We start from the raw sequence: 72089 nt of genomic DNA on the forward strand, positions 1-72089 counted from the left end.
TCATAGCGTCTGCTACCATGTCTGTAACTGAGGGGTTACAAAACCCTGACTGTATTAAAGATTGTGATAGATTAAACCACTACTACATATTATTATTATTACTTGCCAGACAGTACAGTTAAATATGGCAGACACTCAGAATAGACGGCACGGTGACAAGGAGATATAATTTACAGTATTTATTATGCAGCAAATATACAAATGGGAATGACTTGGTCGCTCTTTTATGGCGAATAATATGAGAAAGTCAGCGAGTAGCAAAGTCAGTGGGAATGAATAATTCCTAAGCTAGGTATACTAGACCAAACGCCGCCTGGCGTGGGATGGCAATATAGGGGGGCAAACGAGGGTACCGCTGGAGACAGGTGATATCCTCCCAGAGTTGTAAGCTCCAGAGGAAGGAAGAAGGTACGGATACTCAGGCTGTTCACTTGAAGAAAAGGGGTTCTCATACGGATCCGGTCCTTATAATCCAAGTGCTCAGTAGCAAGGTAATAGCTGTAATCCAATGCCCGATAGCAATGATGATAGCCAGCCAGCTTCGTCCTCGAAGCTAGCCCGAGGTAAGATCTTCAAGGTAGTTAAATCCAAACGACAGTGGGTATTAACGATGCTCTTCTCCACGGTACTACGTTCCACAATCACTATAATCCAACCAATAATGGTTCTACAATATCGCCGCGGTAGGTTCCAATGTGCACATGTCCAATAGTTCTGCGACTAGGCCCTCCTCGTGTGCTGGCACTAATTACTAAGTCCACACACACTTGGTAAGGTTCACACTAGTTACTAAACGAACGAACTGCTTGTTAATGCTACACACCGAACGAACTGCTGTAATACGATTCACACTAAATGACTACTCTTTACTTCACATTAAGTTAGGTCGAACTTGACTCTGCTATACGCTAGGTGCAGCTACTGCGGTTGTATTACTCCGGACGAACTTCACGTTACTGCATTAGATCAAACCTCACCGTTGTACTGACGAACGAACGAACAACTGTTTGCGCCTTCCACGATATATATACTTAGAGGGCTTTCTAGTGCGCAGCCGAAGCTCTTGTCTGAGATCAATGCGCTGGCCCCAGGCATGTCCCAACATGTCCAGACTCGCCTTTGAACCTGTCTCAGGGGCGCGGTTCTTGGCGCCGCCAACGTCAAGGGCATTATCCAATGAGGAAAGCGAATAATGCTATGATTCAAACGGAGGCTTAAAGGGATATAGCTTATATATATAAATAATATACAAGTTATATAAAACAATAAAACGTAGATTCTCAATGTTAATCTGGCCCTTCAGAACAATGTCGTCTGTTGGACAATAAATCTTGTCCAACCTTTCCGGGCATAGTCTGTCAGATACTTTGGGGGTTTGTGTTCCCTTGAGGGATACCTCCCACTGCTTGGGGCACTTGACGTCACCCTCGGGTGCTCCTCGTCATCGCCCTCTGGGGGTGGCTGACTGTCTGCCTGCATGACCGTACTAAGTACACTGGGCTGATGTGTCTTTGTTTCTACACACCTTACCCTGGAGTCCAGCTCTGGCTCCTCTGTCTGTGTCTCGCTCTCGCATGTTGCCTTTGTGACAAACTTGACTAGCATGTGTTTCTGCACTCTCCCTTTACCGGGATGATAAACTAGGAAAGCGGGGCTTCCCTTGTCATGTCCTACAAAAAGTCCTTTTACACATCTGGACTCTGGCTTTCCCCTGTCCTGCAGGTACGCATAACACACTGATCCAAATCCGTGCATTCTGGCGAGATTACACTTCTTTCCTGTCAGTGCTGTATACGGGGTGGTGCCCGAGTGCTTATTAAAGCACCTGTTTCTGGTGTAAGCGGCTTCTTGCACCGCATAATGTCATAGGCTCTTAGGTAAGTTACTATGTACTAGCTTACACCTAGCCATTTCAAAAAGGGTGCGCCATTCCCTCTCTGCCACTCCGTTCTGGTGTGGGGGATATGGACGGTGACGTCTCGTGTCTTATCTTGTACCTTCTCAACAGTGATTGTGAACTCGGTTTCGTTGTCGGACCTCAAGCATCCTACGTTACCATAAGGGGCTATGTCTGCCAGGAATTTCTCTGTGGCCTGGAGTGTGTCACTCTTTGCTTTGAGAAAGTAAACAAACACTGCCCCTGTTCACACATCTGTAAAAGACTGTACATATCTAAAGCCTCCTATGGACTCGTTGCTTACTGGGCCGGCTAGGTCCGTGTCAACTAATGCAAGTAGTACTCTTACTTTTTCTGTGGGATTTCTGTTTCTCGGTTGAGTACACTTCCCCGTTTTGCACACTGCACAATTTTTGTCATGTGCATGCCTTCTGTCACTGCTTGCAGTCTCAGTAAATCCTCGTAATTACAATGACCATGTGCCATGTCTGAATATCGTGACTGGCCGTCACGCTACACATATCATAATTATCATTACACTTGTCGTTGTCATTACACTCCGTTTGCAGATAATATATTCTCTGGTACATCTTTATGTCAAACTGTGTACCGTCAGGTTCTACAAGAAAATGTTTACCTTTATCGAAGAATACCTTGCCACCGCTTGCAGTAGCAGCTATTACAGAGAATAGTCCTTGTGGGAACGATGGTACGTAGAGAGCGTTCTTTAACGTCATCGTACGCTGGCGCCCCCTACTGTCCGTGAGGCATACCTGTGCGTCTCCTCTCTCTTGCACCAACCCGTAGGTGCGTCTCCCGTCTGCCAGCTCCATGCTGTGCCTCTCCGGGTGGAAAGTGTCGTCAAAGTTCTTGAACCGACTCCTGTCATTGATGACATGGGACGACGCACCTGTGTCCACGATCAGTCCCCTCCTCTGGGCCCGCTGCAGCTGGGCCGGTCTGGCAATGCTCGCCGTCCGCGCCCCGAAAGCGCAGTCTTCTTGTCCCGTTATTCTCCGGGCGTCGTCTCGATCCGTCTCACGTCGACCGTTCCCGCCATCGTGTCTGCTGCCGTCATCCTGTCCACAGCCGTCATCTTGTCCGTAGCCGCCATTTTGTCCGTGGCCGCCGTCTCGTCCATGGCCGCCGTCTCGTCCATGGCCGTCATCTTGTCCATGCGCATATCGTGCGCTCTGGTCGTGTTTCTTCATGCACGCTCTGTCTGTGTGCCCCGTGGATTTGCAGAAGCTACACCAGACAGTCTTTGTGCAGTCGCTTCTCCGATGGCCTTTCTCTCCGCATCGCCAACACGCCAGTTCCGCCGTGGTCCTGGTCCTCTCCCTTGGCGTCGCTCGGGCCTTTAGCACCCTCTCTCCCGCCTCCACGGCGGCTGGGTGGGTATCTTCTGAGGCCTCGAAGTTTCTTAACTTGGCCTTGAACTGTCCCAGCGTCATGTCCGTTGAACCGTGTGTTACCAGGAGTGTGAACGGTTTGTACAGCTCCGGTAGTCCTCTCATCATCATCGCCATAATTAGCCCATCGCTTGGTGCTTCTCCTGCACTCCTCAATGGCGTTGTGATCTGCTCCGCTCTGTTGACGTATTCGGTCACAGTCTCGGTGTGCCCCTTCCTCAGGGCCGTTAGTGCTATGTAGAGGGCCACGACTCGGGGTCTTCCTCGCCCGATGTAATGCTCTCTCAACACCTCCAGGCTTTCTCTGCCTTTGTCTTTAGTGTCGCGGAATATCAGCCCCAAGCTGGTGTCGTCGAGCAGTGGCGCTAACTCACAGTACGCGTCTGCGTTACGCTGGTCATCCAGGGCTTGCTCTTCCGCCGTCAGGTCTCCCGTGGGGGCTGCCAGGATCGTCTCCTTCAGTCCTGCACCGTGCATGCAGCATAGCATGCGCTCTTCCCAGAGCTCGTAGTCCTCTGCTTTTCCATTGAATGAGGGCCATTTGCCCCTTCCCTTGTTTTCCATCCTCTTCATTGATGGTAGGTGTAGCTTTAGCTCTTGTTGGCCTAGCGTCTAGCCACGCGGTGCTCCCGGCGCTAACCTAGCCTATACTTTAGCTAAGCTTGCTACCCTTATTATTTCGCCCCGGCGTTATCTGGGCCCATAACCTGTTGACAGAATCCGGCTATAGGGCGACAATAATGTGGTCAAGAGGCATGGTTTCTATCTTTAGCCTTTAACTGGCGTGGTTTATTTATTCACATGGCATGAGCAGCAGTTCTAGAGTTCTCCTCTCACTGAGAGGCAGGGGGGGGAAGAGAAAGAGTGGGAGGAGACATCTCTATTTATACTCGCCACCTGGTGGTGTTCCTGAGTGGCTCCGCCTAGAGCGCCCTCTAGTGGAAACAGTTATATATGCAGTTAGACAGTTACTAACAATCCTACACAGAACCTCTGACTTCAACAGACGTGTACCAGTGCAAGTGGACCAGTGTACTCACTCACTCTTGGCTGAATCTTGTTTTGGGTGGTGATGTAAATACACCTGCATCATAGCAGGCTCAGGATGGGCAAATTAGTCTAGCCTGTTCATCTCTGTCTCTCTCCTCCACAACCTGGCTTGACTAGACATAAGGAGAGAGAGATGTACATTCAGGTCCAGAATTGTTGGAATTCCCTGACAAAGATGTGCAAAAAGCTGTACGATTTAAATAATACCATACTGGTAATGAGCAAATAGTTGTTTATTCAATGAATGCATGGAGCTGTTCCATCTTATTTCACTCAGTTCATACAGATTTCAAGTATTCAAATATCAATGATGAATATTGCATAAGGTTTACACAGTTAATAGATCACCTTCTTGTTTTATATTCATGTTCAGAGAGGAGTAATAGTTAGATCTTTGTATGTGATTTATATGGCAATTAAATCAATGGTGTGTTTGGGGAGTTTGACCTACAGTTAATGTGCCTACCATGTGAAGGTGCATGATCAATGGACAGCACAAAAACAATTTGTGTAGGTGGAGACTAGAGCTACTGTAACCGGTGTGATCTTACTCTGCATTGTGTTTTTCTATTCGACCCCTGTTAAGGGATCGCCCTGAGTGGGAGTTGAACCGGGCGGCATCACAGACCACTATACCAAGAGGTGAATTCACTTCTTGCTATTGGGTCTGGATGCCTCTGGGGAGTGAGTTTACTTGCAGTACCGCTTAACGTCCACAGCCACTTCACTTACTGTCCCTCGTGACTGTGAATAGACTGCGGTACCTCCGTTACACTCACCCCCCCTAAACTCACTCCACCCAGGGCATCCGCCATCCGGGTCACGGCACCACGTGTAGCCGGTGTGATCTTACTCTGCATTGTGTTTTTCGATTCGACCCCTGTTAAGGGATCGCCCTGAGTGGGAGTTGAACCCCGGTCTCCCGCGTCGCGGGCGGCATCATTGGGTCTGGATGCCTCTGGGGAGTGAGTTTACTTGCAGTACTGCTTAACGTCCACAGCCACTTCACTTACTGTCCCTCGTCACTGAGGATAGACTGCGGTACCGCCGTTACACTACCACAGATAGTAATAAGTTATAAGAGTAAGTAATCCATACCATATATATCCTAATAGTTACCTTATTACTGCCTATAAACGTTGCTGCCTGTTGTGAATGTGTTTTTCCCTGTAGGCTAATACATCAAATAAGTAGGCATACATTTTTGCAGTTGAGCAAAAAATTTGCAGTTGAGTAGGCTACAGTATATGTGCTGTGTTTTTATGTCTTCCATCGAGGACCACCTTGGAAATAAGTGTTTTAATGAATGTTTTTAGGTGATATCCTCAGGAATACAAATTGGTCAAGATAATTTGTTTTTATGATGTGTTTTTAATTTCCAAATACAAATCTAATCAAATCAAAAAAGCTGTTTTTGCAGTTGAGCTACAGGTGTTGTATATTATACAGCCTTTTCATGCATCTTTATCAAGGGAACCCTTATCCTAATGATTTTTTAAATAATATTATGATGATACGATATGGACCTAGTAGTTGGGTCATCTGTGGCACTTCGTTTCTCAATGGATTTGTCATCTAGGAGGGTTAATAAACAAATTTAGCCGGGGTGTATTTTTAAAAAAGGCGGGGGAAATTTGTGAGAGACCAAAATCCAAAATGGCTGTCATGGAAATTTACTTTTTAATGGTTTGACCTACAATGATGCACAATACCAGCCCCCTCTCAGTCATGTACCAGCCAGCCCCCTCTGCAGATTAGAAAAAACTGGATATTTCGCCTTGCCCCCTTCCCCGCCCCCTCCCAATGTAGTCTCCTCCCCCTCGTATGTTTATATATTGTCTGCACTGCGCAGACGTGGAATCGCGAGGCCATAGATTTAGAATAGATAGAAAGGGCACATTGTGGTGTATCATAATTAATTTGTTGAATACAATAGGATTTTTATAACGTTGACACAAATTAAAGAATATTTACACTAAGTTCTCTTTTACCTCTTATTTAATTCATTCGTTAATTTAATTGTAGGCACTGTTTATATTGTACATAGTCCTGTGTGTTGTATATTGTGTCCTATGTTACTTTTGTGTTTATTGTCTCTTTCTATATACACCGTGGGAAGGGGGGCACGTTATTGAATTTTTTTGTATGTCTTGCACAAATTGGAAAATGACAAAGTTTACTTTGACTTTTAACATGTGTCTATAGTGTCAGACACTAATTGTAATGTTAAAAACGGATACTGCTGTAATATAAAGTGAAATTCTACCATGCCTCAATGTATCAACTTTAAACATACACTAAATGTTAATGTTAGAAATGTTAATTTCCATTATTTCCACCATGTGCAACATTTCCTAAGAACAGCAATGTCCATATCAACTCCAAATCTGTGCTATGAGCTCAATTCTCCCTGCATGCAGAAGTAGAATTGCTGTCTTGTTTTGGATGAATGTGTAGAAATGAAAAACTGAAATCTTCTTTTATTAAAGTAGTTTTGACATGTGATATAGATAAAGATATTGTTTCATTGTGTATTGATTAACTTTACATTTGCTCTTCATTACTTTACAAAAGTTATACTGGCACAGTCTAATACAGCAATGGATTATGGGTAAATGCAACATTAAAGCATTGCCAATGTAAGACTGACTTTACATTAAACGAATGACAATAATATAGTATAAAGTAGGGTATTATTTGGACTAAAGAATGGTGTTGTCTCACCCTACTCGCATGTTGAGGGAGAGCACCATACATTATACACTGAGAAACCACGGCCGAGAGTGAGCTCTCCGGGAACAACCCCACTTTTGCCGGTATCACTTCTCTGCCTAGTGCCAACTGCCAATAAGAAGGAAGAAGAACAAGCTTCTCTGCGTTTTGTAGGTAGGTAGTTGTAGAATGTAATACATTTCCCGCTGAACCCCTCTACAATTCGTAGCCGGATTTCTGCAGACCTGTCTCTGATTGGTTGAGCTCCATTTCTGCAGACCCCTCTCTGATTGGTTGAGCGAAGCCCCTCTCTGATTGGAAATGTACTACCAGATTGGGGGGGTTGGGTAGGGGGGGGGACACTGTACATTGGAATACTGACATACATTTGACATAGAAACTGTACATTGGAGGAGGTTGGGTAGGTGGGGTGGGGTTGGGTGGGGCTGTACATTGGAATACTGACAAAGCCATGCTTGGTCTTTATTGTACAACTGGGTTAGGACATTTGTAGGGGCCAGTTTTGAATTGCAGTCTCCCATAGGTGTTCTTTGAGAGTGTTTTTGAAGGTGGGTAGTGATTCACATTCCTTTACAGCTTTGGGTAGGGCGTTCCACATTGTTGTGGCATAATTGCGAAACATGTTTAGTCCCTTGTTTGAGCCGAATCTGGGTTTTACATGATTTGTGGAGCTCCCTCTGGTGTTGTGATCGTGGTATTCACTGACCTTTGGGAAGTATTTTGACATGTACATGGGTACCTTGGTCGTGTAGTGTATCTTGTAGACCAGGCCCATTGCAAGTTGCTGTACTCTGTCGTCTACTCTAAGCCATCCTAGGTTGGCAAAGTGTGCAGGGGTGAGGTGGGTTCTAGGAGTCAGGTCAAGCAGTAGTCTGACTAGTTTGTTTTGAGATGTTTGTAATTTGGTTTTTAGTGCCTTTGAGGTGCTTTGGTACCATGAGGTGCAAGCATAGTCGTAGTACCCTTGAATGAGTGCTCCTGCCAGAGTCTTCAGGGTATTCTTGTTTTTTTTTCTTTTTTTAACTTTGACCAGTCACCTGGTTCTTTTAGCGTTTATCGCTTTTTCTTCGCATTCATACTTGGTCAAGTTCGACCGACAGAAGCAGGCTGAAAGGGTTCAGATGGGGGGGAAAGACACTCTGGGAAAGGCACGGCTGCCGTCCGGGATTCGAACGCGCTCAGCCCCAGATCCGCGCGAGCGCGGTTGTCCACGGCGCTGAAATAGCACTTGCGGTACGTGGTGAGCTACTGGAGCTCCCCGATTTACTTTTTTTATTACATTGGATGCCATTTTGTCACAGGAAAGATTAGCCTCTAGGATGGAACCCAGGTAGGTAATTTCATCTTTCCTTGTGACAATATTGTCACCCACTGTAACTGAGAAGCCGTCGGTCTTGCTGAGTTTGTTATTTGAACTGAAGAGAATGGACTCTGTTTTGCCCATGTGTAATGATAGTTTGTTGTCGGCGAGCCATATGCAGATTTTGCCTAGTTCCGAGCTGAGGGTTTTTTCAACCTGTAACTTGTTCTTGTCAGAGACCAGCAGGGCTGAGTCGTCCGCAAAAACAGGAACAAGTTAGGGGAGCTCCAGTAGCTCACCACGTACCGCGAGTGCTATTTCAGCGCCGTGGACAACCGCGCTCGCGCGGATCTGGGGCTGAGCGCGTTCGAATCCCGGACGGCAGCCGTGCCTTTCCCAGAGTGTCTTTCCCCCCCATCTGAACCCTTTCAGCCTGCTTCTGTCGGTCGAACTTGACCAAGTATGAATGCGAAGAAAAAGCGATAAACGCTAAAAGAACCAGGTGACTGGTCAAAGTTTAAAAAAAAAAAAAACAGGAACAAGTTGCAGTCACAAGCTGACGACATGTCATTTGCATAAATTAGGAACAGTAGTGGTCCTAGTATGCTTCCTTGTGGAACACCACAGTTCACTGTGAGGGGGGGGGATAGGGTATACCGTTTACCTCCACCATCTGTTCTCTCCCCTCCAGGTAGGATTGTATCCAGCTCACTGATAAACTATCAAAAGGTCTAGCATGACCATGCCGCAGTATTTGCCCGCGTCCACCTCTTGCTTGATGTGGTCGTTCAAATAGAGAAGGCATGTGTCAGTGGAGTGGGATGTTCTGAAGCCAGATTGGAATTCGTAGATTAGATTTTTATCCGCAAGGTACTTTTTGACCTGTTCGTATACTATTCTTTCCATGACTTTCGAGATGGATGTAAGGATAGAAACAGGGCGGTAGTTGCCTGGGTCTAATTTGCTGCCCTTTTTGTGCAGGGGTGTTACTCTCGCTATTTTGAAGTCCTTGGGGACGTGTCCCTGTTTTATGGAGAGGTTTATTATGTGTGTGATGACTGGGGTGATGGCGGCTGCTGAGTCTGAGGAATTTGGAGGGGATGTTGTCATGGCCAGTGGCCTTGTTCGGTTGGAGGGCGCTCAGTTTATTGAGTACCTCATCTGTAGTTACCATTTCCAGTTTGAAATCGTCTTTGTGGACGCCTAGGTTCTTGTAGTATGCTACTATGTGTTCTACCCCATACTGCCCTGAGTGGGAGGGTAGTTTGTTTACCAGTGTTGTGGCTATGTTTGTGAAGAAAGTGTTTAAGTAATTGGCTACATCCAGTTTGTCTGTGATAAGCGTGTTGTCCGTCTTTATGTTTATGTTTGAGAACCTGGTTTTAAGTTTTTTACTGCAGCCTAGTTGATTATTGAGTAATTTCCAAAGTTCACATGGTTTATTTTTGTTTTCCTCAGTTTTGTCATTGATGAAATTTTTTTTTGCAGTTTTTATCATGGAGTTTACGTCATTTCTTAGTCTGTTTCTTTCTAGTTTGAGTTCAGTCACGTGGGCTTGGAGTTCACTGCTCGTGCTTTTTGTAAGCTTTGACTGACTTTTACGAAATTCAGAGCATTTTTTGTCTCTGGCTTTCATAGCGGTCAGTATTTCAGTGTGCATCCACGGCTCAGCGCGATTTTTTACCCTGGTGGTTCTTAGGGGGGCCTATCACAGAGAGCTCTGGTCAGCGAAGCCGGCGAGCGATTATTATTGGTTTTTAATGACAAACCAATTACATAATCCTATCAAACATATGTGTAAAGGCACACACAACATATTCCAGTTAACGGTATATTTTTTTAATGATTCGTTATGGCGTAATCAATACTTCCATGCGTATAATTGCGTTTGCGACCTCCATGGGGCTATTCATCAGAAAACTCGGATCCGGGATTCGGCTCCCATCCGTCGGGCAACAACTGTGGGTTTTCAGCCTCTCTCTCTGGAGCTTAACGGAGTTTCGACACCTGGCTAGAGGAGCTTGTCGCGGCTCATGCGCATGCGCGCGCTCGGCCAATCAGAGAGGGGTCTGCAGAAATGGCCTCAACCAATCAGAGAGGGGTCTGCAGAAATGCGGCTACGAATTGTAGAGACGCCGCTGTTCTTCGTCTTCTTCGGGTTGCAACCGTCTTCCGGTCTGACTTCCAGTGCTAACGCTCTAATCTACACTGCTGCCACCTGTCGTCACGGAGGGGAATTGCAGCCATTTTGTAAAATAAAAAAAATAAAAAACGGGAAAATATTTTAACGGGATGATGGCGGGAAGGAAGGTTGAAATACAGTACAATCCTGGGAAAAACGGGATGGTTGACAGGTATGCCTCTCAGTCATGTACCAGCCTCCTCTCAGTCATGTATACCAGCCCCCTCTCAGTCCTGTATACCAGCCCCCTCTCAGTCATGTACCACAGCCCCCCCTCAGTCATGTACCAGTCCCCTCAGTCATGTACCAGTCCCCTCAGTCATGTACCAGCCCCCTCAGTCATGTACTCTCAGTCCTGTATACCAGCCCCCTCTCAGTCATGTACCACAGCCCCCCCTCAGTCATGTACCAGTCCCCTCAGTCATGTACCAGTCCCCTCAGTCATGTACCAGCCCCCTCAGTCATGTACCAGCTCCCTCTCAGTCATGTACCAGCCCCTCTCAGTCATGTACCACAGCCCCCTCTGTCATGTAGCACAGCCCCATCTCAGTCATGTACCACAGCCCCCTCAGTCATGTACCACAGCCCCATCTCAGTCATGTACCACAGCCCCATCTCAGTCATCTACCACAGCCCCCCTCTCAGTCATGTACCACAGCCCCATCTCAGTCATGTACCACAGCCCCATCTCAGTCATGTACCACAGCCCCCTCTCAGTCATGTACCACAGCCCCCCCTCAGTCATGTACCAGCCCCCCTCTCAGTCATGTACCTGCACGACTGGCGGGGGGGTGCTCAGTAAGACATGTGATTGGGCCAGCCCAGTGTCAGTCAGTACCAATGGGCCGCTGTCCCAGCCTAGTAGTGGGCTGGTCGTTGACCAAATGTAAAAAATAAAAAGTTAAAAATAAAGAAAATGTATCGAATCATAACGGCCCAAAGATGCGTCGGCCCACCGGGCATTTGGTATGCCAGATGGCCAGTCCAGGCCTGTGTTTCATAGTTTTGGGTCATAGTTGATAAAGGCTGCATTACCGATCCTCTTGACTGTTTCTGGGAGCCTCTAGTAGTCCAGCAGCTGATGATCGCAGTGTTCTTGCTGGCCTGTAATTTATTAGAGTGTTGGCGATGTAGCTAGGTCCCTGTCCATTTAGAGCTTTGTATGTAAGGAGAAGGACCTTAAAGTCAATTCTAAATGTTACAGGAAGCCAGTGTAAGCTAAGACTGGACTAATGTGCTCTCTCCTTTAGGTTCTAGTTAGCAGTCGGGCTGCAGAGTTTTGGATTAGCTGAAGCCTCCCTGTGGTTTTCTTAGGGAGACCTGTGAAAAGTGCATTACAGTAGTCTAACCGGCTAGATATGAATGCATGAATTAGCTTCTCAGCATCGTTTTGATTAATAAATGGTCGTACTTTTGCTATATTTCTGAGATGGAAGAACAATGTTTTCATCACTTTGTGAGACTTGTGACCTCAGATTTGATCCAAGGGGTTAGTCCTCCCATGGTTCTTTATTAACGTTTCTTTTTTTGTTTTAGGGCCGATAATTAGAATTTCAGTTTTGTTCTCGTTTAGTTTCAGGAAGTTCTTACTCATCCATTTATTTATTGCCAATAAGCAGTCTGTAATGGAGTTAATAGCTGTATAATTTGGTTCAGCAGATATGTACAGTACTACAGTTGTGTATCATCCGCATAGCTATGGTACCTACATTATGTTCTCTGATGATATCACCCAGCGGTAACATGTAAAGGGATGTCATATATGTTATGATGAATTGAAAATGGGGGACCCTGATGTAAACAAGACGAAAGTCTTTCTCTGGCCTGCATCCCCATAACAATTGGGTGTATTGAGCTGTACTGTATTGTACCCATTCTGCAATCTGTTAATAAAATTTTCAATCAATCATGCTAATTGACTTGTAGATGTACATACAGGTAAGACTGCTGAAACTTGACAAGTTCTACTAAAGGGAAATATCCCTTTAATAGAGCAGAAAAGGGTAGTCCAAATGTTCCCAGGGGACTTTTGTGGGTTTAATTCCTAGCCTGACAATTTCAGTGAGGTGTGTTAAAACCCCAATCCATGATTTTGACATATAAATGTGGGGTAACTTCACATGTACATCAAGATCCCCTCCAGATTATTTTGAACGCTTAAAAAATATATCGAATAACAATTTGTATAAATATATTTGTCCACCAAATTGTTCAATAAACTACTGAAAATGGCTTAGCAGCATTTCTATACCTCTTTACCCTCATTTAAAATGCAAGGATCTATGAATACGCAAATTATTGATATTTACCAGGAATTCCAAGTTGGCAGCTTAATTTTTTTTCAAGACATGTCAATACCTACTCAACTTTCTTGAGTGTGTTGAAGCTTAAGGTGTCAAGTTACCACATATTGGACCAGTTTCTTTTATTGGATAAGTTCAAAATAAATCATTAGTGACATCACACATTCAACTCCAATTGAAACCCAACCCCCTCCAATGTACAGCCCCCCCCCCCCCCCCGTGTATATTTTCCCTAACGGAGTTGCACTTCCGCGTTCGGTTTGCGCAATCTGATTGGCCACTGACGTTTTTTTCAGCGCCAATCACGTTACTCCTAACAATCGCACCAGCAGGCTGTTACCCTAACCCTAACCTTAACCAACTAACCCTAACCTTAACCCTAACCTTAACCAACTAACCCTAACCGTCTAACCCTAACCCTAACCTTAACCCTAACCTTAACCAACTTCGAAAGTGAGCAGTTACCAGTTACAGTGGGTGACAATATTGTCACAAGGAAAGATGAAATTACCTACCTGGGTTCCATCCTAGAGGCAAATCTTTCCTGTGACAAAATGGCATCCAATGTAATAAAAAAAAGTCAACCAACGAACTCGATTCTTGTACCGGATCTCCTCTCTGGTAAACAAGAATACCCTGAAGACTCTGGCAGGAGCACTCATTCAAGGGTACTACGACTATGCTTGCACCTCATGGTACCAAAGCACCTCAAAGGCGCACTCATTCAAGGGTACTATGACTATGCTTGCACCTCATGGTACCAAAGTACCTCAAAGGCGCTAAAAACTAAATTACAAACATCACAAAACAAACTGGTCAGACTACTGCTTGACCTTACTCCTAGAACCCACCTCACCCTTGCCCACTTTGACAACCTAGGATGGCTTAGAGTAGACGACAGAGTACAGCAATGGGCCTGGTCTACAAGATACACTACACCACTAAGGTACCCATGTACATGTCAAAATACTTCCCAAAGGTCAGTGAATACCATGACCACAACACCAGAGTAAGCTCAACAAATCATGTTAAACCCAGATTCGGCTCCTCCAATGTACAGTTTCTACGTCAAATGTATATACTCCCTTTTCTTGACTCCTTCTGTATCACAAACAGTACTGTATTTGCAAATCTGGTATGTCATAAATGTATAGATGTAGCAGTACTGACTATCTGTATGTCATGTATGTCATATATGTCCTGATGAATTGAAAATGGAGGACCCTGATGTAAACAAGACGAAAGTCTTTCTCTGGTCTGCATCCCCTTAACAATTGTGTGTATTGCGCTGTACTGTATTGTACACATTCTGCAATCTGTTAATAAAGTTTTCAATCAATCAATCAATCAATCAATCAATCAATCAATCAATCAACAAGACAAAACGTCTTTCTCTGGTCTGCATCCCCTTAACAATTGTGTGTATTGAGCCGTAATGTATTGTACCCCTTCTGCAATCTGTTAAATAAAGTTTTCATTCATTCATTCATTCAGAGCGACTTCGAAAGAGTCGCCAAGCTTAACCAGTTTGTTAGGCGTAACGCGATTGGCGCTGAGAAAAACGTCTGTGGCCAATCAGATCGCGCAAACCGAACGAGGAAGTGCAACCCCGTTAGGGAAAATAGACACGCCACTATTGGCGAAACGAGCGAATCGTTCACGAATCGCACATCGCTAGACTACAACAACAAAACAGATACGGCTAACGCAATAGAAAGGGGTGTTAGCTTAGTTAGCTTGCAATACACACTAGGTTACACAATGTGGAGCAAATAGATAATACACTGACGCGACGGTCTGCGTTTGAAGAAATATGATCCGATTGTAAAAATAGAAATACAGGCGGTTGCTAGCTAGCCAGTATTTACGGCTAACTTAGCTTCAACGTTAACCTAGCTAACGTTAGGTGGGCAGATTGCTAAACTAGCTCTATGTATGACAAGCTAAGCTGGCTAACTCGCCAGGGTGGTACGGTGGATACCAACAAGAAGGAGATGCGAGTAAACAAAGACAGGTAAGCCCAACGAAACCATTTATGTCAGCTATTCAATAGTGAAACATTCAAACGTCAGTGTGGCCTGACCATGTCATAACTATTGATAACTATTTAATCGCCGACGCTGCCAATGTGATGGAAAAAGAGAATACATAACACATAAGCTTGATGGCTAACGTTATGCTAACATGTTAGCTGCCACCGAGAGAGAGAGAGAGGGCAGGCAGTGGATCATGTCATTGACTTTCTGGTAAACAGCTGCTGGTGGCCCTCCTGCTTCAACCCTCTGCTCGGACTCAGGGAGGCCGGAGTTATTAGCGTGGCGTTTAGCAAGAAGCCACACGACAAGTTTGTCAGAACAAAGGAACTTAAATAACATTGACACTTGGATATGAGCTAACTGACGTTACCAGACCAGTCAACCGGCTAATCAAGTAACACTTGTTCGACTAGCCTAGTGTTGTTTTTATAGTAACCTGGGATAATGTGTCAACGTTAGCAGTTTAATTAAAGACAAATAACGTTAGATGTTAATTATTTGTACCATGTCACGGTCAACGTTTGCTAATTAGTGAGCGTACTAGCGTTAACATTAGCATGCTGTTGTTGACTGTAGAGTACAGTTAACGTTAATGTTTGTTTTTACAGGCCTCGCATAACATTAGACACTGAGGAAACTGACAGTCATACCGGTGTGTGGTAACGTGCTTACACACGTTAATAACATGTTATAGCTGCAGACAATGCAAGTTATGGGTAATAATATAATCAAACGTTAGATAATGAAACGTTAGTGCGTGGTCAGCAAATGTTAACCTTTCAGGTGTTTGTAACTGCTGTTTTTCGAAATGCTGCTTTCAAGATGAATATCTGGTCATTTAAGCTCATGACAGGACACATTATTGTAGCCTGCACATGGTGACTCAGTTTTTGAGCAAGTCATTTGAGTCAGTGGTTGACATAGATGGCCTTATGTTACACCGTTCCACCAACCAATTGTTAAGTGATGGAACAGGTGGTGACAATGCCAGGCATTATCAGTGATAAACCCAGCCCTACTTTAATACAGTAGTTCAGTACCCTTGGGTGCCTTGATAACAACAGTTCACTTTACATGACTCTTTTCATTATTATTAAGACGGGGCTAGGTGATATGTAAAAGTAGTTTTTAATCATGCTTGGAATGCCTTTTTGTATGTCTTTTTTTGCAGGATGGCCTTGAATGACTAAATGACCAAGATAGGGAAGCAGGGAGATCTCTGGAGGATTCAACATGAAGTTGTATGTGTTCCAGGTCAACAATGGCAGCACACTGACATTTGACACTGAGCTTGCTGGTCAAACGTAAGAGACTCATCACAATTGTATGATCGTCAGGAATAGTGGTCAACTTAAGCCATTTTTTAACCAAATTAGTTTTACTGGCAGAGGTCCTGTGATATAATTTGTACACGCTGGTGTATAATTCTAGTGGCATATTCATATAGGATTATGCATCCCTGTCATTTCCATCAAACTACTTAAATAACGTCATGTTCTACATGCACTCTGTTGGCTACCTGTAACGTGCTCTGGAAGCTGGATGGTTGCTATAAGTTGCTACTGTTGCAGGCTGCCATCTTTGGGAGGATCACTACATTTACATGTTACACTTACAACAATTTGCATTTGATTTAACTGCAAAATTTACAAAAATGGAGAAGAAAGAAGGGTATAGGCTTCTCTCCTGATGACTGGGAGATCTTCTGTGGCAGATTTCACACAGTAAGACTTCGCAACCATCTTTTAACCCAAACATCCGCTGTCAACACACTGTGTGAAGTGGAGTGGTTCTCTACTATTGGCAGCTTGCCCCAGAATTTGAAGCCAGCTTCCCAAGCCTGATTACATTAGGTTACAGAGATGTCAGTTGGACCTGGATTGCTATTATCAAATTACACCTGAGTTTGCTGAAAAAAACATTGGTAATTTTCTCAGTAATTTTTTCATATCAGGAAGATTATAAATGCAGGTAATGGATAATTATGTAATAGGTCTAATAATTACAATTACAGTACCTCCCATGGTAAAACTAATCCAGTTGAAATGGGGCTTTCATTTGTCCAGGCTAAATAGCTAAATCCATTTCTCTGAAGGGAAAAATTAACTTTTTTTTATCCTCTAGTGTTCTGGACCTTAAACATGCTATCCAGGCCTCATACAAGATTGCAACTCAACATCAAGTCCTTGTTGTCAATGGAGGGGAGTGTATGGTTGCAGAGAGGCGAGTCTTCAGCTACAGTGCTGGCACTGTAAGTTTGGACCATTTGGATTTATTGTTGTTCTTATCCCTCGGCTCTACAGATATATTATATGTGTATATACATTATATGGAATATGATTGCCTCTCTGTTGTTCATAGTTATGGTAACCTATACATAGACATTGGTATTTTCCACTTTGGAACAAGTCAACAGCAGATGTTATTTAGCTGGAAATTGGCATAGCTAAAAAGCTTTGGTTTGTGAGGTGGGTAAATGCCATAAGGCATGCAATATCCACTAGGGCGTTACTTTTGCCTAGTGTTTAACACATAGCCTGCAGCCTGCTGGGGACAAGGTTATTTTATTCCAGACCACTTGTCAAGTAAATTGCCCGGGTTAGAGTGGTGAGAGAGTAGCACATCAATTATTCATCATTCTGACCAAAAATCCTTTGTTTATGTCTAGGACACCAACCCCATATTCCTATTCAACAAAGAGATGATCTTGTGTGACCGGCCTCCAACGATCCCTAAAACTACCTTCTCAATAGAGAATGAGATGGAGCTGAAGGTGGAAGAGTCTCTTATGATGCCAGCTGTCTTTCACACCGTTGCCTCGCGAACACAACTTGCTGTGGTACTTATTCTTATTATTTCTTTATTAAACACATTTGTAAGACATAGTACTGAGCCATTGCTTAATACATGGCTCAGTACTTGGCTTAGAAAGCCTTATGCTTTCTCTAACATGGTTCATTCTTTTTGTTAATAAAGTATATTGCCACATTGTGCCACAAAGTAAATTTGGAGAGCTGTCCTACTCTCGTTTTTATGATTCATTAAATTGAGGATCCAGCGCCCATTCTTTTAGATTTAAAAGTTAAAGCGATTGGATTAGACGAACAGCTGATACCATTCCACGAATAGAACATCTCTCAAACTAGAGGATTGTAAAACATCTAAATAGACATGTTGTTAAAAAGTTATTGGTTTGGCTTCTCCCTTTCAGGTGTATGTTTTTTCTGTTTAATGTTCTTTTGGAATTCTATGTTGGAATTCTAGACCTCCATAGCTTTCAGTGTCCGGTGGCCATTGTAATCTTGCACCTCAAAGAGTTACCATACTTATTTTTTTTCTTCCCCAGGAAATGTTTGAAGTTGCCAAGAAACTTTGCTCCTTCTGTGAATGCTTGGTTCACGACGAACACCTCCAGCACCAAGGCTGGGCTGCCATCATGGCCAACTTGGACGACTGCACCCTGTCATATCAGAAGCTGCTGTGGAAATTTGACACTGCATACACAAATTACCAACAGGACTTTGAGGAAATTAAATTTAAACTCACAAAGTAAGTGTAGGGCCCAAAAACACTATCTCTTTTAATGTTCTTGAAATTTCAATGAGAAATATATTTTAGACAAGCCCCTTTTCTAATGCGACTCGGTAGGTTTGAGCTTCCTTCTGGTATTTATTCTGCTCTGTTTGTAGGCTGGGTACGGCAGTCTCTGTCATGGCCAAGATACCCCTGCTGGAATGTTTGACCAGACACAGCTACAGAGGCAGTGTCGAGAAGTCCAGCTCGACCCCAGGAAAAGATTCGGATGAGACGGAGGATGAGAAATCCACAGACTCTGTGCTTTGCGCCGCCGATGTACAGAGAACCTCTAAGTTGCCTGCATCTTTCTCTGCCGCCTCTGAACCCACCAAAGGCCAGGAAACGCACGAGATGACTGACAGCGGTGGGCTGAGGGCAGCCCTACAGGAGGACGACGGTCCAGAGATGGCTCTCCCTCCCTCCTTCAACGTCACACTACTAGACTGGATCAACGTCCAAGACCGGCCCAATGATGTGGAGTCCGTTGTTAGGAAGTGCTTTGACTCCATTAACAGGGTGAGTCACTGTTTCTTCAGCGGACCTTTTCAAAGTTAAAGGAGTGGTTCTGAATGGAGGGGATTTAATTAAAAACCTTTTGTGCGAGTGAATAAAAAGGTCCTTACTGAAATGTCCTTATTCATTGTATACTACCTATATATCCAAGCTTCTAATTAACATAGTATTGATTGAGCATTGGCCGCCTGCTCTCGGTACGGCTAATTGTTATGTTGGTGGTAATAGAATTTGAGCTTGCTCTTCTGTTGCACTTGGGGGTGACAGTGGATCGGGAGGTAGAGCAGTCGTCTGGTAATCCGGAGGTTCCCGGTTCGATTCCCACTCCTCCCGGGCAGCGTGTCGAAGTGTCCTTGAGCAACACGTAACACCTAATTGCTCCTGATGAGCAGGTTGGCACCTTGCATGGTTGCCTCCGCCGTCGGTGTGAATGTGTGAGTGAATGGGTAAAATGTGAGGAACAAATTTAAAAGCGCTATATAAATGCAGCCATTTACCATTTGTAAGTTGTTGTGGATAAGAGCAGCTGCTAAATGTCTTATATGCTCTTGTCTTTCAGCTTGACCCACGGATCATTCAACCCTTCCTGGCAGATTGTCGAGACACAATTGCCAAACTGGATAATCAAAACATGAAAGCCATCAAGGGGCTTGAAGACAGGTTGTACGCTCTAGACCAAATGATTGCAAGCTGTAAGAAGTTGGTAAATGAACAGAAAGAACTTGCTCAGGTTAGTCAAATTTAAGAAATGTTATATATATATTATATTTAAAAAAAAATATATATATATATATTAATTCAAATGAATTAATTACATAGTATTACAGAAGCAATTGCCAGTTCATTCACATCACTGATAAATAATGTTTCCACGTGCCTCTTAATTTTACCAGGGATTTCTGGCCAATCAGAAGCGGGCTGAAAACCTGAAGGACACATCCGTTCTGCCTGACTTGTGTCTCAGTCACGCCAACCAGCTGATGATCATGCTGAACCACCATAGGAAGCTGCTGGACATTAAACAAAAGTGCACCACTGCCAAACAAGAACTTGCAAACAACCTTCAAGTCCGTCTCAAGTAAGGTTTCAGCTGTTTTAATTCTTGTCATTTATTGTTCCTTGTTCACTGCCATTCCCTGTCTCTCCACTTACGCTGCTCAATGATCATTTTGAGCAACATGCTGAACACAACTCACTCTTGTTGTTAGTCTAAGTTAACTGGTAGAGAATGTCAAGAGAGTTCCGGAACAATGTCGTATGAAAGGTTAATCACCGGTGATGGTTTTGCATTAGATGGTGCTGCTACGTGATGCTCCACGCAGACCAGGATGGGGAGAAGCTTCAGGCTCTGCTCAGACTGCTGATCGAGCTGATGGAAAGGGTCAGGGTGGTGGAGGCTCTTAGCACAGTGCCCCAGATGTACTGCCTGGCCGTGGTGGAGGTCGTCAGGAGAAAGATGTTTCTACGCCACTACAGAGAGGTCAGTGTGACGGGGGGTGTGACATTTCTCATGCCCTCATTTCTTAGACGGTACCTTGTGTAGCCAAAAGCTGCTCCTGTACCGGAGGGGACACGTGATGCAAGGCTTGGTCCACATTGCAGCCGACCAGTGGGAGGCATGGTCTAACAACATTCGAGACAGGGGAGGGTAGAATTGGATAATACGAAATTGGGATGGGAGAAAAATAGAAAAAAAAATGGGGAGAAAAAGTAGATAGTAGTAGTAGTAGTAGTAGTAGTAGTAGTAGTTTATTTTTTCAGTCATCATCTCACACAATACAATATACCATCATTTATCAATATTTGATTTTTTTTTACAGTGACTGAAAAGGTACAGACTGAAGCATAGTGCTTATATGTGCCTGTCCTATATTCTTACAAAAAAATAAAAAAAATAGACTCAAACAGTATTCTAAAGAAAAAAAAGCAAGCAAAACAGTATTATTCACCCTTGTAGTTTTCAAAAATAGCTTTACAAACCTTTTTCTTAAAAACCAAAAATCGAATTACTCATTCTTAACTGTATATCAGCATTGTTCCACAAGTTAACCCCAATAATAGAAATACACCTCCTTTTAATCCCTTTCTTAGCTTTTTGAACAGTAAATTTACAAATATCTCTCAAATCATATTTTCTTTCATGTATTGAAAAAAACCTTTGCACCCCATCTGGGAGTAACTTTGCTTTAGCTCTGTACATTATTTGCATAGTTTTATAGTAAACCAAATCATTAAATTTCATAATATGAGACTTTATAAACAATGGATTTGTGTGTTCATAGTAACCAGCCTTGAAAAGGTTCCGAATGGCCCGCTTTTGCATTTGGATTGGATTTACTGTATTTTTAAATGTCAACCCCCATACTTCCACACAGTAAGAAATGTAAGGAAGTATAAGTGAGCAGTAAATGATGTGCAAGGCTTTGTAGTTTAATATATCCTTACATTTATACAATATTGCTACTGACTTACCGTAGATATTTTTCCTTGAATATAGGTAGTTAACATGTTGTTTCCATGTTAATTTCTGGTCAATAACTACCCCTAGAAATTGTATCTCAGAAACTTTCTATTTTTACATCACATATTTTTAACTCTATCTCCCCCTCTATTTCTTTTCGATTACCAAAAACCATTAATTTAGTTTTCTTAATATTGAGAGACAATTTATTAACATCAAACCAAGTTTTGAGAGTTTCAAGCTCTCTTTCAATATCAAACAAAAGTTCCTTTAAATTACTTCCTGAGCAATATACATTTGTATCATCTGCAAAAATAACAAACTTTAACAGTTCAGCAACATTGCACATATCATTAATATAAAGTATAAATCGTTTTGGACCTATCACAGATCCCTGATCAGTTTGGCTGATTTTTGTTTTGTTTTACTAAGAGTGTGCAGTCCGCTCCCCTCTAGGTATGTCTTAAGTTGTTGAGACTGTTAAAACTGATGAAATCATGATGAGAAAACATAGTGACTAGCTAAGTCACCAAGCATTCCCAAACTTTGGTCTCGAGGAGTAGCACATTTTTGTTTTGGGGACTTGTAAGCAGCTATATGACCAATTTTAGGAACTGCTTACTTTAAAATGGAACAACCACTGATGTTATAAATTAATGCATAAAACAAAATGGTTGTTTGTTTTCTTGCTTGATTCCAGTCCCTCAGTTTGAGAAATGCTGCACTACATCATTTGTCAGCATGATATTCTTTTGAGTTGGAAGAGAGATTCAGTGGCACAGTAAAGTCTAAACTTGGGTTTTCTTTTTCCAGTGGGCCTGTGCTCTTGTGAAGGATGGGAAACAACTGTACGAGGCTGAAAAGTTCAAAAGGGAAACGTTTGGGAAGCTCTTCAGTAAGTCCCTTTGGAGAGCTCCTAGTTGATTATGTTTGAGGTGTCATTGTAGAAAACGACGCACCTTTTGAAAACGCCAGCAAAGTGATTATATTCTTGAGCTGAGCTTTCATAACGTAGTCAATGTCTTCTTTTCAGGAAAGTCTTTTCTCAGAAATCGCCTGTTCAGAGGACTGGATTCATGGCCTCCTACATCATTTTGCGTAAGTGTCGGTCCAAAGGGAACAGTGTTTTTAAATGAGTTTGAATCTCCGCTATATTTTAAAGAGCCCATATTATGGCCATTTCCCTGTTTTAATATTTTCATTTTCGTGGTCAATTACAAACATTACATGTTTTTAGGCTAAAAAAGCACATAGTTACAGCTGTACAGGCGGGCTCATCAGCCTCAAACAGGCACTTTTGGCTCCTGTCTCTTTAAATGAAAACGAGCTGCCTTCCTGGTTCACAAAATTCAAATAAAACTGGATAACTAGCTAACTAAAAAGAGTCTGGACTACAAACAGCAGTTCAAGGAACAGTAATCTTTTGTCGAAGAGAATAACTCCCATTTGACGTGGACTTTGGGTTTTGTAACTCTGCAGACATTCTACATGCACCTGCTATATAACATACCAAAGGTAAGGGGAAATGATAAAAAGCATAATATGGCCTCTTTAACTAATCTATTTTCTCCATCTTCTGTTTTTCATAGACCCGAAAGCCCAGAAGGTTTGACTGTGAGCTTCCAGACATCTCTGTTGAGGACCTGCAGTACCTGAAGTCTTGCTGTCCCACAGAGGTGCAGCCTTTCCTCATGTAAGTCATTGTCATCTATCACTCAGGTGGTTTTCATTATGACCCTGCCAGTGATATAGTAGTAGCTGAACTGACGTCTGACATTTTCTTATTTTTCTCTCAGGCTTCCCACACTATGTGACTTTGAGCCTTTAAACAGGCATGTAGAAATGCTTCACCAGCTGGTCCAAGCTGCACAGAGTGTGGATGAGATGTCTCAAACTATTACCGATCTGTTGAGTGAACAAAGGGTAATTACAGCTTCCATAATAATAATAATGATAATAAATCATTTGAATAGCATGACTGAGTGCTATTCTCAAAATGAAAAGGGATCTTGATGTCCACGTTGAGTCTGATCTTCTGTACCTGATTGATCTAGGCAAATATGCAACAGTTACAAATGTTTCAGAGACCATTAAGAACCATGTTACAGAACTCAAATTTCATGACCTTTTCCCTCTTTGATCCAGACGCAGAGCCTGAAGACCCATGATATGATGGGCACAGCTGAGCTTGTAAACAATGTTTATTGCTGTAGGACAAGTTCAACTATAGTCATCCCTAGGCCAACATGGCTAAGGGTGCTTTCACACCAGAGCTGTTTGGTCCGGACTATCGGACCAGAGTTCGTTTTCTCGGATAGTCCGTTTTTTTTGGGGTGGTGTGAATGCTCAGTCGAACTCTGGTGCGGACCAACACGCAAACTGGTCCGCCTGAAAACGTAGGTCTCGGTTAGCTTCATCGGACCAAACGCAGACCAAATATAGGAAGTGACCTGATAAACTGTGCATCTTGGGTAGAAAAAAAGAAAAAAAAACACAGCGGCGCGCATTCACTGCAAAACAAGCATGCCGTAAACATGTCTCGTGGACAGACGTGGGCGAATGACGAGGTGAAAGCCCTGATAGACATATGGGCAGAAGACCAAATTAAACAGCTACTTGTGGGCACCCATAAAAACAACGCGGTGTACAAGTTGTTTAGCGAGAGGATGGTGGTAATGGGCTTCAATAGAACAATGGATCAATGCCACGTCAAAATAAAAAAAACGTCAGCAATATATTAATAAATAAGCAGAGAATTAAATTAGATGTCCATAACATTTGTTTTTAATTAGCATAGCCTAAATAAATATGGATTCAAGAAGTTAAATACTGAATTAACGACACATATTTTAACAGGCTGAAAGTTAAAACGAATAACAGGCTGAAAAAACAATTAGACTATTTAATATAGGCTAAACACAGTGTGTAAAATATAGGCTAAGCGGTAGCCTTCTAAAACGAAATGTGAATTAAAGAAGTTAAAACGAATAACAGGCTGAAAAAACAATTAGCCTATTTAAAGTCTGTGACTTGCTTCGAAAAAGTAGGAGTTCGGGGGACGAGAAAGACAAGTTCCCTTGGTATGATGACCTGGACGTTATACTTGGCACAAGACCCACATCCAGCCCGAAACATGTCGTTGAGTCTTTCGAAGATGAGACCCATCAGACGGCAATCACGGCATCACCAGCACCGCCATCGACTGAAAATTGTGACGCCTCCGCTGATCTGGAGTCAGATAGGGCTCGCAGTCACACACACCCACACGCACGCGCGCACACACACATGTTAGGGCTCGCAGTCACATACACACATTTCCACTCTCTATTGTGTCCAATAGACAAGCGCCCTTTTTTTTTTTTTATTATACTTTTTTGAGGACATGCAAATCAAAGTATATGTCTGCATATATGCATTATTGTATTGTCATTGTCCACATAGAACAGATAACAACATTAAACAGAAGGGGAAACAAATTTCAAAAGTAAATAATAAGACAAACAAACACTGACTTGGTTGCACGACAGTCGTCTCAAAAGTATATATATATATAATAATAGTATATCAAATATGTAGCACATGTTCAAGTACCCAAATATGCTTCTCCAATGTATATACGGTATATCAAATAAATCACGTTGAATTAACGTTCACACAGATGAATACCAGCAAGCAGCATGAGAATTGCTATTCTGGAATAGTATGGAACTGTACATCATCCACAAGCACAAGGAATGAACCCCACGTTTTCTTGAACATAGATGAAGAACCTCTCAGAGTACATATTATCTTTTCTAGTTTGATAAAGTATAGTATGTCTCTAATCCAGTGAAGGTGAGGGGGAGCAGCGGACTTCCATTTAAACAGAATCAGCCGCCTGGCCAGTAGAGTGGTAAATGCCACGTGTGCTTTGTGCTTTGAAAGTGATAACGGGTGGAGAATATCCAAAAAGCGCTGTCAATACAGCGCCCTTTTCGACCGCGTGACATTGTTCAGAAAGTTTGGTGTGCTTGACAAATTGCAATGTGAACGCAGACGAACCAAATGAAGAATGCAACAATGTTGCAACTTCACCCCCCGAACCGCACAGAGTCCGCACAGAGTCCACCAAAACTATATGTGAAAGCGCCCTAAGGGCGCGTTCACACCTACCCTGTTTGGTCCACTTTAAGTGGACCATGGTCCCTTTAGATCAATAGTCCGTTTTTCTCTCTCTCTCTCTCTCTAGTCGACTTGCGCCGTGCTCGTAATAGTATCTCTCTCATTACGCTGCCGGCAACTGTTTACGTTTGTGAGTGCTATAGTCCAATAGATGCAACTGTATGTCCTTTGTTTACAAATTAGATCTGCACCAAAAAGGGTAGTGTGAACGCAGACCAAAATCAAACAATGTATCATTTTCACATTTGGTCCACCAGAAAGTCCAGACTGACTATCCCCGGACTTTCAGGTGTGAACACGCCCTAAGTGTCTTGCCAGAATGTCCGGGTGAGCTCTTCACAGCCACTAATCAGGGTTCCAACAGTGGTGCTATTTTCATAGCATGCCATAGAGGATGCTCCTAAATATAAATTATTACTGTCTAAAATAACTGAAAAAGGAGCATATATACAACTTGAGATTTAAAATGGGGATGAACATTTTCAACTATTGTTAATTTCAATTGTTAATTTTGCAACATAACTGGTTTGTGATGATCAATTTGGACAATTTGTCCTTAAAATATAAAACTATGCTTCCAGCTAAAGGGAGATGATCGATAGATTAAGCTATGCAAAACCAGTTCCAGATTATGGTCAGCTCCACAAATGATGGAGCAGATGGTGAAAAGGATGCAGGTCTCGTGAGAAAACAGAAACGGGATTACTCCTGATTACTTGGTTTGTATTCATAACAACCCTGTTCACAGATTCAGACATACATACAGTATGTACAGTCTTATTACCTGTATTGCCTAATTAAAACAGAAATTGGATCCTGTAGGCTTTGTTCTTGATTGCCATACTTGCATGTCCTCCTCACTCCTTTATTTCATGCGCTGTCCTTCCAGGTGTCCTACAGCCAGAGTGCTCAGAGATCTACCCCACGGTCTCAAAGCACACCTGGTACCACCACCCCTACCTCCTTCAAAGCCCCCTCCTCCCTCAGTCTTCAGGGCCACATCTTCCTGCCCCTACCTGTACTCATCCCTGCACCATTAGAGGACTTGTCCCCAGACAGCATCGACGCTCAGACCTTCGATTTTGAAACCATCGGCCACCCAAACATGGACCCGCTGCTTCATCATGGCTCCCTCGACCTGGACTCCCTAGCAGAGAGCCCTGAGTTAGACTTTATGTCTGCCGTCAATGAGTTTGTGATCGAAGGGAACCTGACCTCCCCCAATCACATCAGTGACCCGACAAGTCCAGAAATGATGGTTGAATCCTTGTACTCCTCAGTCATCAACGCTATCGATAACAAGCGCATTCAGGATACCACAACACTAGAGAGGGAGAACTCCAGGATGGCCGTTCTGAAGCTGGTTATCGAGAAGTACCGCTCTGCTGCAGAAGAGTCCCAGTCCAACTTGAGGAGTGTCAAGGATGACCTCTACCACTTCAGGGGTCTGGTTTTGAAGGAACAGCGAGACTTTGGCTTTGCCCTCAAGACCATGACCATAGAGGTGCGTGGCATCGTTGACAACATCCGTCAGGCCCATGAATTGGAGATGAAGGAGCAACACCAAAACGAGGTCCTCTCTCTCCGGCACAAGCTTGAGAAACGGATTCAGACCCTGGCAGAGGAAAACCAGGTGAACCAGAACATAGTCAGAGATATTCAACTCGCCATGATGGAGCAGGAGGGGCTTCTGGAATGCAAGGAGAAGGAACTCGCTCAGCTCGAGAATGAGAAGGAGAGATGGGTTGAAGCAGAGACCAGCCACACAGAGAGGGTTAAGAACCTAGACCAGACGATCAGTGATCAAGCTGGTGAGGTCGAGACTCTGACCTCCTGCAGAGACTCTCTGAGCAACCAGCTTGAGAACCTGCACTGTGAGGTCGAGACTCTGACCTCCTGCAGAGCCTCTCTGAGCAGCCAGCTTGAGAACCTGCACTGTGAGGTGGAGCGGCAGAAGCAGGAGATTCGGCAGGAGTTGGAGGCCGTTGAACAATTGCACTTGGAGGAGCTGGAGGTAAGGCTGGAGCAGGAGCACAACGCCCACCTGGACCTGCTCAACAGGGAGCATGCGTTGCAGTTATATGAGGCAGCCGATTCCCATGCCACTGTCCTGACGGAGAAGGACAGCCAAATCAAGCTCTTGCAGGGTCATGCTGCTGAACTGGCTGACCTGCGCTGCAAACTTGAAGTGGAGCTAGCCCTCAAAGAGTCGGAGACTGAGGAGGTGAGGCTGTTGTTTGAGGAGGCCAAGATGCAGCAAGCCGAGTCTGTGAAGGCCCAGGTAGAGGCAGAGACTAAAGCCCTCAGCAAAGAAGTGGCAGACCTCAACGGGCAGCTTCAAGTGAAGAATGAGGAGTATGAGGTGGGCCTAGCGGAGCTGAGGACTCTGATGCGGATTGAGAAGGACCACTGCATCTTAGAGCTGGTCGACCGGCATGAGGAGGAGAGGATCTTGCTCCGCAGCGAGCTCTCCTCCCTGCAACAGCAAGTCCACAGCGCTGAGAAAGAACGTGCCGAGCGTCAGCATGACCTACACCAGCAAGTAGTCTCTCTGTGTGAAGAGAAGGAAGCACAGCTGAGGACTTTCCAGGAGCAGGAGCGAGACTTGAGGACTGTTATCTGTGACCTGCAGGCAGAAAACGACATGCTTTCCAAAAGATTAGAGCAGGACAGTCATGCAGCCCAGGAACGTTTAGAGAAAGAAGAGGCCTTGAAGGCTGCATTACCAGATGCCTTTAAAGAATTAGAGCAACAAAAGGAGGAGATGGAGGAGAGACTGTTAGACAAAATTAGACATCTTGAAAATGAGCTTCAAGAGAGACCATCCTCAACACGGTGAGAGTTGGAATAGATGTATCTTAACACATCAGACATGCTTTTGCACCAATTACATCAGTTTTCACTGTAGCACATTTTTCTGTCTGGATTTATTTGCAAAACCTCTCGACAGTTGATAAAATGACATTTATATTAAAAATAAATAACTTGTTTCAAGCTATTTAAACCCTGAGACGGAATCTGGTTTAGATATGCCAAAAAGAAAAGTATTTAATTTTGTCATCTTATGCTTGTGTTGTATTTGATTCAACTGTGTCTTTTCAGGGAGGAAGGGTTGTCTCTTCACGCAGAAGCCGAGGCTCCGCTCTCCCTGGACCCTGCCCTTCAGGAGCGGTGGCAGCAGGAGAGGGCCTCCCTGCAGACCCAGATGGAGCTCCTGGAGAGGAGGAAGAATGAAGAGATGCAGAACCTCAAGACGTCACTCATTGCAGAGCAGCAGGTTTGTCTGCATTTTGTTTTGAAATATCTTGCAGGCGTTACTGTTCCGATTTCACAAATCACGCTACCGTTGCTAACCTAACCGTTGCTCGTGTTTCATACTTTTATCATTCCTGTTGTATTGTTATGGATTCAAATAAATTACGTGACCATTTGCATAATGGGCGTCTCGAAAAATATAATATTTTGAGTAAAGACCCCAACACTGGCCACATGTAATGGAAAACACCAATTTAGCGTAGCCTAACTGAATGAAAATCTATTGATACTGCTTTTTTAAACTACATTACAAATATGAGATACAGCCTTAGTTATTCCAGAAAGCAGGAATACACCTTGGTACTCTGTGCGTACCATAATTATAGTACACGGAAGGTTGTGATGACCCTGCATGACTTGTAGAGTACTGAGCATGGTAATTTGACACAGGTATGTGTCATGAGGGGGAGTCGTTGTTGGTAAACATATTGCCCTTCTATGAATGCAAACCATGTTTTCTCTTCTCTGCTCTTTACATACTCATTTATAGATCCATATTTGTAATGCATAAAGCTACGTTATATCAAATCATATTTTGGATAATCATCCTCTATGTTCATAATATGAAGTTACCGGGAATTTTAGTTATGTTCATTTTAATCAAGCTTAGACTAAATTCAAGATTGTTGTGGAATTTAAGTTCTTGTTTAAATTGTATCATTTGAGAGTCTCATGGGTTGTTGAATGAAATGCCATAATTAAAATGAACACAAGAGGGAGTGATGCACTGGAGGGGAGAGTATTTCACATCAGATTCTAAATCTACATTCTAATAGAGATTAAATTAAGTGGTAGTCTCATTCAAAGGGATGAGGCTCTTGCAAACATTCTGAATGACTATGATGTTGACTATAATGATTTAATTAGTTCATAACAGTACTCCTGTAAATTAGAGACTGGCCCACAGCTGATATCTGAAGTTAAATAGATATTCTACGAATTGAGAGATTTTCCCTAAAATTAGCCAAGATTATTATTATTAGTGTGGTTATCCCACATATTTTATTATTCCACTCCTTATTCGTTGCAATATTCCTTCCAGAGCTTTGCTTTGGTTCTCCCACATCAGCATAAGTTTGACATGTGGTGCTGCGCTCTGACTGAGATGTAAAGGGATAGTTAGGATGTTTGAACATTAAGTTGTATTAAATACTTGTAGTGTAATCAAAAGTTACCATATTGGTCCGAAAGACAACCCTGAATATAAGACGACTCATCTTTTTCAAGACAATTTCAAAAATACTTTTTTGAAGACCAAATCTTGTTTTTATAAAGATTTTATACTAAATGGTTTTATTTGAAAATGATTATAATAAAATGGTTTTATTGGACATACAATTTAATGTCCAGAAATCCCAACTACCGGTATACCTTTAACAACCGAGCTAGCCAGGTCACAGGCAGTTCACCAGCCCATATAAGGGCAGTTCTCCACGCACGCAAGCGCACACACATCTCATATCTCATAAACCGTTTGTAGTACAGACATGATTCACAATTTAAATGATTATTTATAATTCTAGATGTTTTAGCATTAGTCTTTCTTTTATATCATTTTAGACATATTATATATATATATAATAAAATATGAGAGAACCACACTAATAATAATAATCAAACTTTAGGAAACATCTCAATTTGTGGAATATCTATTTAACTTCAGATAACCGCTGTTTTTGAATTGACAGGAGTACTGTTATGAACTACTTAAATCATTATAGTCAACATCATAGTCATTCAGAATGTTTGCAAGAGCCTCATCCATTTGAATGAGACTACCACTTAACTTCCATTCATTTTGCGCCCATATAGTCTAAATATCATACATTTGAAGTATAAACTATGGTGATATGCAATTGTATGTAATTATTTACATGTATGTGTTTTACTAGTTAATGTCACCATAGGGCTGGGATATGGCAAAAAATCATATCGCGATAACGATATGATAATGTTATCATATCATTCGATATCGATAATTATCTAAATTGTTATAAATAAATTTTTTTATAATTTTTTTTATATAAACAACAGATGTATGTTTATTTTGCAGCAATTCTTTGTCGTTGCCGCCATCTTTAGTGTTACATCCCCTCACACTCCAGTTCTCAGGCTGCAGCTGGTTTAAAAGCGAAAGTAAACCGGCTTCTCTGCTGGCTGTGGCTCCAGGGGAGTTGAACAGTTCTGGCTCTGCTAGTTTCTTTTCTATCTTTTGGCGCTTTTTTGGTGGACAAACCATGTGCACCGTGACTCATGACTGGAGACTAGCTCTCCTAGCACACATAGCCTACTGTGTACAGACGGTTTCAAACTGTATTTTAAATTAGAAAGCAAACAAAATAAAATGGACAAGAGAAAAAGAAATCTCAATTTGGTCAGTATTGTCATTTGGACAAGCAAAGCCATTACTTTAAGTTGCAGGCAAGAAAGACAAGTCTGCCCTGTTGCAGAAAAAAAAAAAAAAACGATATTTTATTCGATATTTTTCTTTCCGATATCGATTATTAAAATATATCGCAATATTTATCGTTATCGTTATATCGCCCAGCCCTACACCATCCTCAAATTATTGGTAAATTAACTAGTGGTTGGGGCGGTCAGGTGGCGTAGCGGAGATTGCGCTCGTCACCAATGCAAGAGGCTGCGGTCTCGACTCCCGGAGTCAGCATTGCCTTGGCTTGGGCTGATCGCTATACTAACTCGTTTGGCTGGGTTAGGGGGAGGGAAGCCGTGGGTGGGAAACTGGCGTTGTGGACAGCGACGCCTACAGGTCAGGTCTGGGCGCTTGCTCAGCGGAGGCAGTACTTGAGGAAGGCAGCGTGACCTCCCACGCGTTACACTTCACCAATGAGAGCCCTCGCTGCCAGGTGAGAAGAGAGCCACTGGCTGTCGCCGCACGTGTCGGAGGAAGCGTGCGGATACTTCAGGGTTCCCTTGTACCGACCAGTAGGAGAACATGCACACAACAACCAGGTAGGGGAGGGGGGGGGAATTGGCACAACGACTAAATTGGGACGGGGAGAAAACAGAAAAAATCGGAGGAAGAGAGATACAAAAAAATAAAAAATGTAACTAGTGGTTGACTGATATGGGTTTTTAGATGGCCGATGTCGATACCAATATTTAGTGAGCAGGACGGCCAATGGTCAATATAATTATTCAAAAACAAGTTTTTGTATCTGATAAAATACAACAATTGAATAATGACATGAGACACAGAATTGCTGAACTTAAGTTCACTAATGTTGGCTATTAGCTAGCTAGCTTAGCTGGTTGATGACAGCTAGGTTTGCACTTGCTAACAGTAGCCTAAATAAATCTGGAGTTGGCTTAAATTCTTTTTGACAACATATTGCTAACCTTTGGATATAAAATATTGCAGTATTTCTTCCCTTCATAATATCTGCGAAGCCCTTTTTAGCCCCTTTCCAGGTAAGCTATCATGAAGATTGGTATCGACTGATTCCTGGAATCATGCTTTTGCTTGTGATCTCTAGTTTCATATGATGGCCTTTTTCGCATACAAAATTAGCCTGCTAGAGCCTGCGAAAAATTATAATGTGGGCAGGGTTAAAAACTGCCAATATTGGCCCAATGTGATATATAGGTCGACCAATAAAAGGAACAATTTATTTGATCCTGTATACATAATTGCAACCTAACCGTACTAAACTAAACATGTTGTCCTAAAAGTAAAATGCCACTTAAAGCTTAAAGGACCCCCTCCCTCTGTGATAATCAGTTGCTACTGTGGCCGGAGACTAGTCCCAAGAACCAGTTGAAACTGGAAATCATGGTTCCATTCACTGATAATCGCCTACAGGTGGTATTTCCCCAAGATTTGCATTGCGGTGTGCACCCTATGACTCATTCATTTAGCAGTGGCTAAATGTAGCTCATGTTTATGTGGTGAAGAAAACCAAACCATATATTCCAGTGGTTCCTGAATTGATCCCAGACTGAAGACCATCTGAACATCACATGGGAACGATTTCTTCATTAACAATTATCAGTAGTACATTAACACAGGCAAATATCCATTAAGAAATTCCTTCAGAATGTGCAGCCTTGAAAGTTACCAATATGCTGTATTACAAGTGAAAGTTCATGCCCTTGATTATTCTCCTCTTCCACACTGTCCTAACCGGAAGAAACTGAAGAAGCAGCAGATTATCAATGAGCTCACTTCTCACCTGAGACCCACCTTCCTACCCCTAGACCAGGGGTGGCCAACCCGCGGCTCACGAGCCGCATGTGGCTCTTTGCCTGTCAATGTCTGGCTCTTCCATCCATCCATACAAAAATATCTTTATTATTTATTATTTTTGCTATTTTTTTTGTATGTCACTCATTCCATAAGGATGTAGAATAAAAAAAATATTTTTAATCGTCCATTTGCATGTTCTTGGTATCTGAATCTAGGGACATCTATGGATCTCGGGGAATGTATTCCCAGTGTCAGAAATAGTGTGCTTGAGTAAATTGTAATGAACCAAAGGAGAATATCAATTATATTAAAAAAAAAATATATATATATGTGAATAACACCATGCTAAAATTGACCAGACCTGAAAGATCTAAGCAAATGAATAAAGGGAAGATTATTAAACGGAAGGTTTTGTAGATACAGTACTGAATTCTGCCATCTTTTTTATAATGTACATTTCTCCACCATTTTTCATCATATTGCAACACTGTTTTTTGCTAGACGTTCACAGAAAGGTAGAGAAATGAACTGTGTTCTGTTTTATGGCAATAACGTTCAGGTTTGTGGGAGATAATCCCAAAAAATAAGAGAAATAAAAAAGTAAATCCAGAAGTCAGATGATTGACAGGGGCTGGCGTGAACTGGGTAGAGTAGTTTTTCGAAATTCGAAAGTCCTGAGTCTCTTCCTTCAAAAAACCACTTTTGGCTGCTCCACTTCCTCCTGTCAATATGCGCCGGTTTCCGACTCAATGCCCTGAGATTTCTATAATCTTATATTTCACTAATGGTAAACAAACGTAATGCTGAAAATATACACTTTTACTGTATATCTCGGGCATAAAAGGTTATAACCCTGTGAGGCCCAAATTAAAAAGACATTAGCAACTTCAGAGGGTGGGACATATAAACACATTTACTATCAAATAGCATTGTGAGGCTGAACAACAGGACCAATATACATGTACTTAACATTTTTTAAATAAACATTTAGACTTTTTTTTTTTTATGGCTAAAAGTGATTTTGTAATTTTGCAACCGTGGGTCTCACAGGGTACTTTTAACCCTGTGAGGCCCAAATAAAAAAGACATTAGCAACTTCAGAGTCCAGAGAGTGAGACCTATAAACACATGAACGGTGCCGTGACTGGAAAAAAAAGGTTGTGGTGTGGCTCTTTGTGGTACCACAGTAATTTTTGTGGCTCTTAATCTCTGACTGATTGGCCACCCCTGCCCTAGACTAACTCTTCCACACTTTCCTAACCGGGAGAAACTGAAGAAGGAAAGCAGATTATCAATGAGCTCACTTCTCACCTGAGACATTCTTTTTCTCTCGCCCCTTAGACTAACTTCAACACTGTCGTAACTCGGGAGAAACTGAAGAAGGAGCAGATTATCAAGGAGCTCACGGAGAAGCTGTGCAAGGTTACACAGCAGCAGGAGAAGGACAAAGGTACACCGTATATATTGTGTCCTCCATTGAGTGGATGGTGATAAAATAAATGCCTAATGTCACACACCAAATGTCAGTGATGCATTCAGTTGATGCGACCTCTAGGCAAAAGAGCCTCATTTGGTATTGCACTTTGTTTACTTTTTAGTTTTGGTCAGATGTGTGTGGGTTGACGTTTAGCAACTAATTATACTGTGAAGTTCTCCAGACCTCTTGGTAGAGCCTGAGATGTGGCCAGCAGTAGTAACCTAACCCCTATACCCACTGAAATCAGACAAAAACTGTAAACAAAGCACAGTACCATGTTATCTTTTGCCTAGAGGTTGCTATTTGACGACATTACAGATTCTACCGTTTAACCTCTTAAGCCCTAGCCCTATTTTCAAAAAATCTGCCTACAAGGCCCATTTGCATGTTCTTGGTATCTAGGGACATCTATGGATCTCAGGGAATGTATTCCCAGTGTCAGAAATATTGTGTCTGTTACTAGGCTTGCGTAAATTGTAATGAACCAAAAGAGAATACATTTTTTCTTTTAATTTAATCTTTGACAGTGAATAACGCCATGCTAAAATTGACCAGACATGAAAAATTCTAAGCAAATGAATAAAGGGAAGATAATTAAACAGAAGGTTTTGTAGATACAGTAGTGAATTCTGCCATCCGGACACATGCAATTTGAAATATGATTATAGAATATCAGGCCTATAAATTACCTTATTATGGCCAAGTCGCACATCTATTAGTCTAGATGGAAACATAGGTCCACCTGCAGTATCTGGATTTTTTTTCGCCACCTGTTTTTTCTTAATCCTTGAAGTGGCTATTTTAAGATTTTAACAGGTTGAAATAATGTCCCATGGGGTTTATTTTTAACCCTTTATTACACCTATCCTGAACGAAGAAGAAAAAGAAAGAAGAAAACGGCATAACTTTTGAAGTTAACAACATATAGAGAGACAAATTAAAACATTTCCCCCAACAATATTGACCCAAGGAATTCAGTAAAACTGTTATTTTTAAGATTTAAACACATCTTGATTCTATTTCAGGACAAGAAAATGCAAAAAAAGCTAAAAATGTTTAGATCACATCTCTATTTTCCCAATTTACTCAAATTTTGTCCATCAGATGAGATCAATTTGAGGTTAATATTGAAAATACAATGTTAATAAAGATTGTATCATGCTGTTATGCCCTAAATATTGTAGATTTTGTGTAAACAAGGCCAAAAGTGGAAGACTAATGTGAAAAGACTAATTCGTCCTACATAAGACAAATTAACACATTTTCCTATACAATTTGAAATCCAGTGAAATATGTTTTAAGGTTCAAACAAAGTACTATTACAGTACATCTTCTCTGTTGGCACAACATTAAAACCTAAATTACTAATCATCATCAAAGAGATCGTCAAAGTCTATCTCTCCAATCTCCATCCTCATCACACTCGTACTCTCCATCCTCCTCATCCACTTTATGTTTTGCATAATCTGCCTCCTTATTAAGAGCTTCTTGCTCTTCTGACTCCGCTTTCTGGGCCAGTACCTCAACAAGAGAAGGAGGTAGGATGGGTCCAACCATCCAGACAGGCTCTAACACCCCCTCATCCATCATCTTCCAGCCCATATCCTGATCATAGGGTTTGGGCCTCTCAAATATTGGCTGGTCTGCTCTTTTGTAGCAGGCAACTCTGAAGTTGACTCGCTGTACATGTGGGATGAGACAGACCTTGAGAAGAGGCAGGCGTTTAAGGTCTACTTTGGATTTTGCATCCAGGACATTATCAAGACCCACCATTTTCTGCAGCATCTTGGCCCGCACAGCATCAACTGACTTCATCCGACCATCGCCAATTCGCCATACATAATGCAAGTGAAGGACTCCATCTCCTGTTGGAGTTAATCTGTCACCAGCCACAATGCACCAAGCTGACTGAAAGCCTTCTGGAATGTACCCAGCCTCCTCTCAGTCATGTACCAGCCCCCTCTCATAGGCATGTACCAGCCAGGCCCCTCTCAGTCATGTGGTGCATGGGTAAGGCTAAGAGAATTATCAAAGACTCCAGCCACCCAAACAACTGCCTCTTTGAACTGCTGCGGTCAGGAAAGCGATACCGGAGTCTCATGGCAAGCACAGAAAGACTCAGAAGAAGCTTCTATCCCCAGGCCATCAGGTTGCTCAACGAACAATAACACTATGCAACAACCATCAAAAGCACTCACAGCACACACATCCACACGCACACACTCACTTTAAACAAACAACTCACTGCAGCACCCACTCTACACACTTTAGAACACCTAAACACACTTTATATTTATTGACAAAGAATTTGCACTACAACCCATACCTCAGTACACCTTACTGTAAATTGTACCTAAATTGTACCTCATCCCATTTCTGCTTTGCACTATATACCGGTAGTATATTGTAATTAGTATATTGTATATTGTATGGTAACTTAATTACTTCTACTCTGCATTGAACATTGTACATATGTACATACTGAACACTTGTGTCTACGTACGTGACTTCTATTTTATACTTGCTATACTTATTTTATTTTATACTTATCCTTTTGTCTAGCACAGTCTCTGGAGCGTAACAGAGAAACATTTTGTATAAAAGTATTCTGTACTTCTGTATGACAACTAATAAAGAAACTTGAAACTTGTCATGTACCACAGCCCCCTCTCAGTCATGTACCAGCCAGCCCCCTCTGTCATGTACCACCAGCCCCCTCTCAGTCATGTACCACCAGCCCCCTCTCAGTCATGTGTACCAGCCCCCTCTCAGTCATGTACCACAGCCCCTTCTCAGTCATGTGTACCAGCCCCCTCTGTCATGTACCACCAGCCCCCTCTCAGGGGGCTTTCTCACTGCCATTCGGGGTCAAATCAGCTTCGCTCCGTCCTCGCTCCGTCCTTGCGTGCGAACTTCCCCCCTCCCTCTCCCCCCTCTAGTTTGCGTACACACTGCAGTCTTGGTGCGCTCCGGGTTTTGTTCACGGTTTGCGTTTTGAGCGTGTAAGCTTGCCGTAGGCGATGATGTCACGCTCGAACGTCAACACAGGAAGCGTTTAACATACGGTGGTGGAAACTGGATGCTGATATAAAGAAACGAATAACCAATAAATAATAATAACATTGCTTGCGTCAATTATATTGCATGTCATTGATCTACCGGTCGATCACGACCGACTGGTTGGGCACCACTGGTCTATAGAAATAAATGCATTCGAACAAGAAACCAATGTATAGTAGACATAGCAATGGCAAAAAAATTGCCAGGCCTAATGCGAGCCAGGGAAGTATTGTGCTTGTAACGTGGCTTCATGTTTTCATCCACTGCAGCCGTGAGGCTCAACATGCTTGTTTGGTTGAGGTCTGAACTCGCCAAATTGCCCATAAATATAGTTTTTGTGGGTATTGTCCAGTTGTTGCTGTATGTTTTTATCTGCCCAAAATTCAAGCAAGCATGAAAGCATTACAGTAAGCTACCACGCCCCCCGCTCTCCCTCTGGCGCGCACCCGAGACCACCTATTCCAGCGGTCCAGGTTTGGAGCGAATCAGCGTCCCCGGGGACGCGGGGGAGCGTTCTCAGTAGGACGACCACACCCTATTTGGGTGCGATCGGGCTGTGATTCGACCCCGAATGGTTAGTAGGGTTGGGCATCGTTTGTATTTGAATGATTCCGGTTCCGATTCTCTATCGATTCCTGTTCTGAACGATTCTCGCTTCCGATTCTTTGAGGTGCAGGTCACAGCTTATTTTATTCCAATTAATTCCTTACGATGCTGTGTATCAGTGTGACATTACAGATCAGGGAGACGGACACAGGAGAATATTTTATTTTTTTGAAAATTTAAAAAAAATTCCATGCTATTCACATTTTCAGTTGACTTGATACAGTTTAATTTGGTTGCTGTACTGTAACTAGGGTATTAATTAACAAAGTAATTTTATTTTTATTTATTTTTAAGAATCGAAATGCAGATATGTTACTTCCGGTTCCAGAATTAATCTAATTATCCTAATTAGAACCGGTTTTCGGTGCCCAACCCTAATGGTTGGTGAGAAAGCCCCCTCAGTCATGTACCACCAGCCCCCTCTCAGTCATGTACCACAGCCCCCTCTCAGTCATGTACCACAGCCCCCTCTCAGTCATGTACCACAGCCCCCTCTCAGTCATGTACCACAGCCCCCTCGCAGTCATCTACCAGCCCCCTCTCAGTCATGTGTACCAGCCCCCGCTCAGTCATGTAAACAGTTTCCACTTGCTGTTGGTTGCAGCACGACACGCATCTTGTGTGATCGAATAGACAAGCCTCTGAGTCTTCTCACACTTTTCTCCATCAAGCTCAGGTGTCCCTGTCAGCACCAAGTTCAGAAACCTTACAAGATCATCTGCGAGCAGCTCCTCCATCTTCACAGTGTTCAACTCCTCTGCAGTTGGGGGCCATGGCAGCTCCTTTGACTCTTTGAATGCCTTTTTAATGAGAGCATGGAGGGTGAGGGCTGCATCGTGTAGCTGGTCTGCTATTTGACCACGGTACTGGCATGCATCGCAAGCTGATAAATGTGTCTGAACTGGCTGAGTCTCTGGGCCCTGAGTACTGCAGCACTCTGCTGGGATACTATGTATTTTCTGGGGAATACTGTACCAGCGCCTTCAAAGGCAAGGGAAAGGTGAATCCCTTGAAGAAGTTGCAGAAGAACCCTAGGTTCCAGAAGGCTTTCAGTCAGCTTGGTGCATTGTGGCTGGTGACAGATGAACTCCAACAGGAGATGGAGTCCTTCACTTGCATTATGTATGGCAATGGTCGGATGAAGTCAGTTGATGCTGTGCGGGCCAAGATGCTGCAGAAAATGGTGGGTCTTGATAATGTCCTGGATGCAAAATCCAAAGTAGACCTTGAACGCCTGCCTCTTCTCAAGGTCTGTCTCATCCCACATGTACAGCGAGTCAACTTCAGAGTTGCCTGCTACAAAAGAGCAGACCAGCCAATATTTGAGAGGCCCAAACCCTATGATCAGGATATGGGCTGGGAGAAGATGATGGATGAGGAGGTGTTATAGCCTGTCTGGACGGTTGGACCCATCCTCCCTCCTCTTGTTGAGGTACTGGCCCAGAAAGCGGAGTCAGAAGAGCAAGAAGCTCTTAATAAGGAGGCAGATTATGCAAAACATAAAGTGGATGAGGGGGATGGCGAGTACGAGTGTGATGAGGATGGAGATTGGAGAGATAGACTTTGACGATCTCTTTGATGATGATGATTAGTAGTTTAGGTTTTAATGTTGTGCCAACAGAGAAGATGTACTGTAATAGTACTTTGTTTGAACCTTAACAAAACATATTTCACTGGATTTCAAATTGTATAGGAATTGTGTTTTAATGTGAAATGTGTTCATTTGTCTTATGTAGGACGAATTAGTCTTTTCACATTAGTCTTCCACTTTTGGCCTTGTTTACACAAAATCTACAATATTTAGGGCATAACAGCATGATACAATCTTTATTAACATTGTATTTCCAATATTAACCTCAAATGGACTACATTTGAGTAAATTGGGAAAATAGAGATGTGATCTAAAAAAATTCAGCTTTTTTCGCATTTTCTTGTCCTGAAATAGAATGTGAAAATAGATGCGTTTGAATCTTAAAAATAACAAAAAAATAACAATTTTACTGAATTCCTTGGGTCAATGTTGTTTGGGGAAATGTTTTAATTTCTCTATATGTTGTTAACTTCAAAAGTGTTTTTTCTTTTTCTTCTTTTTCAAGATAGGTGTAATAAAGGGTTAAAAATAAACCCCATGGGACATTATTTCAACCTGTTTACCTAATCTTAAAATAGACACTTCAAGGATTAAGAAAAAACAGGTGGCGAAAAGAAATCCAGACACTGCAGGTGGACCTATGTTTCCATCTAGACTACCGGTATATGGATCGGGCCAAATCTCCCCTTTCCAATGGCAGAGTTCAATCTGGATTTAGTATCACCAGGCAGGCGTACAGCAAAAACTGTGAATGAAATCTACTGCAAGTACAGTTACTTTTTTATAATGTACGTTTCTCCGCCATTTGTCATCAGATTGCAACGCCGTTTTTTGCTAGACGTTCACCGAAAGGTAGAGAAACTAACTGCGTTCTAATTTATGGCAATACCGTTCAGGTTTGTTAACGCTGTGAGATATGATCCTGAAAATAAAGAGGAAAGAAATTACTGAAAATGAAGTCGGATGATTGCGTGAGCTGGGAAGTGTAGTTTTTTTTTTTTTTATTATTCGAAAGCCCATCTTTTTCCGACTCGATGCCCTGAGAGTTCTATAACTCATATTTCACTAATAACACTTAAAAGTTAAAACCATTGGTAAACAAACGTAGTGCTGAAAATATACACTTTGACTGCTCAGGCTTAAGAGGTTAATAAGCTGAATATGTGTGCCTTCATGAGTTATTAATTGTATATAGTGTAAATGTAACATTGTGTATGTCGCAAACAATTATTTAGTTTTCTACTTGTCTCCACTTTGTTCAGTTGGTATTCCTGGAGCATTTTGTCTTTAACTCAGAGGTGTTTGTTTTCCAGCTCTGATCGAGACTCTGTCGGAGGACCGGGCCAGCGTCATGCAGGAGAAGAAGCACCTGGAGGAGGAGCTGAACCGTATGCGCAGCACCGCCCTGATCTCCTCGGCCTTCTTCACGTCCAGCACCGTCACCCAGGTCATGGAAGCCGGTGCTGGAGCGTTTGCCGGCGCAGCGGCTCGGACTATGTCCGCTGCCGGGGCTTGTTCCTCTGAGTACCTACCAGACCCGGACAGACTGGCCTCTGTGGCAGCCATCCGAGAGGACGAACTAGTGGATTCGGCGGTGGAGGCCAGCATGGTGACAGTGCAGTAAGTGATCTCTCCTGAAGAGTAATAATTGTCTAATAAGAACGATACCTTTTGAGAGAAATCCCCTTTTGAATATGTGGATTCTCTGACCATTATATTGATATAGTGATTCTCCCTGTCAAAACATGTTGGCTACTGCCAAAAGAAATGTCTTTAGCTAATTTATTCAAGATGTCTTTAAGATAAATACTGCAGGATTTCAGCATCCAGTCTGTTATCTGTACACTTCCCTACTGTCGCCTACAGCCAGAAGCCGAGAGGAGAGTGTGTCCTTCTCCCTGATCTGTAATGTCACACTGATACACAGCATCGTAAGGAATTAATTGGAATAAAATAAAAATGTGACTTTGGCTTGACAGCCCCCAAAAAGATTTAGTGGATGTCTGTAACTTTTCTGATGCATTCTGCTGTATTACGCTCATTTGGTTGTAAAATCTCTAACATTCTATTAGCCCCAAAATTTGTTCACCATTCATTTTCGGTGTTGCTACTTGGGGCAAGAGGGTTGGTCATGTTCACCAGTAAGCTATAATAATGGCAGGTTTATTATTATTATCAAGTTGTGTGATGCCCTTTAAGCAATACGTTGAGGTAGAGAGACGTTTTTGGAAGTAATTATTTCAGAAAAATAATGAGTTGGACCTAAATTTTGACATCCTCTAATGTTCAACATCTGTCAACATACTGTAGTAGCCATAACGGATAACCCAAGCAAGGAAAAGGTCCAGCCCAGCCGGAGGGGCCTCCTATATGGATCCTCATTATTATGATGATTTTAAAGCAGTTGCCAGAAAATTACAGAATTAAGCATGAATCACCCTCGAGGAGGATTTCAAAAGTTCAGGCATCGGATAGCCCAATAAGGAAGCACAGAGGACAAGACCAGGCATCGGATAGCCCAACAAGGAAACACAGAGAGGACAAGACCAGGCATCAGATAACGTCACAGTGACCAAATGCGTCCACATTTTTATAGGATTTTATCACATTTTCATAACGATAGCGAATATAATTTACCCTGCGCCGTTTTCATTGAGGTTTCTTACAAATTAACAATGTTTTATTTGTCCTTTTATATGCGGATAACATTAAAATCTTAAATTGTACCATTATGTTCCCCTTTAGACAACAAACAATGCTAATGATGCACTTTTGTTAAGATAATTAGGTGACCATTCTCGGTCACTATATTCAGGTCGCATTAATAGTTTAATGCTCCTCAGATCACGTTTTCCTAATCCGGTGCTGACCTGTGAACTAGGTGCTAAAGGTCTTGGGATTTGTAGTCATTTTGTAGTCATAACATTTTCACCTTTTAAACCAATGCTGCCATCTACTGACAACAGAAAGTGTTGTGTATAACGTTAAGTTGATAGGCTACCCGCACTTGTAAACACCGTCGCCCAAAACACATTCTAGAGATTCCCACTTTTTACTGGTAAGTAAGTAAGTAAGTAAGTAAGTAAGTAAGTATTTATAAAGCACCTTTCATACATGTCATGTAGCCCAAAGTGCTGTACACAATTATAGGCATATATAACGATAAAAGCAACAAAGTCACAGTGATCAGTTAAGATCAATGTTTAAAAAATAATAATAATAATAATAATAGTAACGTAAAAATGAAAATAACGTAAAAACATTCATTTGCTTACCAGTTTGGGAGAACAGGTCCGCACAAACATTTCCGCTCAGTAGCAACCGGAAGTGCACTAAACCAATGCACTTGTATGGTAGGTAGCAATGTTTAGCTCTTATAACGCTAGTGTAGTTACGTTTTTATCAGTGGTCATAGTTGGGTCCATAGTGCTTTACCAAGTCCCATGGATCCATCAGTGGCCGTGTATTGTGTGCGTATGTACCCGTTCCCTCATGTGGTCAGTGGCCAGAGTTTGGGTCCATAGTGCTTTACCAAGTCCCATGGACCCATCAGTGGCCGCGTCTTGTGTGCGTATGTACCCGTTCCTTCATCTAAAAAGTTGGGTCCACAAGGCTTATCCTAGCCTCATGGATCCATCAGGTTTTTCCAAGCCATAACTATTTGTAAGCTAGACTGTATAGGTACGTTTTTAATTTTCCTTTAAAAATGTGTATAGAGCTGGCGTTTCTGATGTGTGTTGGTAGTGTGTTCCATAGTTTTGGGGCATAGTTGGCAAATGCCATACTTCCTATCCTTTTTTGGTTTCTGGGCGTGTCTAGTAAACCTGTAGTGGATGACCGTAGCGTTCTTGAGGGCAGATAACTAACTAGGGAATTTGCTATGTATTTTGGGCCTTGCTCATTAAGAGCTTTATATGTTGGTACATACGTTCATATCTAATAGTCTTTAGATGACTAAATATAGATGAATACTCATGAAATTTGATATATATATTCTAAAATAAGTATAATTTAACTTCACCTACCTGTCGACATGAAATTCCCAAACGCTGACAGTAAAAAAAGCCTGCATGTCGCGCAAAATGGGGCGTGACCGAATTTGGTTTTGGTTATTCCCAGACAAAGAGAGTGACCGAGGTTGGTCTACGTTCCGTTAGTCCAACAAGGAAGCACAGAGAGGACAAGACCAGGCATCAGATAGCCCAATGAGGAAGCACAGAGAGGACAAGACCAGGCATCAGATAGCCCAATGAGGAAGCACAGAGAGGACAAGACCAGGCATCAGATAGCCCAATGAGGAAGCACAGAGAGGACAAGACCAGGCATCAGATAGCCCAATGAGGAAGCACAGAGAGGACAAGACCAGGCATCAGATAGCCCAATGAGGAAGCACAGAGAGGACAAGACCAGGCATCAGATAGCCCAACAAGGAAGCACAGAGGACTAGACCAGGCATCAGATACTCCAATGAGGAAGCACAGAGAGGACAAGACCAGGCATCAGATAACCCAACAAGGAAGCACAGAGGACAAGACCAGGCATCAGATAGCCCAATGAGGAAGCACAGAGAGGACAAGACCAGGCATCAGATAGCCCAATGAGGAAGCACAGAGAGGACAAGACCAGGCATCAGATAGCCCAACAAGGAAGCACAGAGGACAAGACCAGGCATCAGATACTCCAATGAGGAAGCACAGAGAGGACAAGACCAGGCATCAGATAGCCCAACAAGGAAGCACAGAGGACAAGACCAGGCATCAGATAGCCCAATGAGGAAGCACAGAGAGGACAAGACCAGGCAAAAAGTCTTAAATTTGTTTATCAACTATTAAGGCCTTAATATGTCTTAAATCCGACTTTCGGAGGTCTTAAAAAATGCCATAGACAGGAAAGATAAATTGCAATGTCATCTTATGTTTCATTGTGAAATCTGGGGGAAAACGGTTAACGGGAGATGAAGTCAGACTTTTTTTTTCTTTCACGCAATGGAGCAGAACCAATAAAGATGGTCCTTAATGTTTGTCGGGAACTATTTCAGAGCACCGGAGTATAGGTAACACGTTATCAAGCCGTAGCGATAACGCTGACGTTTAGTTTAATTAATTTGTATTTATTTGCACTCGTTAACACTTTGATCGCCATGGTTAAATTCATAATTTACCATCCCTAGCCAGCTCTATTTGTCTATGGAGAAGTTCCCCTTCTTTGCAGGGCTATAACTTTTTAAATTCTATTGCTAAATTGACATTATTATGGCCCATTCAATGTCCTATATCTATTGTTCAGGGTGTAGCAACGTTATACTTTTTCATTCACATAATTATTCATACTAAAATATGGTCTAAAGTATAAGTATGTTTTTATCGTTTTCTGCAGCTTTCTCCAGAACTTGATTTATAGCCCCAAATGCATTATATTGATGATCAAATACAGTTTGGTAGCGATCGGTGCCAGATAAAAAATTTCAACTGGAGGTACTTCTAGAAGTTACTACGTATCATCTGATGTTGACCGGATGGGCGGGGGGTCGTTTATAATTCTGTGGGCAACGTTATATCATTCATCTAGTGTGGGTCATATGGTCATCAGAGCAGTTAGTAAAGAACACGTTGGAAAATAACGCTGGATCTTACCGTATCTTCCTTGCGCCGTTGGACGATCAGCTTGGAGTAGACAATTTTTTTCGATTATGGGATGTTGATCTAGATGAACCATTTCCAGGTTGTATAATACTATATACGTCCAAATAACGTTATTTATTGAGTTAGGGCGAGCGATTGATTATCCAGTGTGTCGAGATGGAGTCCGGCTAACGATCGCGAGTGCCCGGACGAAATATGGATGAGCACTTCCTGTTTGGTGCGTCACTCCCTGTTGGCCGATCTGCCGATCGGCCACCAGATGGCGCTCTTGAACCGTTAGACAGTTGAGTGGAGCTCAGCAGTATATATCAGGTCCCCGGAGGAGAAATATGATTTCGATCACAGATTTTTTAAATATTGATATCAAAGACGTGTTACGGCGTCTTCGGCAGAATGAGCATGGCGGGGAAAGACGAGTTCCAGCGTTTTCGGCGATTAAAGTGTTAATTTAATATCATGGGAAAGTGCACATTTAATGAGAACTGACTCAACAACCCTCTGGTCCCAGTGAAAGATATTTACGAGGCCCGCTGCAAACTGCAAAAAGGATTTTACGATGGGAGTAAAAGCAGTCGAGTCACACATGCAGAGCGCTAAGCATGTTACCTACATCTCAGGTAGGACTATAACATCTGCACCAACAGAAGTCCGGATAACGTTCGGCTCCACGCCAACGCTTGAAGCTGAGGTACTGTGGTTTCTCAACAGTCTCAAAGCACCAGTCCTACACTGGCAATGAGGGACTAGGAGAGGTATTCCGTGCTATGTTCCCTGACTCGGAAATCGCTAAGACATTAACATGCGGCAAAGACCAAACATTCCTACATAGCCAGGTTTGGATTGGCCTCTTACATCCAAAATAATCTATTCACGGATGTAAACAAGGACACATTTGTGTTGATGTTTGATGAGAGCTTCACCCCACCGTATGTATTTTTTTTCCTACCACCCACCCACCCCCTCCTAATGTACAGTCTTCCCCATCATATGTATATGTATATATATATATGTTAGGATCTATGGGTAACAGTACTGTATATTTGCATATAATATATGTCACAAATGTAACAGTACTATATACCTGTATGTATGTCATGTATGTCCCTATGCCATACATTCATGATGTCATGTATGTTGTGTATGTCATACATGTTAAGATTAATTGAAAATGGAGGACCCTGATGTAAACAAGACAAACGTCTTTCTCTGGTCTGCATCCCCTTAACAATTGTGTGTATTGAGCCGTACTGTATTGTACCCATTCTGCAATCTGTTAAATAAAGTATTCATTCATTCATTCATTCAACCAAACTACAAAAACAAAACAACAATGAATGAATGAACACTTTCTTTAACAGATTGCAGAATGGGTACAATACAGTACGGCTCAATACACACAATTGTTAAGGGGATGCAGACCAGAGAAAGACGTTTGTCTTGTTTACATCAGGGTCCCCCATTTTCAATTCATAGTGACATTTATGACATACACAACATACATGACATCATGACATTTATGGCATAGGGACATACATGACATGCATACAGGTATATAGTACTGTTACATTTGTGACATATATGATATGCAAATAATATACAGTACTGTTACCCAGAGATCCTAACAGAAAATATTATATACATATGATGGGGATGAGACTGTACATTAGGAGGAGGGGGGGGGGGGTTGGACATTTACGGTGGCCAGTTTCGAATTGCAGCCTCCCGTAGGTGCTCTTTAAGAGCGGTTTTGAATGTGGGCAGGGGTAAAGTGGGTTTTAGGAGTGAGGTTAAGCAGCAGTCTGACCTGTTTGTTTTGTGATGTTTGTAATCTTGTTTTTAGTGTTTTTGAGGTGCTTTGGTACCATGAGGTGCAGGCATAGTCGTAGTACCCTTGAATGAGTACTGAGAGTACCCATGATTTTTGCCATTTTGTTATTGTGAAATTGGTATTAAATTTAATTCTGAGTGGCATTAAAAAGTCTTAAAAGGCCTTAAATCTGACTGGGCTAAACCTGCAGATACCCTGAAGACATCACACATCTCATTTAGTAGAGCCTCAGGTGAATGTACGTGCGTCAGTACTACAGACTGGAAATGGCAGTGCTGTGCAGTATCGTTCTTACTACGTCAAAATAGGGCTGGGCGATATAACGATAACGATAAATATCGCGATATATTTTAATAATCTATATCGAATATTGGGGGGAAAAATCGAAAATCGTTTTTTTTTTTTTTTACCTGCAACAGGGCAGTTTTAAAACCAGAGACAGTGGACAGACTTGTCTTTCTTGCCTGCAACTTAAAGTAATGGCTTTGCTTGTCCAAATGACAATACTGACTAAATTGAGATTTATTTTTCTCTTGTCCATTTATTTTGTTTGCTTTCTAATTTAAAATACAGTTTGAAACGGTCTGTACACAGTAGGCTATGTGTGCTAGCAGAACTAGACTCCAGTCACGAGTCACGGTGCACATGTGCGGTGGTTTGTCCACCAAAAAAGCGCCAAAAGATCGAAAATAAACTAGCAGAGCCAGAACTGTTCAACTCCCCCTGGAGCCACAGCCAGCAGAGAAGCCGGTTTACTTTCGCTTTTAAACCAGCTGCAGCCTGAGAACTGGAGTGTGAGGGGATGTAACACTAAAGATGGCGGCAATGACAAAGAAATGACTGCAAAATAAACATACATCTGTTGTTTAAAAAAAAAAAAAAAAAAAAAAAAAATTATACTTATAACAATTCGATATTTATCGATATCGAGAAATATGATAACATTATCATATCGTTATCGTGATATGATTTTTTTCCATATCGCCCAGCCCTACGTCAAAATGACTATCAATCCTTGGGGCGATAAAAAACGAGAATACATACTTGGCTCTGTTGGGCCAAGGGTTGATGACGTCATTTTGAATCCAGACAATAGAAAGCATAAATATCCATACAATGTTGCTATAACACTGACCACTTGTGCATTAACCTGACGCCCTGCTCAAATCCCATGCATGCTGCTTTGCAGGGTTTGCCTTCCTTCTACGTTCGAAGGTTAGCTAGCATTTCACAAGAAGTTAGAAAATAAGCTATCACCGCCTCGTAGTTTCAACGACATGTATTGACTTTCTGCCTAATTGATTCCAGTAATGGCCACTCTATCTCTATCTCTCTATAATTTATAATTTTTTTCTTTCCCAGTGATAATGTCCTAATGATGTCGGAGGAGAAACAGCGGATTCTCTTACTAGAGAGGGTAAGTGTACTCAACTATTCCATAGCAGTGGTTCTCAACCTTTTTCATGTTAACCCCTTGAGCCCCAAGACCTCTTTGGGGTGGTTCAAAGGTCAAGGTCAGCAGTAGGTGCCACATACAAGTGCCATATGCTATTGGAAAGCAGGGACCCTAACGAATCATTTGAGATGCAGCTCAACATTGAATGTCAATATTTTATTTCTATTAATATGCAATAAACGTGTTTTGACTCTCACCTATTCAAATTATAAAAGTTCTGAGGGATAGTATGTCTATGCCTAATGATAGCCATCGTCGACTCATGCTCAATTATGTCTCATAAGTTGTTGCAGCAATTTCTGGATTGATAACATTTGTTAAACAGATTTGGTGCTAAATATAAAAACGTTGACTACTTGCAAATTGATAAACATGGTCAACAATCCCACCGAAATACCACATTAAGACACCAAGACCTCGAGGAACACCATGGAAATATTCATGTTTGTTATTTGATATCAAACCATTTGCAAGAATTGCATATTTCGGCAATTGGATGGCGAGCATTTCTATTCTGAAAATGGCTCAGAACCCCTCCCCCTTGTCAATGTACCGAGGCAAGCCGTGCATCCTCTGAATGCCCTATGTCGTTTGTGGTTGTTTTTATACAGTGAGGTCATGTTTCTAAAAATGGTCTCACTACATTGAAATGGCTACAAGAGTCCACAAGAGTGACTGTTTAAGGACCCCTGTATGCAGAAATAGGCAAATTCACCATTTTTTAAATGGGTCAAAAATAACACATTTGTACTGCATGCAAAAAGCTGCACGGTCTTGGCCCAACACTACATGGGATTAGCATGTATTGGGCATGTCTGTAAAGGGGAGACTCCTGGGAGACTCCAAAGCCATTTCCTTCAGATATATTGAGGTGAGAAGTCAAGGATCCCCTTTGAAAATGGCCTGTTTCATATGATATCCTGGAACCCTGATCTGAGAAAATCTTTATTGTTCGATATGATTCAGTCCAGAATCCCATAGCTTTCTATACTGTAGTTGAGAAAATAGCAGTGGAGAATGTGAAGCCTATAGTCACAATAGTCATTCTTATACATTCTCTCATTGGGTTAACTTGGTCGTAGTCAATGAAGTAATGATATTAAACTTTCCCCCCCGGAACACCTTCAAGGACACCTGGGGGACCCTGGACCCCACATTGACAGAAATGCACTACTACTGGTATTGGATATCAGGCAGATAACACTACTACTGGTATTGGATATCAGGCAGATAACACTACTACTGGTATTGGATATCAGGCAGATAACACTACTACTGGTATTGGATATCAGGCAGATAACACTACTACTGGTATTGGATATCAGGCAGATAACACTACTACTGGTATAGGATATCAGGCTGATAACACTACTACTGGTATTGGATATCAGGCAGATAACACTACTACTGGTATTGGATATCAGGCAGATAACACTACTACTGGTATTGGATATCAGGCAGATAACACTACTTGTATTGGATATCATGCAGATAACACTACTTGTATTGGATATCAGGCAGATAACACTACTTGTATTGGATATCAGGCAGATAACACTACTTGTATTGGATATCAGGCAGATAACACTACTTGTATTGGATATCAGGCAGATAACACTACTTGTATTGGATATCAGGCAGATAACACTACTACTGGTATTGGATATCAGGATGATAACACTTAAACACTACTACTGGTATTGGATATCAGGCTGATAACACTACTACTGGTATTGGATATCAGGCTGATAACACTACATCAGAGAACATAATGTAGATTTCCATAGCTATGCGGATGATACACAACTGTACATATCTGCTGAACCAAATGATACAGCGATCAGCTCCATTACAGACTGCTTACTGGCAATAAATAAATGGATGAGTAAGAACTTCCTGAAACTAAATGAGAACAAAACTGAAATTCTAATTATCTGCCCCAAAACTAAAAAAGAAATGTTAATAAAGAACCTAGGAGGACTAACCCCTTGGATCAAATCTGAGGTCACTAGTCTCGGGGTTATCATAGATTCAGAACTGAACTTCAATTCTCATATTAGCAAAGTAACGAAAACATCGTTCTTCCATCTCAGAAATATAGCAAAAGTACGACCATTCATTAATCAGAACGATGCTGAGAAGCTAATTCATGCATTCATATCTAGTCCGTTCTATTTTATAATTTTTAGACTATTTTTAAACTTAATCATTTTAAACTACTTTATTATTTGTATTACTGAATAGAGAGCCTATTAGGATGCTAGATCCTAATCTGAAACACTGTGATTTACCATACCCTGCCTATCAAATTCATGGGTCGGTTATTGCACTTTTTACTTCTTACTGAAACACTGTGATTATTTGTATTACTGAATAGAGAGCCTATTAGGATGCTAGATCCTAATGTGAAACACTGTGATTTACCATACCTTGCTATGCTCGCTCATGCCTGTATTTTTTATGTCTGTTCTATTTGATAATTTTTAGACTATTTTTAAACTGAATCATTTTAAACTATTTTTATTATTTGTGTTACTGAAAACTGTAAGCGGAGAGCCTATTGGGATGCTAGATCCTAATGTGAAACACTGTGATTTGCCATACCTTGCTACCTGTCTATCTTTTTATGCCCGCTTATGCCTATTTTTTACTGTTGTGAAGCACTTTGAACTGCAACCTCTGTATGAAAAGTGCTATACAAATAAAGTTATTATTACTACTGGTATTGGATATCAGGCTGATAACACTACTACTGGTATTGGATATCAGGCTGATAACACTACTACTGGTATTGGATATCAGGCTGATAACACTACTACTGGTATTGGATATCAGGCTGATAACACTACTACTCAAATTCAAGTTTCTTTATTATTTGTCATACAGAAATACAGAATACTTTGCATGAAATGTTTCTTTCTGTTTTGCTCCTGAGAGTGTGCTAGATTATAATAAGATGGTATAAATAAGTATAATAAGTAAAAAATAGAAAGTCAAGAAGTCAAGTACCAAACACAAGTGTAAACAACTATTGTTCAGTATACCTCTATATACAGTATGTACATCTGGTACACAAATGGTGAGGTATAGCTTAGCTTGTGGTGCCACCGTTGTGGTGGTGAGGTGCAATAAGGAATGAGAGATGTGCAATTCCCTTACCAATAATATTGGTAAGGGATATCAGGCAGATAACACTACTACTGGTATTGGATATCAGGCTGATAACACTACTACTGGTATTGGATATCAGGCTGATAACACTACTACTGGTATTGGATATCAGGCTGATAACACTACTACTGGTATTGGATATCAGGCTGATAACACTACTACTGGTATTGGATATCAGGCTGATAACACTACTACTGGTATTGGATATCAGGCTGATAACACTACTACTGGTATTGGATATCAGGCTGATAACACTACTACTGGTATTGGATATCAGGCTGATAACACTACTACTGGTATTGGATATCAGGCTGATAACACTACTACTGGTATTGGATATCAGGCTGATGTCATTAATACTGAAACTGGTTTTAGATATCAGGCAATACTGAAACCTGATACAAAGAGCCATGTTAGAAGCCACAGCAAAGCCACGTTGCAGGGGCACAGCTAGCATAATTCTTACAGCTAGCTGTGCCCCTTGGTTTCAATGAGGAATGCTAATAAAGCTAACATTTCTGGGAAACTGAAGGACAAACTTTGATACAAGTGTCAAGTGAAGAAAAAATAATCAACTGAAATTATAAATGTGGAAGTAGACACTTTAAGTTTAAAGTGTCTAATTGAGAAATGGATTACCGGTATATCTTAAAAAAAGAAAAAAAATTAAAGGCCCAATGCAAGGAAGGTTGAGGAAATGTCAGGCCTTTTTTAAAGTTTAATGATCATAATGGGTATTGGTGCATTGAGGCAGATACCAATATCCAATTGTCCTGTATCCAATTATCCTAATGTTATTGATGAATGTGAAAAAGAGGGTAACCTTTGTAGGTGTGCCCGTCAACTGTATCAGGAGTAGTGTGGTTAAACTACTCCCTGTTACAAATAAATGATGCAAATTAACTGAAATGTATGTTATTGTTTATTATTCTGTTAGTGTTATTATGATTGTCTTGTATTAACACTTTCCGTGCCGGAGCTCGGTGCCCCAGAACCTCCTTGAATGCCGTGACCCACTTCAATGTTAGCGTTAAAAACGCCTAATCTATGTTTTAAATTATGGCTATGTGTCTAATCTGCCCGTCGCTTATCAATGACTCGTTTGCAGTCAACATTGTCGAAACGCATTGTTTTTTTATCTGTTCATTTTCGTTTTATAGCATTTTGAAAAACCCTCGTTTTCAAGGAAAATATAAAGATTCCGTGATAAAAGACATTTACTGGAATATTCTAGAATACACAAACTAATTTTTCGGCCTATTTTTTTATCGTTTTCAAATAAACGCTAGATTATCGATAGTATATGTGTACGTATGCACGCTATAGACGCGAGCTGAAAAATCAATTCTCTTATTTCCTCATCAGCGATCACAGCCAAACAGCCACATCACACATAGGGGACACGCTGTTATCTCAGCGAATACAGCTCTGATTACCCCAAGACTGGTAACATAGACTCCTTACCTTAGATCAGATGTTCTCCAAAAAGATTATTCCAATTCCTGATCGCCATTCCAAATATCGATCACGCTTATTGATTGATTATTGGCTGCTGTAAATATATATTCCAGGCTGATTTCCGTCCCGCGATCAGATCCCTCTTGAGCAGACGTCTCGCCAGCACAAGGAGCCAGTTGGCTCCACCTCTACAGATCTACAGATCCCAGGTCAGTCTAAGCGACTGACCTGCAGTTACACAGGGATAGACGATAGGGGGCGCTTTTTTCCAATCTGAGCTCCTGAACCGGGAGACTCTGTTGATGAAATATGAATTCAGATCGCTAATAAAAAAATGAAACGATAATAATCGTCGTCGGCACTCAGTGGCGGGGGGCTAATAAAACGAGATATGACGTCCGTGGCACTCAATGTGTTAAGCAGCACACTCCTAGTAAAAAGTAACACAAAAATGTTATTCTATAATCGGCTGTAAAAATGCAGGCTGTTTCTGCTCTTTAATGTCCAAATCTACCAATATTGATTGTCTACTCGACAGTCATTGCCCATCCACTACAAACCTACATAATACTTTATACTGATCAATATTCCAATCTGGTAAAAAAATAAATAAAATGAAGGTATGGAAAAAGTATAAACACTGCTATGCCTTTTTTTTAATATTAGGAAATGTTTTTATTTTGCAGACTTTACATATGAAGGAAGAAGAAAACAAACGCCTCAGTCAAAGACTGGTAGGTGTCGATAACGTCTTGGTTGGGTAGTGTGATTGACTGTTTATTCACCCAGTGAGCTCTGTGATTCTAGCTCCACTAGGTGGCAGTGTCGCCAAAGAGCAAAATGCTTGCCCAGGAGGCCAAAGAGCTCACTGTATATAAATGGATTAACCAGAGAGAATATCACTAGAGTGCGCTCAGTGTGCTTAATGATGCATTCTAGTTAAGTAGCACAAAGTATATAAGTATGTGCTAACAAAAGTGTTACAGGATATATATAATTCTTTTTTTGGATCTGCCTTTAAAGTTCAATAGGTCCTTACACTGCATGGTTTTATACAGACGGATTCAAATGAAATAACTTAAACTAGTTATATGCTAATAGTAGAAATAAAGCTTACAAACAAATAAAAAGCATAGAATCATAGCCAGGAGGAATAAAACCATGTAAATATAGCCAGTAGGGAACTGATCAGAGGAATCTGCATAGTCCTGTCATGGAAGGCCTCTGTAACTCTGCATTGACAATCCCTACTTGTAACATCTTTCCACCTGCTTTCCTTTGCAGATGTCTCAAAGCATGTCCTCTGTGTCGTCACGGCATTCAGAGAAAATCGCCATCAGAGAGTGAGTATAGAAACACCGCTACATGACTGCTTCGCTGTTGTCCCTTTTTGCAGTGACACAGACTGTGTCTTTCCACCGTGACACTGTGACCATCGTCATTCTGCTGATTTAACTCTCTTTCATGTGTTTTCTCTTTACGTTGGCCTTTGTGCCGACAGGCCGGTGTCATTATCCTTGTTTGTTTCATTGTTTTATTCCTCCTCATGTCACAGTTTCCAGGTGGGCGATTTGGTTCTCATCATCCTAGATGAAAGGCATGACAACTATGTGCTGTTCACTGTCGGTCCCACCCTCTACTTCCTCCACTCCGAGTCGCTTACTGCACTGGAACTCAAGACAGGTCAGTCTCACAAAGACCTCCTGGGGTCATCTTGACTAGGATTCTTGTTGTAATACTCTTGTGTAATATATATATATATTAGTAATCCGTTTCAAACATAGTTTACATTTTGAGTACACAATATGGCTGAACAATATAAGTGTTATTGATATTGCAACATACGAAATGCAGTTATATGATTATTTATTTATATGATATTTCTCCAAAACATATCTAAACATGTACACGAATGAGTTTCACTGACCAGTGTAGCAGCAGTGCAGAGCTATTCCATTCCTTTAGAATTCCATAGATTCCATTCCTCCCTTTCACTGCGAGGCTGCCTCTTCTAACCAATCAGAGAAGCTCAAGGGGAATTCCGTTGGAATAACCACGAAGTTTAGCGTGCCCCCCCCCCCCCCCCCCCCCAGTCGGTTAGTTTACATGGTCATCATTGCCGGAATGAGGACCGCATAGATTCAACCACTAGAAGTGCTTATTCCAACAGAATTCCCTCATTGAGCTTATCTGATTGGTTAGAAGGGGGAGACTAAAAGTTGAGCATACACACACACACACACACGCATACAAGACCATTAGTCTTTTCCATTCAGTGTTGGATGAATGATTTCATATTGTATTTATTTATTTATTTATTTTTGGTTTAGCTTCAGGGACATCCAGACGGCCATGGGTGCTTGGGAAAGTGATGGAGAAGGAATATTGCCAGGCAAAAAAGGTATTACACAGAATTCACACCTCAAAAGGTGTCCAGCTCATTTCTTCTCAGTGTATTCACTCATAGATATAGTTGATATCAATACTGGATAAGGTATAATAATAATAACTGATTTCCGGATTGTTATTACTTTATTATTATTAATTGTTTAGTCCCATTACACAGATGGGGATTAAGCTGAGTCTAGTACTTAGATCAAGATGATCCTTCAGTGTGACTGTGCAGTGCCGTCTGTAAGGCTCAGGACAGTACTCCGTAGTCTGTCTGTCTACTCCAGCACAGTGGATTTGAAATGGAGCAAGGTCTGTGAAGTTGAAGTGCACACTTTCAGTTTTAATTTGAGGCTGTTTGCATCCGTATCGGGGAATTGGGTAGGAATTGCAGCCCAGTTAAAAATTTTAGGAGATGAAAAGTAATTGTATATACCGGTACTGTTAACATAAGCTTAAAGTCGTTGTACATTGGATTCTCCATCTGAATGCTCCATGACGGTATGGGATATGTAGTTGACTTCTGAGTGTTGTGTTGTTCAGTCCCTGAAGGTTCAAAGAAAATATAAATCGTCACCCTCCTGTCACTATTAGTGAAAGTACAGATTTACTTTTTCCTGTCCGTTTTTACTATGGAGGTCAATGGAGAAATCGCCCTCAAATTAAAGCTGAAAGTCTAGTACAGAGTTCAAACCAACCAAAATAAGTTTAATTGTCCTAAGACTTGGTCTATATTTGAAAAAGAACATTGTCCAGGGCTACTACTACTTAATCTATACCCATGACCTGACCCTTAGATTGTCGTTTTGTTTGAGCATTTGCAAACTACCTGAAACGCCTTATCCCATGTTCTGTTTAACAAAGTTCTTCCTCTCTCTTTGTCTTTCCTAGGCTCAAAACAGGTTCAAAGTTCCATTGGGGACTAAGTTCTACAGAGTGAAAGCTGTTCCGTGGAACAGGAAAGTATAATAGCCAAGTTATGAGCTAAAATGTATATTTATATTGCTTAAAAGGTTTTGAACAGAATCTTCACACCATAATTCATAACTTGAAAGACCTTAACTTGAAAATCGAAAGAGCGAAGATCATGCTATTTTGTCTTTCAGTTCAAGATCTCACTTGTTCCCACTTTCTTTTTATTCCCCCCCCCCCCCCCCCCCATTATTTTTCATTCTTTCTTTGTTTCTCTGTTTCTTTTTTAACACCCAGATTTGTTATTGTGGACCAAATGCTATTACCTTATTAGGGCAAAGCCCTATACACTGGCATGAAGCCATTGTACCTGTGTGTAAATTGAACAAAAGTATTTGGATGTTAAATATTAGTTCTCATTATCAGCATTTGTCCTTTTGTGGAAAATACTGTTATCATTATCAACATAATTCAAAATGAAAATATACATTTATTCTAAATGTTTATGGAGGAATGTTCATGGCATGCATATTGATATATTTTCTTTGATTTTACTTATCCAGGTAAATGTTGTAGTTGGCAATGTAGTTAATGCTGTTTGTTTCTCACAAAGCAGTATGTCCCTCTGTTAATACTGACATGTACATTATGGCTGACTGATGGAAACAGTCATTGCAATCCTTGAAATGCACTTTCAAAAAAACAATGCTTTTGTTTATTAGAAAGGGGAAGTAATTGAGCTGTCAAAAAGAAGGTTTCAAAAAAGAAAAAAAAGATAACAGCACAAAACTTCTCACGATCATAGAATATTGACATGTAGAAAGGAATCCTTTTGTTTGTGACTGTTTCATTATTGGACGACATTGTACATTACCCATTAAATCACACATGTAACAATAAAATGACTGTATTGTAAAAGATATTAGAGTTTTGAAACAATAAAGGATTGATCCCAAAAAAAAGAGCGTATATTGTCTCAACTTGATGATAAAGAGCACTCCAGAGATCTGTAGTCATTCCAGTATAACCTCCACAAACGTCATCTGAGGATTGGAAGCTCTGAAATGTAAATGATGCCACAGGGTTCTCATCCCTTGAATGCTCTGGTAAAAAGAGAACAACTTCTTATAGCTCTAGGACAAAAAGATACATCTCGTTCATTAAACAATGACCACCTGCCAATTTTGAATTTTTTTGGAAATTAAGAATTCCTTATTTTAAAATAGGAAGTCAAATTCATTGTAGTGTAGTCCTGGGGTGCAATGGAAAATAGTTTGCAATGAATAATTAGTCCTTGTACAGTGAATTGTTTTATACTTTTAAATATTTTCTGAGATTCATAAAATTGGCATGGAATAGCACATAATTAGAAAACGTAATGTTCATTGATTTCAGTTTATCTTTATTTATTTTATTTTGCTTTTTGTGGACGCATTAGTTAATGTTGGCACACCATTGCAGGAAACAGACTTCAAAAAGGCTTCAAATCAGGGCCCAAGAACGGTACGGCCCTCATGGAGAAGGAAGCGCACCAACATCACTTTCCCAGTTCACAGCGGGGAGCATAGCAGCCTCTCCGCCGATCACTCTCTACCATGTGGGTCTAGGGGCGTTTCAACAATGTTTAGCTCTATTTTCTCCATTTAGCATAAGCCTCTTGTCACATTTGGAAGGCTTCTTCATAAATTGATGGTGTGATTCCTACAATTTCGGGACAGGCCTGAATGACAAAATATGCAACACAACATTCGATACCGAGGTGGCTGGCAAGCACCAACCATGTGCACTGGACAGCCTCTTAGTGTAAATGTTTACAACCCCCCACTGAGCTCAGTGCTGCTGGGATTCACTCATCAGCCTGAATGGGATTTAACATTGCCATGTGTAGCCTCCTGCCTGCTAGTTGCACCACTTACAGCCGCCTTTTACTTAATGTCAAAACTACTTCCCACATTAGGAAACCTAAAGATTCATATCTTCTGTCTGTAACCTTAACATAGTACTCAAGAGATTGTCTAATTATGCAAGTATTTGAGATAGTCTAAGCCTTATATATGATAAGCATCAATTTACCAACCAAACGTAAATAAAATAGTTATGCATTATTGATAACACCTTGTAACAAAAAATTCTCAGATTTTGAGGATAGTACTATGGACTTTATTGACGTACTTTGATACGTGTGGATCAACTGTCTTGTGTAGTTTTACAATCTGTTGTCCATTTTTAAGGTGGTGTTAACTCTACATCAAATATTTCACTGAGGGCTGCACTGATATTAGTTATCTCCCTTCATGTATGAAAGAATTATATCGTCATCAAAGATACTATATCACCTGTAAAAAGGGCAGGGATATTACCGCAGCTTTGAAATGGCATCAGTTGAAATTCAAAAGCACCACATTATGGCTTTTCTTTGCATGTCACCTCATGTGCTGGAAACACTCAATGAAGGTTTAGACTAGAGTTGCAGTGAAATAGCAAAACCATGATGTGAAAGGGAGGACTCCCAAAGAACGTCAGTCTCAGATCTTGCCCTTTGTCACCGATATCTTATGTATTTCAAGATAATACACAAGTTCAATTTGATTTTCTCACATCTTTGACACTATTCTTGACGGGGGGGCTGCAAATAAACAAGCATTGTTCCATGGGAGTAATTATATGCATAAACTTCAAATGACAGGATGAAGAAGAATAAATGGGAAGGCATTATAACATTTATATTTTAGAAAATCTAAATGAAACGAGTCTGTTGAAGGGGAGCCAAGAGGCATTAAGCTGAAACTGCAAACCAAGGAGTAAATTGACTTAATGCCATCACACACACACATTCACACCCCCATTCATGCCTAAGAAAGGGGTTACGAAAAAAGATTAGGTTATATATCTGCTGTCAGGGACTGAAGGCACCAAGTAGAGAACTTCACCTAAACAGAATGATGATCAAACAGACATGCTTCATAATCTCATGCCTTATTGTCCTCATATCTCTCCCTTGACTACAGGTTCAGTGAAAAACCTTAGACGGGCAGATTAAATGTGTGATGAAATGTCTTGAGAAATAGTGTGTGAGAAGACGCAATATCTGGAATGTTTGATTGTCAACCCACTCAGAAAGAAACCACATAATCACTATTAGTAACACATATCCACATAAATATGAATTAAAACATGTTTATTGGGTTCACATTGAAAATCATCATCATCTGATGGCACAGTTTTATGGCTAATTACCACCATAGAGATAATGCAGCATATGAAAAGGAGGCTTTGGGGCTTCTCTTCTCCTTGGGAGGAGAGTGCGTAGGTTCAGCGGAGCCTATAACTAAAAGGCAAATATGTGGAAACTTTTGGTGACAAGCGTCCAAACGTCGGGTTAACAATATTGTATCTGGTGAGCGATGTATTGCAGTATATAGCTTAACTCTGCATTTAAAGGGCAAATCATTTTCACATTAAGTTCAGAGCCATCAGTAATCCTTCCAAATATAGATGGAACTACTTCATTTGCAATAGAGAGTAATTATTCAAATACCCAATACTGCAAATCCCATTGATTTCACTGCATGACACCATTTTCATTCCCCCTTCCAGAAAACCAAAAACGGCGAAAGAATCCAGTAAACATTCAAATCTGTTGTTTTATTTTGGTAATCTGGCTGCATACAGACAAGTACATAATCAATACAAATAGTTTTCAAGTGTCTGAGAATAGACAGGGCGATTTAAACTAACAGCCATGCATTTTCCTGCTGTAGTAGTGCTGAGGAAATGACACCAGCTTTGATGGGTTGTATAGCTTTTGAGATGAGCCTCTTTATGCCGCTTGCAGTTCCATTATGGCTTTGTTCGGAAGCTTGTTTACCTGCTGATAACATACACTGGTGGATTCAGGAGCACCGATCCAAAATCTGCTGCCAAAGTCACTCAAGTCTCATTGTACTGCAGAAGGGGAAGAATGAAATGTTTACGCGGAGGGGAATGCAAATACAAAATGTGAAATCAAACTATGGGACCAATAAGGGATCAGAATAACTTTGCCAGGTTTTATTTTTAGCCCAGTTGCAATGCTAGCTTCCTGGAACACTTTTACATGTTAGCCTCTGTACATTCGTGTGCACTTAGGTTTGCTCTCAGATTGGGAGAAATACCATGTACCGGTAGTCATATTTATTCAGATGTGCCGAGTGCTGAATTCAGTCTGGTACGCCATGTTATCATAATGCATATTTCTTAAATTAATTGAAAGTCTTCAACAAAAAAAAGGCCCCAACGGTCAATTTAACTGAACAAATATTTAAGTGATAACAGAATTTCTTTGACCTGTAACCAGTAATGGTTAGTCAGACACCTCAGATCTATTTGACGTTCCCCTCCCAAAAAATTTGGGGGGGTTTTCGTGTTGCTATGTTTTCAGGTCACAGGCATCCCCCGCGGTTCGCATAATAAAGAGGGATTGCCGCGCACCCCCCACACAGGCAGGTCTCCAGGGGGCCAGCAGGACCCCACAGACGGGCATCTAGGGGGCCAGGTGACCCTGTCTCTGAGGTTAGCAGGAAAAACTAAGAGGGAGACGGGCAGGGAGCTGAGGAGCCACTGAGTGCTAGTGTGCAAGCCTGGTGATGGCAGCTGTCAATGGGTTGGAAGGAGAAGCAGACAGATTGTACGTTCTGCTGGTGCAGCCAGTTCGCCACCTGGCAGGCTTTTCCTTGTTAGAACTTCTTGCTGTTTCTGTTCTTGTCAGAGAAATGTTTTTCCTCTCGTCGGCGGCGTTTCAGGGTGTGTGAGTGTGTGTGTATATGTGGGGGGGGGGGGCGGGTAGTTGGATTTGTCAAAGTGTTTAAGAGGGTTTATAGATAGGGAATTGTATGCTCTGTATACAGTGAAATACTGTTAATAAGTGGCACTGTGACCCAAGGCAATGTTATATTCACATCTATGGATGTAACCCTTGACATGAATGATTAACTAAGTTATGTCTGTAAAATACAATGTCCATTATGGATTACTGTAATTAATGACATGCTGTATGAAATAATCAAAGGGGAATGTGTTGTGTCATGTGGAATTTGTCCTTGTGATGACAAGTTATTAAAGCAGCACTTCTGATTTTTATTTATTTATGTATTAGTATATCAAGACGTTACTTACTGGACTCACTGGTGGAAAATAATCTTTATGTAACTGTCAAAATCCCCAAATCCTGCCTAAATTCAAATAGCAGGTTGTTGGTATAGTGTTACAAACACAGTACAAACAACACAAACGGAAATAATTTTCAACTTAAAAAAAAAACATTTATTTTTTACATTAACTCCTGTTTAGCTGCCATATAGTGTCAGTTCATCTAGCAAGAACTCAGGCAATTAATTCGAGAGAGGGAGAAATGTTTTAATCCAATTAAATAAACACAAACAAAGCCAGTATAAGCGGGGCTATCTTGGCACCAAGAAGTGGCACTATTCTGGATATCCCGGATTGGGTCTTTAATTAAAGAGACATGAATTAACATGAATTAACACATGCAGTAAGAAAATAATTAATTCAAGTTATCAGTCACCTCTTCCCTTCCAGGAATCTGATTGACAAGATAAAGTAATGTGCAAACTGCTTCTCAAAGCTAACAGCCTGAAGCACCCCTCCTATTAGTTAGTCATTCCCTCAGCATCACACCCGGAATCTGTCATTTCACAATGTTCTCTTATAATGCATATGTGCAGCTCTCACCACTTCACTATTAGAGGCTGCCATCTAACAAGTTGATACAGAGAGCGATGTAATTCACGTCCAGTTTTCAGCTCCACGTACACACCAAGCATCTGAGGCAGACGGGTCAAGAATATGGTACATTCTGTTCCCTCTCAAAATATTTCCAGGATTCAGGGAAGCCAGATAAAAAAAAACAATTCCTATATCTTCCAGTCACCTATGATGATGCGCTTATGATTTACAGGGTTTAAAAACCGTCCTGTCGATGCAGAATCATGCAATTTGTCTCTACTGAAGCTTGATAGTTGACCTGTTCTCCTGTAAATGTAGCCTTATTGTGATTCTTGATTCTTTAAAGGGCCAAACCGTTGCCCAGTGGATAGCCCCACCACCAAAAATAATGACTAGGAATGAAGACGTGTTTTCATTCTCTAGTCTAGTTGATTGACTGAACTCTTGAGACAAGGACTAACACTAGACAACAGGTAAATACGAGTTATATATAATTTGTGGCTGTATATATTCTATATCTATATTCTGATTTGTAAAGAATAGTTCCAAATAGCTTATATTTTTTTGTATCAAAGTTCTATAGATTTAACTCTCAATATATATATAATATATACATATATATGAATGTACCCCACATTGATATGTAAAAAAATATATATAAAAAATCAAAGATTTAGCCATTAGTGCCAACAATACAACAGTGTTGTGAGACTAACATGGTGACTTTCTCAGGGATCATCCTAAAAAAGAAAGAAAGTTATGCTATATTCACAAAATAAGCAATGGAGTTTGTCCATGATTGGCAATCATTTGATAAGTACATCCTGTTAAGGGTATGAGGTCACACTGCTTTACATTTTACACTCCACATACGGGTGTAGTTTAGGACAGGTCATAGTAATGTTACATTTCATATGTTAGAACACATTTAATATGCCAGTTGTCCCTTTGCTACAGAGTGTGGAACACAGGCTAGCAGAAACTAGGAGCTGGCTTTCCCTTTGATACATGCTGACAAGCTAGGTTTGTACATTTTACTTGTTTCTTTTTTTAATAGTTTAAAACCAACTTCTGCTAATGGTAGCAATTGTACTTTTAACTAAAGTAAATGTTTTGTTTCTGAACACATTTTACATACTAGAAAGTATAGTTGCTGAAAATGTTCAGATTTTTTTGGGCAGGCCTGAAATCATGTCTTGATGACACACTGGAGCCATTCTTAGCATAACCCCTCCCTTTACACTATATAAACCAGAGCGCATTAGCATGGTTCTCCTGGGATTGAGAGTAGCTCAAAAGTGTAGCATAGCAAAACTAAAGCAAACCGTTTTGTGTGCATGGAAAATGCTAAAACAATTAGTGCCATACTCAGGTTTTGGGTGGTCTAAATTTGTTTGTTAGTTAGTCAATTAATCAAGCTTTCTAACCAAGTAGGGTCCATTTGATAGATTTAGTCGTTTATAGCACAACGTTTTAGTGATTGAATGGAAAAATAAAATGGCACTTGAAAGGGAGTGTGATCTGACAATCCTGAGACATGGTCTGAGCAGCCAGATTACCTGTTTTTTGAGCTGTGCTTTATAATAGTTATTGATATTTTTTATCATTCAAATGTTGCTGGGTGGTTAATAGCACATTTTTCAACCTGTTTACCAGTAGCCTAACAAAATTATCCATTGTGGAATACCTTCTGAATCGTGACCAATGTTATGCTGTTTTTTTTTTAATCTCTAAAACAGTTGACTCCAAAACATGATCTTCAATATGCACCCAAGGTGTATAAGTGACCCGATTGCGTTCATTTCTTCACACTTTTCATCCACAGCGGCCTACGTCAGTGTCAAGTGAAGGTGAATATCATTTCATACTACAGTCTATTAAGTTTGCTACAGAAGACTACAAACATGTTTACACAGACTGTCTCCCAAAAGAAGAGCTGAGGTATGTAAACATGTCAAAGCAAGCTGCAAACCAAAAAAAAACACACTGTCCAAGTTGGGTATAGGAGAAAAAAAAGCTTCCAAAGGCGGGTAGTTTGCACAAAAGTTGTTCTGTTGCTTGTGAGTGTGGTGTCAGCCGGTCCCAGTCCCTGTGACCCTCACCGTGCAGCGTTGTGCAGGCAGGCCTGATGGGGAAACTGACTGCAGCTCAGGACATGGCCTCGTTTGTTCACGGCCCCCCCTCTCTGAAAAGAGTTATGCTGTCTGTTTTGAATGGACAGCGTTTTTCTTTGTGTGCTCGATCAAAACAGAGGGCAAAGTTAGTCAGCAAGTTACATAGCTTCTGCATTCTAATTCTTCAAGCCTCTTTTGTATGAAGTTTGACACAATGTTTTACACTGTGTTTGACCTGCCTGGGATGCTGGAGGTAGGAGCATTTTTTCTTTACCCAAATACAAAATAGAAGGAGGTAGAAATGTAATTCAAACGGTCAGATATTTCCTCGTGGTACTATTAGAGTTGAAATGTATGTACTGTAGACCGATGCAAGTGAAATGAGCTCACGGGGAAACTCGGCTGTAATACAGTATAGTGTAGCTAAAATATTTATATGCCTTTATCTGATCTATTTCCTAACCACAAGGTATTTGCCTGTGAATCCCTGGCACTTTTGGATATTACCTGAAGGCAAATGGTATAGATTTATACAAGTTATTTACAACAACAGCCAAGCTATGCCTCTGAAGACTAGGCTGCAGATCAAAGGATTGTTTTGATCTCTACTTAGCATATTTGTTTAACCTAGCCAGTGATTCTGAAAAGTGCACACGCTTTTCCGTGATATGCAGAGCACCCTTTATCCCTCTTTTTCTTCTGTTAGCTCCGGATTTAAGTACTTTCTGTATTTAGGAGACAACTGGATTTGCCAGCTTTTGAAAATTTAGTTGCCCACTGGTAGCAGTCTTGGCACTCAGAAATACATAACTAGGTATGTTCCACAGCTAATCCTGATCGGCCTTGTAATAGTATTTGTGGACTGTACAGCACTCAATTAGGGCATAATGTGCTATTTTTATTTCCTTTAAGTTGGATTAAATGTGAACATGGCTGGTTTTTGTTTTCAGTTTCCCATCTACTGTTTACTGCGTGTTTGTACTTTTCCCAACTATTGTTTTATACCATTTCAATCACACTGCTCTGCAAAATGTCAGGAGAAAAACAATGTCCAAGCGCGCTCTCTCTCTCTCTCTCTCTCTCTCTCTCTCTCTCTCTCTCTCTCTCTCTCTCTCTCTCTCTCTCTCTCTCTCTCTCTCTCTCTCTCTCTCTCTAAAAAAAGATGCCAGGGCAATCAGGACATTTTCTGGAATGCTTAAGAGAATGCATAATGCACACAATGCCCTAATTCTCTCTTACTTTGTTTTTTTTGGGGGGAGAAAGATGAGCCCAGGTTTTACCGAGAGCCAAAAAAGGGGGCAGATGGCTCACAAGAGAGGATAAACCTGGGAAGTCATGCTGTAAATGTGTTTTACAGAAAACAATGAAAGGAGCGGACAAAGCGATTGTGGCAAAGTCCTTTGGAAAATGGAAAAGCAGCTCTCTGAGGTCCAGCACCATGGAGAAGCCGGATGAGCCGTCCGAGGAGAGCGAGGAGGGGAGCCTTTCCAACTGCACCTGCGAAGCCCCACAGAAAGGCAAGAAATCCCAGTTAACAAGTACCTCGTTTCTTATTTCAATCCCATAGTTGTGTGTCTCTCAGCTTATTTTTTGGGTCCTTTTTTTCTCTCCTTGTGGCAATTTTAATTATCACTAGTGGCAACTTGTTTTTCGATTTGACTCTCTGGCCCCCGCCATATCCGGTGAACAAACAAACCACATTGTTGGGCAGGAGAATTCCTTTTGAGGGAAAGTGTGTCTCCGATGATACGGCGTTGCCAGAAAAAAAAGACAAAGCGGAAAAAATAGCAAACACAAAAACAGTCACAGGTGCATGTGAAAAAGAGAGAGCCCAGTGAATGGTCACCGCAGTCCCCAGGAGGTCTTTCAGTGTAAGCCAGTGCGGTGGGGTGGACTTCTGACAAGGGCATTGGTTTGCAGCCAGGTGGAGTGTGTAACTGAGAATGCTCCTGTTTTTATTCTTTTCACATGCTAATGTGGCTCCTATGTGACTTTAATGCGGCAGAACTTTTTAAAACAAAAGAGTTTAGCAGTTTTTTGTTGTAGTTTCAATACCTGTTCTTGTATTACAGTGTTGAAATCAACAGCTTTGTATGCTGTACTCTTCTTTCTACCTACCATGGTTATTTTTTCTACCTAAAAGTGACATTTCACTTTGGAAGATAACTTGTTACCTTGTATGCATAGGCTACGTCCATATAAACAAATGAAGATTCAACATCTGACATTAGACTATAATTATCAGTAAATACAAATGGATCAAATTACTTCTTGAAGGTTGCAACCATGAAAATAAACATGTTAGGGTTGGCTTTACGTATATATTGTGGTAGGCTACTTTGTATTCGAACACTGGAGTTTGAATTGAAAACATTGGCATCATTGTGGCTACCTGGAGCAGCCAATATTAATGTTGACTATTCATGAACTCATCTGGGGCTATATGGGTGCTACAATGTGAACATTGTCCATTTGTGATTATTCCCGTTTTGTTCTCTGGGCTCTTTTTTTATATTTGTATACTGCAACATACTGTACTATACATATTGAAATAGATTGATTTGTCTTACTAGTGTATTTAATCTGGTTTCTAATAATCTGACAAGAAAAGACACAATAGAGTGGACAGAGTAAGAACAGAGGGGGATTTGGAAGATACCAACAGCCCATACCGGAGCATTGTCTCCTTTTAACAATAATGAGATCTGAGTTTAAATGATGCATGATTAAAATCACAGTAGGTATACTAAAAAAAAGCTTTCATCTTAAGTTAATTTGTCGGTCTAATGTGTGTCAAACTGGGTTCCTGGTAAGGGCAACATGGCTCGCAACACTATGGGACTCTGTATACCTTGTGGTGTAAAGTCTGTAAATAGCATCAAAGGCATTGCCATCTGCACTTCTAGGATCTCTTCTGCATAGCCACTGAAACAGGCTGTCTCGGAGGACAGCATTCGTATTTCAGCCTCAACCCTGAATTACTGTGTGTTCAGTATAATTATAAGGGGGGAGTGTTGCCAGGCTATAATGCAGCGTGCCAGGTGCACACTTCCATAGTCTCTCTGTTTTTTTTTTAACAACTCGGAGCATTAACGACAGTATCTGCAGCGTCCAACAGTCCGTTTAGATTTCTCCTCCTGATGTGCTGAAACTCCAAATTGGCCATCAAAGTGTTTTGTATGCCGAAGCAGACGCACTGTTAACGGGGCGATGGGAGAAAGTGCACCACTTTTGTAGTGTTCCATTTTCCTAAGCCTGCTTATAGGTTATGTGACTGAGCCATGGTGTGAAATTGTATTCCGATACTGGCACTAGAGCCCTGTGAGGGAGTCTTTAAAATGGGTTTACTTAGACGCCTTTGCTGGCATTTTCCGAAGATAGCAAATGCACAAACGCTGCCCATGATCGGATTAACTGTACAACGAAATGATGTAACTCTTTTGTCTTCCTTGTGTGGCGTATAGTAGGTTTCTCTGGCTTAACTTTAATGGTCAGCGAGAAGAGAGCAGGAAAAAAAATGTAAGAAAGAAAAAAAGCTGAAAGTCTGATGATGATGATGATGATGGATGTGACCATAGCAAACCCAATTCCTCTTTTACACTAGAAAGAAGCAAAATGACTGCTTTTTTTTCTCCCACTGGAGGTTTAGATGCTTGTTTTTCACTTTTAAATACCATGATGATGATGATGATGATGATGATGATGATGATGATGATGATGATGATGATAATCCATCTAGTATGACTACATCACACGATAGAGTGTGTGTATGTTGGTTAATCATCCTTGTCAAAACATAAACACAGCCCTTCTACATGTATTAGTATCAATTCACCAACTAGAGATACTCTACCGAACCACCAATTACCAAATGTAATTCCTCCACATTCTTTTATTTTTGTCAACTTAAGACATTACATTTGTCTCTCTGATCTTCTGCTCCTCTTTTTCGTTGAGATGTGGGATCTAAATTCCTTGTGATAGGTGTGAGAGATGTTTAACGCCCAGAGATATACAGTATAGTATCACTGCCTATCTATCTACACATTGGGTTGTGGTGGCCATTAGGTTGCCATGTGGTATGTAGCATCGGCATTGTCAATACCTAAGCTCACATCAAAGGGACACGGGTCTGTTGAAGTTGGCAATGCTGGGCCGTTATGAGCCATGTAAATGCATTCATAGTGTGTTAGTTCCATACTGTAAGTATTTATAGACATGTTAGACCTTCTTTTGGCAATGGGATTGGGTTTCTTCATTGAGTGCTTATCCTTATCATTAGGGCACAAGTATCTTGTGTTTTATTATAAATACTGTGCAAAGTGTACAGAGCACAGGGATTTACACCTGAAGATGCACAGCTGTTTGTATATCCACAACCTCAAGGTGTGCTGAGACAACATGTTAATTGCCCAATGTATGATCGAAATCAGTCAAAATATCTCCATAGATCTAACTTATTTACATTTTAATTACTACTATTACTTGTTATTATGTGTTGGATGTGACCATAGCAAACCCAATTCCTCTCCTACACTAGAAAGAAGCAAAATGACTGCTTTTTTTCCTTCTCCCACTGGAGGTTTAGATGCTTGTTTATCACTTTTAAATACCATCATCTTTGCTGAAATCCCCTCTCAAAAGAACCTTTCACTTGCTGGAATAAATTCAAATTAAAATTTAAATCCCTCTTTGCATTTCTTCAGCCTCTTTTAAAATAGCTGCCTCCCTTTAGAAAGCTGTTTATGTAGTGATCTGTTCATAATCCAGTTTGTTTCTCAACAGCGAAAAACACAGAAATCGTATTATCACTATCTTGGATAGATGATGCGAGAAATCAGGAAGTATAAATGTCTGGATCTGTGGACGTTTTCAAACTTCTAAATCTGAAGAATATTGCAAAAGCCTTTCAATAAAGTAGAGTCGGAACACTGCCATTTGACTTGCAAATACACAGAGTACGTTGTGCAGTGATAACTCAAGATATTTCAACATGCTTTTGTATCACTACTAGAAAAAATACCTGTTCGTTCAACAAATATACAGCATTTTGTCTTAATTCTATAGGACAAAAATGTGCTTACTATATACCTATGGATGCATGGTATGTCTCATCAAAATTGTTCTTGTGTGTGATACACAGCTATTAAAGCAAGCATCTAAAGATTAACCTTTAGCACAATGGATGACAAGCCATGCAGATTTCACGAGGTGCTCGCCTTCGAATATTTAAAAGAAAACAATCTCTAATCAGAAAATCAATAAATATAAACAGAAATGGCGGTGCCGTTTGATAACTATCCAGTCCAGATGTAAAATAACTCAGATGAGGCCATTCAGAGATTTTGATTTACTCAAGCTACATCGGATTTATTGTTCGGAAACAAATTATAATTGTGTCTCCAGAAAGTTGACCAAGATCTAAACAAAAGGAAATCAATGGCCGCCGCCCATTAATCACTCAAAGCCAGCTCCTTGCGCTGAAGAAACATACTTCATAATCAATTTCTTTGTTTTGCTCAAAGGGCATTTGCATTTTAGTTCATGTCAGGAAGCTTCCTGTATTGGGCGCAATCAAAACATTGTAATGGGAGTTTTTCTTTTTCTAATTTCAAGTGCATATCTCTGAATACTGTGATTCTATCGTGCAAACTAGCCTAGCGAGCTGTTTAAATAAAGCACACATTACGGATGAAGAAAGAAAAAGAAAACGTTTTCTGATTATTTAAAAAGTACAAGTAAAAAGAACATTATAATAGAACATTATGCCAGTTTCTTGTATACATTGACCGTAGACTATATATTTTATGGTAGTGACCAACCTTAAACCAACCAGTATGCTCTGCTGAAGACGTTAAAAGTCACCCATGGAAGCTTTGAGGCCAAAGACTGAATGCCTCTTATTGCTGGTGTCTAAACAATCTACTACCTATTACTAAGACCCTTATCAGAGCCATTATACACACCTGTTACACTATTCAGATGGCCGTCTTTGACCATCCATCTGGATCATTGTCTGCTTGTCTGACTAGAGATGGGCAGAACCCAAAAGATCTATACCTAAGCCCTCAATGACGCAACATAATGACAGCAAGGTGAGGACATGCAAAAGCCTATTGGATATTAACCAGCCAATGTGCAGTATAACCAGCTAATGTATAAGGCATTCATCTCTAAAGCTAATTAGACGCTACAGTACAAACCTGAATAACCAATAGAAACCAATAGTAACCACCAGTTACTAAAAAACGAATAGTATTTGTGTTAACCTTGTAAACCTGTTGGAAATATATTACATACAGCATATACTCGTGTGTGTATGTGTGTGCGCTTGTGCTTGTTTAGGTCAGAAAGGTGGACCAATGACGTCTGATGATATCCAACAAACAACACTAAACCTCTTGGTGTGGTTGTATCACATCTTAGGAGTCACTGTATTCATGTACAAACACAAAGCAGCGTTTCTTATTTTTCTACCACAAAAGAGCAGGGGGTCATTTCTGCTTTGTTTGTTCCTCACACCCTGTTTCTCTTCCTTTCCACTTCTAGTGCAGGTTGTAGCACTGAAAACTGTTCATAATTGGATACTTGGTTATGATTAAAACAGTACTTCTAAGCACAGGGCCTGTGATTGTTTGTGCTTTTCGAGGGAGGCTGAGCTAGATTATACTGTTTTGTTAATTCTATCCAGCTATCGTGGTTCTTGCTGCGGTGGTTGGTCCACCACAGCTGAATGAATATAGGGAAAACGCTGGGTAGAGTATCAATCATCAAACAAGCCTGAGTTGGTCGGCCATTTGGGTGCACTTTTCTCATGATAAACACAGCAGTTTGGCAGTTTTCCAATTTAACTATTTTGCTGCCCAAAAGTGTTGTAACCCTGAACTCCTGAACCTTTAGTTTGAGGCGGAAAAGGTTCTATATTTTGTCCACAAAAAACGTGGAAATATCACAGAGGTGTCTTCCAAAGGACACCGAGCGAGGTTGCTATGGAGCGACCGAGTGTGCCTTTAAAAGCACACAGGTTGCCCGCGGTCACACACACAATCACCCCAGAGGTAAATCTAATCACTTCTTTAACTGAGAGACACGGCGACATGCAGTGACAACAATGATCCCCGTGAAAAATGCACTGTATTTTTCAAAGGAAATATTCCCTTCCTGTTGACACCGACATAAAGATAGTTCTATATCCCCGAGCAATATCTACATGTACTTATGTTTGGTGGTTGCTCCTATTTGCATATGCAAATAGATTTAAAAAAAAATTATTCAGTCCTTTTATGTGACTTTCTCTGATGAACAAGGCATCAAGTGGTTGCACACAATGGCAGAGGATATAGGGATCCCGTGTCACCAAGGAGAGGTTATTTATGTCATTTTTTACCAATGTTAAAGCATTTTAGTTGAAATTAACCACAGTTTAATCTAGATTTTTTCTTTTACACTATCCTTTTCAGTGGCACAAGCTGAATATTCTGTATTATTTGCCTGTACAGGCAGCCATTTAAAA

The 72089-nt window shown here is 41.2% G+C and overlaps 2 protein-coding genes across 4 annotated transcripts in view; both read left to right on the top strand.

Moving 5' to 3' along the window:
- Window positions 1–14578: 14578 nt before the first annotated feature.
- Window positions 14579–57686, top strand: rb1cc1 (RB1-inducible coiled-coil 1). Of its 3 annotated transcripts, XM_084327284.1 has the most exons (23): window positions 14579–14891; window positions 16085–16217; window positions 17038–17164; window positions 17582–17752; window positions 18260–18462; window positions 18603–19005; window positions 19562–19732; window positions 19896–20080; window positions 20296–20482; window positions 22277–22358; window positions 22497–22561; window positions 23053–23156; window positions 23260–23386; window positions 26514–28459; window positions 28727–28901; window positions 34488–34596; window positions 41194–41500; window positions 48713–48767; window positions 54122–54169; window positions 54720–54778; window positions 54991–55118; window positions 55766–55836; window positions 56718–57686. In XM_084327284.1, the coding sequence occupies exons 2-23, from the start codon at window positions 16147–16149 to the stop codon at window positions 56793–56795; spliced, it is 4872 nt and encodes a 1623-aa protein (XP_084183410.1). In that variant the 5' UTR covers window positions 14579–14891; window positions 16085–16146; the 3' UTR covers window positions 56796–57686. The 3 variants fall into 3 exon arrangements, with proteins under 3 accessions (XP_084183410.1, XP_084183411.1, XP_084183412.1); XM_084327285.1 differs by lacking the exon at window positions 54122–54169; XM_084327286.1 differs by lacking the exon at window positions 23260–23386 and having other exon boundaries at window positions 23053–23139.
- A 7089-nt stretch (window positions 57687–64775) lies between these two features.
- The window catches only part of st18 (ST18 C2H2C-type zinc finger transcription factor), a gene marked incomplete at both ends in the record, with an annotated part of 47133 nt that continues 39819 nt past the window's right edge, over window positions 64776–72089 (top strand). The window contains 2 exons of the mRNA XM_084327661.1: window positions 64776–64829; window positions 65934–66114. Of these exons, the coding sequence (XP_084183787.1) occupies window positions 64776–64829; window positions 65934–66114 (235 nt within the window). The remainder of the gene's footprint in view (window positions 64830–65933; window positions 66115–72089) is intronic.

This window comes from Notolepis coatsorum (assembly GCF_963971535.1).
Source record: "Notolepis coatsorum genome assembly, chromosome: 13".
Classification (NCBI taxonomy): Eukaryota; Metazoa; Chordata; class Actinopteri; order Aulopiformes; family Paralepididae; genus Notolepis; species Notolepis coatsorum.

Bases quoted from the DNA above. Each gene is read 5' to 3' on its own strand.
- rb1cc1 (XM_084327284.1), top strand. From the start codon at position 16,147: ATGAAGTTGTATGTGTTCCAGGTCAACAATGGCAGCACACTGACATTT. The intron at 20,081-20,295 runs GTAAGGTTTCAG...GTTTTGCATTAG, and splicing joins AACCTTCAAGTCCGTCTCAA to ATGGTGCTGCTACGTGATGC. The intron at 55,837-56,717 runs GTATTACACAGA...TGTCTTTCCTAG, and splicing joins AATATTGCCAGGCAAAAAAG to GCTCAAAACAGGTTCAAAGT.